General features: G+C 37.2%; 20 non-coding genes across 20 annotated transcripts; all 20 read right to left on the bottom strand.

The window, feature by feature from the left end:
- Positions 1-17,945: 17,945 nt before the first annotated feature.
- TRNAS-ACU (transfer RNA serine (anticodon ACU)) lies at positions 17,946-18,019 on the bottom strand. The gene has a single exon. It is a non-coding gene; the product is annotated as a tRNA-Ser (tRNA).
- Positions 18,020-21,440: 3,421 nt separating this feature from the next.
- TRNAS-ACU (transfer RNA serine (anticodon ACU)) lies at positions 21,441-21,514 on the bottom strand. The gene has a single exon. It is a non-coding gene; the product is annotated as a tRNA-Ser (tRNA).
- A 1,080-nt stretch (positions 21,515-22,594) lies between these two features.
- Positions 22,595-22,668, bottom strand: TRNAS-ACU (transfer RNA serine (anticodon ACU)). Its single transcript has one exon. It is a non-coding gene; the product is annotated as a tRNA-Ser (tRNA).
- Positions 22,669-27,257: 4,589 nt separating this feature from the next.
- TRNAS-ACU (transfer RNA serine (anticodon ACU)) lies at positions 27,258-27,331 on the bottom strand. The gene has a single exon. It is a non-coding gene; the product is annotated as a tRNA-Ser (tRNA).
- An 8,092-nt stretch (positions 27,332-35,423) lies between these two features.
- On the bottom strand, positions 35,424-35,497 carry TRNAS-ACU (transfer RNA serine (anticodon ACU)). Its single transcript has one exon. It is a non-coding gene; the product is annotated as a tRNA-Ser (tRNA).
- A 1,098-nt stretch (positions 35,498-36,595) lies between these two features.
- On the bottom strand, positions 36,596-36,669 carry TRNAS-ACU (transfer RNA serine (anticodon ACU)). The gene has a single exon. It is a non-coding gene; the product is annotated as a tRNA-Ser (tRNA).
- A 1,096-nt stretch (positions 36,670-37,765) lies between these two features.
- TRNAS-ACU (transfer RNA serine (anticodon ACU)) lies at positions 37,766-37,839 on the bottom strand. Its single transcript has one exon. It is a non-coding gene; the product is annotated as a tRNA-Ser (tRNA).
- Positions 37,840-38,936: 1,097 nt separating this feature from the next.
- On the bottom strand, positions 38,937-39,010 carry TRNAS-ACU (transfer RNA serine (anticodon ACU)). The gene has a single exon. It is a non-coding gene; the product is annotated as a tRNA-Ser (tRNA).
- A 1,096-nt stretch (positions 39,011-40,106) lies between these two features.
- TRNAS-ACU (transfer RNA serine (anticodon ACU)) lies at positions 40,107-40,180 on the bottom strand. The gene has a single exon. It is a non-coding gene; the product is annotated as a tRNA-Ser (tRNA).
- A 1,098-nt stretch (positions 40,181-41,278) lies between these two features.
- Positions 41,279-41,352, bottom strand: TRNAS-ACU (transfer RNA serine (anticodon ACU)). Its single transcript has one exon. It is a non-coding gene; the product is annotated as a tRNA-Ser (tRNA).
- Positions 41,353-42,448: 1,096 nt separating this feature from the next.
- Positions 42,449-42,522, bottom strand: TRNAS-ACU (transfer RNA serine (anticodon ACU)). Its single transcript has one exon. It is a non-coding gene; the product is annotated as a tRNA-Ser (tRNA).
- A 1,098-nt stretch (positions 42,523-43,620) lies between these two features.
- TRNAS-ACU (transfer RNA serine (anticodon ACU)) lies at positions 43,621-43,694 on the bottom strand. Its single transcript has one exon. It is a non-coding gene; the product is annotated as a tRNA-Ser (tRNA).
- A 1,096-nt stretch (positions 43,695-44,790) lies between these two features.
- Positions 44,791-44,864, bottom strand: TRNAS-ACU (transfer RNA serine (anticodon ACU)). Its single transcript has one exon. It is a non-coding gene; the product is annotated as a tRNA-Ser (tRNA).
- Positions 44,865-45,961: 1,097 nt separating this feature from the next.
- On the bottom strand, positions 45,962-46,035 carry TRNAS-ACU (transfer RNA serine (anticodon ACU)). Its single transcript has one exon. It is a non-coding gene; the product is annotated as a tRNA-Ser (tRNA).
- Positions 46,036-47,131: 1,096 nt separating this feature from the next.
- On the bottom strand, positions 47,132-47,205 carry TRNAS-ACU (transfer RNA serine (anticodon ACU)). Its single transcript has one exon. It is a non-coding gene; the product is annotated as a tRNA-Ser (tRNA).
- Positions 47,206-48,303: 1,098 nt separating this feature from the next.
- TRNAS-ACU (transfer RNA serine (anticodon ACU)) lies at positions 48,304-48,377 on the bottom strand. The gene has a single exon. It is a non-coding gene; the product is annotated as a tRNA-Ser (tRNA).
- A 1,096-nt stretch (positions 48,378-49,473) lies between these two features.
- On the bottom strand, positions 49,474-49,547 carry TRNAS-ACU (transfer RNA serine (anticodon ACU)). The gene has a single exon. It is a non-coding gene; the product is annotated as a tRNA-Ser (tRNA).
- A 1,098-nt stretch (positions 49,548-50,645) lies between these two features.
- TRNAS-ACU (transfer RNA serine (anticodon ACU)) lies at positions 50,646-50,719 on the bottom strand. Its single transcript has one exon. It is a non-coding gene; the product is annotated as a tRNA-Ser (tRNA).
- A 3,430-nt stretch (positions 50,720-54,149) lies between these two features.
- Positions 54,150-54,223, bottom strand: TRNAS-ACU (transfer RNA serine (anticodon ACU)). The gene has a single exon. It is a non-coding gene; the product is annotated as a tRNA-Ser (tRNA).
- Positions 54,224-60,216: 5,993 nt separating this feature from the next.
- TRNAS-ACU (transfer RNA serine (anticodon ACU)) lies at positions 60,217-60,290 on the bottom strand. The gene has a single exon. It is a non-coding gene; the product is annotated as a tRNA-Ser (tRNA).
- Between the last annotated feature and the right edge of the window lie 4,710 nt (positions 60,291-65,000).

Raw genomic sequence — 65,000 nt, 5'->3', positions numbered from 1 at the left:
GCAGCTTCCTCTCAGCGGTGCTGTAGAGAAAAAATGGCGCTGGTGAGTGCTGAGGGAGAAGCCCCGCCCCCTCGGCGGCGGGCTTCTGTCCCGCTTAAACTGTAAAATTGGCAGGGGCTCATACATATACAGTGCCCAGCTGTATATATGTTATATTTTTGCCAAAAAGAGGTTTATATTGCTGCCCAGGGCGCCCCCCCTGCGCCCTGCACCCTTACAGTGACCGGAGTATGTGAGGTGTATGGGAGCAATGGTGCACAGCTGCAGTGCTGTGCGTTACCTCAGTGAAGATCATGAACTCTTCTGCCGCCTCTGAAGTCTTCTTTTCTTCTCATACTCACCCGGCTTCTATCTTCTGAATCTGCGAGGGGGACGGCGGCGCGGCTCTGGGACGGACGGCGAGGGTGAGATCCTGCGTACCAATCCCTCTGGAGCTAATGGTGTCCAGTATCCTAAGAAGCAGAACCTTGCAACTCAGAGAGTAGGGCTGCTTCTCTCCCCTCAGTCCCTCGATGCAGGGAGTCTGTTGCCAGCAGTGCTCCCTGAAAATTAAAAACCTAACAAAATACTTTCTGTCAGAAAGCTCAGGAGAGCTCCTGAAAAGCACCCAGTCTCAACTGGGCACAGTATCAAACTGAGGTATGGAGGAGGGGCATAGAGGGAGGAGCCAGTGCACACCCAGAACTAAAGTCTTTCTTAAAGTGCCCATGTCTCCTGCGGAGCCCGTCTATCCCCATGGTCCTTACGGAGTCCCCAGCATACTCTAGGACATTAGAGAAACTAGAATTTTAATACCTACCGGTAAATCCTTTTCTCTTAGTCCGTAGAGGATGCTGGGCACCCGTCCCAGTGCGTACTGTGTCTGCTGTTATTAAATGGCCCTTAACTCCAGAACATTTATGTGGAGACAACTTCCCTGACTTGACCATCTTCCTTGGACGTTTTCCCCCTGTGTGACTGCTCCCCACCTCGAAAGGGTTGCATCCGTGGTCCCTAGGATCCAGTCCTGGATCCCGAACCATCGCCCCTCTAGGAGGTGAGAACTGTGCAGCCACCAATGGAGTGAGATTCTGGTCTTGGAAGACAGGATTATACTCCGGTGCATGTGTAAGTGGGATCCGGACCACTTGTCCAACAGGTCCCACTGGAACACTCTGGCATGGAACCTGCCAAACTGAATGGCCTCGTAGGCCAAAACCATTTTCCCCAGCAACCGAATGCATTGATGGATTAACACTCTTGCTGGTTTCAGAATTTGTTTGACCAGACTCTGGATCTCCATAGCCTTTCCACTGGAGGAAAACCTCTTCTGTGTCCAGTATCACTCCCAAAAACAACAACCGCGTCATTGGGACCAACTGCGATTTTGGCAAGTTTAGGAGCCAACCATGTTGTTGAAGAACTGTCAGGGAGAGTGCAATGTTTTGCACCAACTGGTCCCTGGATCTCGCCTTTATCAGGAGAACATCCAAGTACGGGATAATTGTGACTCCTTGCTTGCGAAGGAGAACCATCATTTCCGCCATCACCCTGGTGAAAATCCTCGGAGCCGTGGACAGACCAAATGGCAACGTCTGAAATTAGTAATGACAATCCTGAATTGCAAACCTCAGGTAGCTTGATGCAGTGGCTAAATGGGAAATGTAAGTAGGCATCCTTTAAGTTTACCAAAACCATGAAATCTCCTTCCTCCGGACTGGAGATCACTACCGTGAGAGATTCCATCTTGAAATTGAATTTCTTTAGGTAGAAATTGAGGGATTTCAGATTTCAGATTGGTCTGACTGAGCAGTCCGGCTTCGGGACCACGAAGCAGCTTGAATAAAAACCTTCTCCCTGCTGACTAAGGCTGATTTGAACAATCGGTGAGGGGGAACGTCTTGAAACCCCAGTTTGTACCCTTGGGACACTATTTATAAAACCCACGAGTCCAGGTCCGAATGAATCCAGAACTGACTGAAGAGTTTTAGACGTGCCCCCACTGGTGCGGGCTCCTGCAAGAAAGCCCTAGCGTCATGCAGTGGATTTGGCAGAAGCAGAGGACAATCTCTGCTCCTGCAATCTTGAAGAGGCTACAGACCTCTTCCCTCTTCTCCTTCCTCTACCTGCAAAGAAAGAGGAATCTTAACTTCTTGCATATCTATTGGGCCGAAATGACTGCATCAGATAATGATGCGTCTTTATCCGTTGAGAGGGAACATAGTGCAAGAAGGTTGACTTACCTGCGGGAGCTGCCGAGATCAAATTAACTAGGCCGTCACCAAACAAGGCTTCACCTTCATAGGGAAGAGACTCCCTTTCTTCTTGGAGTCAGTATCAGCATTTCCTTGGTGAATCCAGATATACAGGGAATGGGGGGAAGGGGATGTGTTCTGCACCAGCTATTAAATTCTAAATATTTGTATGAAGAGGCCCCAATAAAAGTCCATCAGTTATATTAAATATTAATTGTAGGACGTTCGGGGGTGCTACCAGAGACAAGTAATGTTATGCAGGAAAGGAGAAGAGAAAAGAATGTCTCTTTTGCTGGCGCACAAATGATGATTTAAAAATTAACTTTTAATAAATTCGTTAAAATTGTCTAAACACGAAATAAAGTACAATAAGTTTGTATAATGTAATTACCATATATAATAAATGGAAATACATTTATTAATATCAAGGTTCGCTACCTGTGTTGTGTCTTTATTATTGATCCAAATTGACTATATCAATTAGTCTGATACTGAATTACTGGACACTATGTAATATTAGTTGAATGTATATTAGTAATTCACTTGACAAATGTCAGAACCTGGCAATAGTTCTACATATCATACACTTACAGCACTCTTTCCACAATATTTTCCCTTTATTCCAGATCAAATGGTATAATCCCCCACAGTAATTATTCCTGTTGTAGTATAGTACAGTATGGTTGCTGGGGACGTCTTTAATGAAAAGAGAGGGAACATCTAATGTGTCTCCTTATGGGTAAAATACTTGCAAGCTAAGTGCTATGAATAGCATCAGCATGAAGATAAATGCTGAGTGTTAGGTGAGTAATGCAGATAAATAGGGATATCTAATAATTCTATAGAATAGTGGGTGAATTATTAGATATCCCTATTTATCTGCACCTCTAAGCACACTATTTGACTGTCCACACCCTGCTGTGCCTATTACCCATCTCCTCCACCACCCTCAACACTGACCCACACATCATTCACCCACAAAGATACAATAAAGGTAGTTTGGATAAATTAGCTAAATGAAATGGATTTAACCAATTTATCTAAATGACCATTTTTGGATGTTTTCCAGTGTTTGGGAGCAAAAGGTCAATTGTCATTTGCTGCCACATATTAGCATAATTTTGTTTCAACTAGAAAAAAAAATTGGACAGATAATCTAAGTGTGGATCCAGTTTAATGCTGATTTCAGAGCCAACTATAGACTTGATTGAGGTACTGTGTCCCCGGTACCAAATACCAATTAAAATAATATTGTGAGGTGTGAGGTGTTCAAAAAAGACTGAAAATGAGTGGAAATTATGGTTATTGAGGTTAATAATACTATGGGATCAAAATGACCCCCAAATTCTATGATTTAAGCTGTTTTTTTAGGGTTTTTTGAAAAAAACACCCGAATCCAAAACGCACCCGAATCCGGCAAAAAAATTTCGGTGAGGTTTTGCCAAAACGCGTCCGAACCCAAAACACGGCCGCGGAACCGAACCCAAAACCAAAACCCGAAAAATTTCCGGTGCACATCACTACTTAATTAGAACTTCGGTCAATGTGAATTAATTATTGGACTCAACCATGGTTATCCTTAAAACCCAGGGGTCTATTTAAGATCGATCTTAATCGATGTTGGGCTTCCAGGTTGAAAACAACACACATTTACTAACATTTTAAAATTTATATAAAAAATCATCTGTTCGTAAATGCAGTGCACATGGTTTTGCCCAACTGCTAACAAAATTCCTGCTGCGATCAACTTGGAATTACCCCCATCGATTGATGTTTTCACACTGCTCGTTCCAACCCCAAAAACTATGAAGAGGATGGGGGCATATACGCAGGGTCCATCCTGTGCATGTGCCTACATTTTCTCCGGGTGCCCCGCAGAAAATGCGAATGCCTCTGCCTGTCAATCAATAGAGGGCGTACCTTCGCAGGTATATCGCGATCATGAGCCATGTCTCCCATTTTTGTCATTATAGGTGCTCTGTGAGCTGCTGACAATGCCCCAGCCCCTCTGTCTCCCGTGAATAGACATTGGGGCTTATTCAGACCAGATCGCTTCAATTTATTTTCACCCAGCGGGCAATCAGGTCTGCACTGCACATGCGTATGCGCCACAATGCGTAGGTGCGACGGCCCGGAGATCACAAGAAGATTGACAAGAAGAGGGTGTTTGTGTGGGTGGCAACTGAATGTTTCTAGGGAGTGTCCGGAAAAACACTGGAGGGACCCGGCGTTTTGTGGGAGGATTTGTGACGTCACCTCAATGGCTGAGTAAGTGCTGAGCTGTGCAGCTCTTGTGCACATGTGATCACACACCTGCACAGCAAATTTTCCCTTCCGCTGTAGGCGGCAACCACCTGATCACAGGGATGCAAAAAACACACCCTAGCGATCAGGTCTGAATTACCCACAATGTGCATATTTGCAGAGCAACAAGCTACAGGGAGCCTTCCACCCCCCCCCCTTCCCCAAGACTATGGGACACTGGGGGGGGGGGGGGTTATTTGGGTTAGCTGGACATTCCCAAAAAAAGTGACTGTCCTGCAAAAATTGGGTTAGTTGGGAGGTATGTGCAAATACATTTATTGTTTTGCATGCAGGGTAAATACTGGCTTCTTTGACATTTAGCCACAAATGCTGCACAGTTGAATTACAGTATTACACTGCAATTAACAGTTATGCTAGGACATTCCTTCTCCCAAAATCTACCTCTCTCTGCATGTTACATCTGTCCCACAGTGGCGTGCGGTGAGGTCAATGGCTAGTGAGGCACTACAGCCATAATGTCCGCCGAATCCTGCCGATGACCCTTAGCCAATGCCCGCTACTGCCTCTGAGCCGATACCCACTGCCACCGCCAATGGCTTACAAACTCTCCCACAATCAACTGACCCAGCCCTCCACCACTAATTTCTATCTCAGTCCGATGCCGCCAATGCCCGCTGCCTGCCTGCTCATTGTTCTTGTGATATATTATAAATTTTTAAAGAAAGAAAATGAGTGTTTGGGACTGGGAAGGGTGAGGGAGGAGGACATGAATGCAATTTTGTTGTCCAGGGCTTCCATTAACTTAAAGGAGAAGGGTCTGAATGGGTTAAAAAAAAATGTGTGAGGTCCCCCCTCCTTAGTATAACCAGCCTCTTTGAGCCGGTCCTGGTTATTTAAATACTGGGGGAAAAATTGGACGAGGTTCCCCATATTTAGACAACCAGCACCGGGCTCTTATACGGGTCCAGGTTCCAAAAATACGTGGGACAAAAGATGTAGGGGTACCCCATATTTCTAAAATCAGCACCGGGCTCCACTAGCCAGAGAGATAATGCCACAGCCAGGGGACACTTTTATGTAGGTCCCTGCGGCCCTGGCATTACCCCTCCAACTAGTCACCCCTGGCCGGGGTTCCCTGGAGGAGTGGGGATCCCTTAAATCAAGAGGTTCCTCCCCTCGAGGCACCCAAGGGCCAGGGGTGAAGCCCGAGGCTGTCCCCAGCGCCCCTGGGTGGTGGGTGCCGGGCTGATAGCCATATGTGTAAAAAAAGAATATTGTTTTTTTGTTGTGGAACTACAAGGCCCAGCAAGCCTCCCCCACTTGCTGGTACTTGGAGAACCTCAAGTACCAGCAGGCGGGGAAATAACAGGCTCGCTGGTACCTGTAGTTCTACAACAGCAAAAAATACCCAAATAAAAACACAAACACACACACCGTGACAGTAAAATTATTGAGACAGGCTGTAGCATGTGGATGCATGTAACCCTATAAAAGTGATGGATTGGGTGACTATTACAATACCCACTGTTGCTGTCTGAAAAATGATGGATTTATAGATTGCTCTGCCGAGATATGTTTTTTTTCTAAAATGCACCACAGGTATGGATGGATAGTATACTTGACGACACAGAGGTAGGTAGAGCAGTGGCCTACTGTACCGTACTGCTATATATTATATTATTTATTATTATTATCCTTTATTTATATGGCGCCACAAGGGTTCCGCAGCACCAAATTACAGAGTACATAAACAAATAATCAAACAGGAAAACAGCAACTTACAGTTGATGACAATATAGGACAAGTACAGGGTAAATAAACATAGCTACATCAGCAGATGACACTGGAATAAGTATCAGGTGGCAGAAGACTGCTGGATTTGGTGCAGCTGAAGATTATTAAAGTAAGAAAAGAGTAAGCACATGAGGGAAGAGGGCCCTGCTCATGAGAGCTTACATTCTAAAGGGGAGGGGTAGACAGACAGGGGTGAGACAGATGGGGTACATAGAGAGCGTGGAACAGAGGTTTAGGATGAGATTTGGCTGGGTTTGGTGAAGAAGTGGGTCTTGAGAGCCCATTTGAAGTTTTGTAGAGAGGTGAAGAGTCTGAGGGGGAGAGGTAGGGAATTCCAGAGAAGTGGTGCAGCACGTGAAAAATCTTGGAGGTAGGAGTGGGAGGAAGTAATCCGTAGGCAGGAGAGTCGGCGTGCATTAGCAGAGCGAAGAGGACGGGTGGGAGTGTAAAGCGAGATAAGATCAGAGATGTAGATGGGAGAGGAGTGGGTGAGGGTTTTGTAAGCAAGTGTGAGAAGCTTGAAATGGATTCTGAAAGGGAAGGGGAGCCAGTGAAGGACTAGTAAGAGAGGAGAGGTGGACGTAGTGCATTTGGTGAGGAAAATGAGCCGGGCAGCAGCATTGAGGATAGATTGGAGTGGAGAGAGGTATTTGTCAGGAATGCCAGTCAGGAGGAGATTACAGTAGTCCAGTCTGGAGATGACCAGTGAGTGGATAAGAGTCTTAGTAGCATCCTGGGTCAGAAAGGGTCTGATCCTGGAAATATTTTTTAGATGAAAACGGCAGGTTTGTGAGAGGTGCTGAATGTGTGGTTTGAAGGAGAGGGAGGAGTCAAGGATTACTCCAAGACAGCGCACTTGGGGGGTAGAGGAGATAGTAGTGCCATCAATAGATAATGAGATTGTAGGAGGTGAGGTTATGCGGGAGGGAGGGAAGATGATCAGCTCGGTCTTAGACATGTTAAGTTTAAGAAAGCGCTGGGACATCCAGGAAGAGATAGCAGAGAGACAGTTGGAGATACGAGTGAGGAGAGTAGGGGAGAGATCTGGAGAGGAAAGATAGATTTGAGTGTCATCAGCATAGAGATGATATTGGAAACCAAAAGAACTAATGAGCTTACCTAGTGAGGACGTATAGAGAGAGAAGAGGACCAAGGACAGAACCTTGGGGTACCCCTACAGTTAGTGGAAGTGAGGGGGAGGTGGAGTCATGAGAGGAGACAGAGAATGAACGGTCAGAAAGGTAGGACGACAACCAAGAGAGGGCAGTGTTACACAGACCAATGGAGTGAAGGATTTGCAGTAGGAGAGGATGGTCCACAGTGTCAAAAGCAGCAGAGAGATCAAGTAGAATAAGTAGAGAGTAGTGTCCCTTAGATTTAGCAGCATGGAGGTCATTGCATACTTTTGTAAGGGCAGTTTCAGTGGAGTGGAGAGGACGGAAGCCAGACTGGAATGGGTCAAGCAGTGAGTGTGAGGGAAGTAAGGCGGTTGTAGACAATACGCTCAAGGAGTTTGGAGGCAAAAGGGAGAAGAGAGATGGGTCGGTAGTTGGAGAGAGTGTTTGGATCAAGGGTAGGTTTTTTAAGAATAGGAGAGATGAGAGCGTGCTTGAAGGCAGAGGGGACAGTGCCTGATGAGAGGGAGAGATTGAGAAGGTGGGAAAGATGGGAACAAGCAGAAGAAGAGATGTGGCAGAGGAGGCGGGAGGGGATAGGGTCAAGTGGGGAGGTGGTGAGGGGACAGGAACGAATGAGGGCCATGACTTCCTCTCCAGATGCATGGGAGAAAGATGACAGAGTTGGTGCGAGGGATGGGGAGGGTTGGTAAGGGATGGGAGAAGGCTGGTTACTGATAGTCTGGTGTGATGTGATGTCCTGACGTATGGAGTCAATTTTGGATGTGAAGTAAGTGGCAAAGTCAAGAGCAGGGAGTGAGGAAGGGAGACGAGGTGGAGGTGGGCAGAGGAGTGAGTTGAGAGTGGCAAAGAGGCGCCGGGGGTTGGAAGACTGGGAGGAGATGAGGTTCTTGAAGTATGACTGTTTAGCAAGAGAAAGGGCAGCACTGAAGGATGAGAGCATAAGTTTGGAATGGAGGAAGTCTGCCTTAGAGCGTGATTTCCTCCAGTGTCGCTCAGCAGTACGTGAGCATTTTTGCAGATATCTGGTGCATTTGGTGTGCCAGGGTTGAGGTGTTAATTTGCGAGGGTGAACAGTGGTTGGTGGAGCAACAGAGTCAAGAGCAGAAGTAAGGGAAGCATTGTATGTGGAAGTGGCTTGTTCAGGGCATGAGAGAGAGAGAGAATAGGAGAGAGAAGTGAGTCAAACAGGGAGGAAAGGAATGTGGTGTCAATAGCTTCAATGTTACGCTTAGTGATGGTAGCCTTAGGAGGTTGAGATGGGGAAGTCGAGAGAGATAGGTTGAAGGAGAGCAGGTGGTGGTCAGAGAGGGGAAATGGGGAGTTGGAAAAATCAGAAATATCACAGCGGTGAGTGAAGACCAGTTCCAGTGAGCTCCCATTCACATGGGAGGGTGAGGAGGTCCACTGGGAGAGACCAAGTGAAGAGGTGAGGTTAAGGAGTTTAGAGGCAGGGGATTGTGTGGGGATGTCAATAGGGATGTTGAAATCGCCTAGGATAATGGTGGGAATGTCAGAAGAGAGGAAGTGAGGAAGCCAGGAAGCAAAGTTGTCGATGAATTTGGAAGCAGTGCCAGGGGGGCGGTAAATGACAGCTACTCTAAGATGGACTGGTTGGAAGAGACATATGGAGTGGACCTCAAATGTAGATAATATAAGGGATGGTTCTGGTGGTATGAGTTGGTAGGAGTAACTAGAAGGTAAAAGGACCCCAACACCACCCCCATGGCGACCCCCAGGTCGGGGGGTGTGTGTGAATGTAAGGCCCCCAGCAGAGAGAGCAGCAGCAGAAGTAGTGTCAGAGGGCGTAATCCAAGTTTCAGTAATGGCTAGTAGGTGTAGGGAGTTGGAAATGAAAAGGTCATGAGTGGGGACCAGTTTGTTACAAACGGATCTGGCATTCCAGAGGGCACAGGATAGGGGGTATGAGTTTGTGGGAGAGATGTGAATTAGATGTTCAGGGTTGCTGTAGCGATGAGGTGGGATTAACTTTGAGGGCAGGGATGAGAGAGTAGTGATGGTACGGGTGCCTGAGATAGGAGGGGAAACTGCAGGAGGTGGGCAGGGAGGGAGGTCAGTGTGATGTGGATGGGGGTGTGGGGAGGTGACAGGGAAGGGAGAGAGGGAGCAGGGCTGAGTTGTGGGGTAGCAGGACCATGGGGCAGAGGTGAATGAAAGTGGGGTAACAGGAAAGGTGGGGGAAGGAAACAGAGGGATGGAGGGGAGACAGAGGAGGAGGAGGTGGAGGAGACTAGGGGGGAAGGATAAAGATACATTATTAGGTAGACACTGAGTGATGTGGGGAGTATAAGAAAGCATTGACATAGTGTTAAGTAGGTAAATAGGTTGAGGGAAAGTGGAAGTAGGAGAGGAGACTGTAAGGGAATCCGAGCAGAAGAATTGTAGAAATGCAGGTGAGAAAAGCAGTGTAGGCTCAAGGGGTGTAGATTTAGTATGAAATGAGTCAAAAGCGTAGATAAAGTGGGTGCAGAAATGTATTTGGAGTGTAAGAAATGAAAGGATTGTGAGAGGTTTAAAAAGCAATGGTAATTATGTTAGATGTTTTAAGTGTTTGCAGGTAAAATTGCATTGGTGCAGCTGTGCTTAAAAAACAAAATTACAATAATACAGATACAGGCATTTGTAGGTGAAATGGATGGTTTATGAAATGTCCAAGTAAGGTAGTTCTGTGCTATGTAATCAGATGCAACAATCAGGAGGTGAGTGATCTGAGGAGTAAGTGACTCACATTTGTTATTAGTTCTTCAGTTTTCTTTGTTTTGTTAGATTGGTGTGCTTCTGTTTTCCTTCTTTTTCACTTCGATTGAATGCTAATTGAACACTGCTGTTATGTGTCAATTTTATCACGCTTTTATAAAAATGCACGCTTAGATCAATAAATGCACAGCCAAATGGCTTTGCACAGCCTACACCATTGGACTTTAGTAGAAGACTATTACAAGTGAAACCAATAATTGAAATCTGTAACCACACCCCACACCCTCAAATGCCAGGCAATAAATTACCTTAAAAACAACAACCAGGCATTCCACAAAGATTAAACTGGGTCTATATCATTCAAAACTTTAAAAAAGTACTTCAAAATCACATTCTATGCAATAATGTTTCAATTTGCATTACCCAGCAGAATTAGCTTTGCATATATAGATATAGTGCAGCAGAATAGATTGGTGGTTGTAGTCAATTGTAATTACCTGTAGGTGACAAGAAGAGAAGAAACGTCAATTCACAATCGATATCAGCTGAAGATAAATTAACGCTGATTGAACGCTGCGTTATGTGTCAATTTTATCACGCTTTGATAAAAATGCATGCTTTGATCAATAAATGCACAGCCAAACAGCTTTGCACATCCTACACCATTGGACTTAAGTAGAAGTCTGGTGGTCAGCAAAATTTTGCACTGTCCTCCTACTATATATAGTGCGCACAACTACTAAAATACACCGCAGGTATGGTTGGATAGTATACTTGACGACACAGAGGTAGGTAGAGCAGTGGCCTACTGTACCGTATTGCTATATATTATATACTGGTGGTCAGCAAAATTCTGCTCTGTCCTCCTACTATATATACTGCGCACAACTACTAAAATACACCACAGGTATGGATGGATAGTATACTTGACGACACAGAGGTAGGTAGAGCAGTGGCCTACTGTACCGTACTGCTATATATTATATACTGGTGGTCAGCAAAATTCTGCCCTGTCTTCATACTATATAATACAATGCAGCACAGATATGGAGCATTTTTCAGGCAGAGAACGTAGATATTTTCAGCACACTGAGCACAGATATTTGCAAGCACACTGAGCACAGATATTTGCAGCACACTGAACACAGAAACTGAGAAAACGCTGCACATCCTCTCCCTATCATCTCCAATGCACAAGTGAAAATGGCGGCGACTCGTGGCTCCTTATATAGAATAGAATAGCTGCTGACGGGCACGATTGAGGGAGGAAAGGGACATTTGAATCCAGCCCATAGATGCAATGTGAATATGTAATTTGTACCTTCCTATCTTAAAATGTATATACAGTGTATATGTCACAACTGAGGGCCTGAGCTGACTGGAGGCAGCCTCAGTTGTAGGGGCTGAGGTGTAGTGGAACCTGGGAGGTTGTATCAGACCCCTGGACATGTAAGTTAAATGTAGAAGAATTGCCCGAAGGCGTGCCCACGACAACCAGGATAAAAGTCAATGATGTTTATTTTGACAAACTCCATGCATCACAGCAGTAATAAAAGAGAAACATAAAATCAGCAGAGAAATAATACAGTTCCTGGGTACTACAGGAGGACAAGGACCACAGGGCTCTGGTAGTATGAGACAGTTCTTATTATCTTCTAGTTGGAAAGTCCTTACCAGGCCCGACTGTAGCAATGGAGATAGCCCAGGATCATACTAGCTGGTGTTCCAGGAAAAGCTGGGCTGCTGTGGATAAAATGGCTGCTGTGGGTACTGGCTGAAACCAGACTGATGTAAGCACGGAGTGGATTGCTGGATGGAACCAGCCAAATAATAAATGAAGCTTGAGAGCGATGAAATATGATTGATATATGGCGTTTGAGAGCGGTGAAATAATAGTGCCGGTGGTGAGTGGTAATCTGCGGAAATGATACCGGCACTTTAAGAAGAGCTGATCTCTGCTGGAAGCTAGGCTGGAAGCAGGTAAATCTGTAACTGGAAACAGATGAGTCCCAGAGGACTGGAGAGTCAGGCTGCACCGCAGGTGGTAGATTAGAGCGGGTCTCTTTAGTGGAGGTTTGGAGATGGTAACTGGAACCTGGAAAACAACCACGTGAGAGAGACAAACTGGAACTAGGTTTGACAACCAAATCACTGACGCCTTCCTTGCTCAGGCACAGAATACTTATACCTGCAGCAAGGAAGGGATTGGCTAGGCAATTATGCAGATTACAATGGAAACAGTGGATTGGTGGAAATGAACAGGTGACAGAATCCAACATGGCTGCGCCCATGCAGACACTTGGAGGGAAGATTGGTTTGATAATCCATGTGGGAACTTTAACAGCAATGGCGGCGCCGGCCACAGTAAACAGGAGACGCCAGACTGATGAGTGCACATTTGAACCACGCGGGCAACAGCGGAGGCCGCGGCTGACATAAGCGCCACTCTGACATCCTGCATGCAGAAACTCAGGGACGGCGGCGGAGGCCGCGGGAGATGCCATTCAAGATGTAACATGGCGCCGCTGTGACAGCGTCTCAGAGTGACAGGAGAGGAGGCAGGAATGGGGACATCAGAATAACAGATGGGATCCGGTCCTGGAGCGCTGAGCCAGCCTTAGGAGGCATCTGAAAGGTAAGTTATGGCGTCCAGATACCCGGATCGTGACAGTATACACTAGAGGTCTTTCCGAACCCCCTAATCCTAACATTGTAATTTGCTTTAGGGCGCACCTCCAATTAGTCTAGTGTTTCTTGCTGCCTTTCCAATGAAGCAAGTTTAATTTAGTAATAGGTGAAAAACCATCCCTACAAAGGTGTTAATCAGAGACTTGGCTTTGTGGACACTTTTCAGAGAACAAATTTGTTAGCATAAAAATAAAGCCAGAAAATGAAGAGCTGTTTAATCACTCAATTGGATTTTTTTTGCCGGCATATTTCTTTTTCTCTGCAACCCACTGCTAAATTGTGCTTCCTAGCTGTTTTTATTAAATCACTTAATCAAATCTAACTCTGATTACATCAGAAAAGGCCAGGTGCCCTACACCATAACAGGGGGTTTGAAATTTTGACTTGTCTACTTAAAGATCACCAAAATCTGATAACAAGGTCAATTACGTCCCTGGGTGGGATTGAACTACCAACCTTTTGGTTAGTAGCCGGACACACTAACCAATTGCGCCACAGAGACACTTTGTAAAAATTACATACTGACAAAGGCTAATAAGCATACATCTAGAACGTTTCCTAGAAAAACTTTAAAAAGTCAATAATCTGGAGAGTTTTTGTAAAATGTTTCTTCCATCAACCAACGAAGAAACACATTGGTACTTTCCCATGATGAGTGAGTGCTTCAGGATCTCTTGCACTTACATGTGCAGCAGAGTACTGCAATGGAAGCATGCTGGGCCCATAACCCAGCGGTAGGCAGATTGAAACTATCCTCTGCTATATGCATTTTTTTTTTGTTAATTAAAGTAATCCAAAACTGGGATTGATATTTTGGCTCTTTTATTTTTACTTAAAGTACAATAACTTTTACCATTTTAATTTGTTTTAATAGTATATTGAAAGTATTGTTTTCTTTTTAAAATCCACTTAATTTTCTTTACCCTATTATTAAAATGGTAATTGACAAAAACAAACTACATTGTCACCAGAAGAGCAATACAAAATGTACAAGTGATATATTAAAATCATCTTTCCAGCTTGAATTTCAATGATGCATTGGGGCAACGATTTTGTGAGAAACATTTTCACCCTTAAATAAAGATTTTCTTAATTCCTTACCTGTGTGCTAATTAGATATCACCTTGTTTTCACATTAAACAGACTTCCACATGAGAAAGCAGCAAGGATGCAGTGGCGTTAATGTTTCCTGGTGTCAACCTGTATTATTTCAGTAGACATTGAAATGAGGATGCATCTTGCTGCCTTTCCAATGAAGCAAGTTTAATTTAGTAATAGGTGAAAAACCATCCTTACAAAGGTGTTAATCAGAGACTTGGCTTTGTGGACACTTTTCAGAGAACAAATTTGTTAGCATAAAAATAAAGCCTGAAAAAGAAGAGCTGTTTAATCACTCAATTGGATTTTTTTGCCAGCATATTTCTTTTTCTCTGCAACCCACTGCTAAATTGTGCTTCCTAGCTGTTTTTATAAAATCACTGAATCAAATCTAACTCTGATTACATCAGAGAAGGCCAGGTACCCTACACCATAAGAGGGGGTTTGAAATTTTGACTTGTCTACTTAAAGATCACCAAAATCTGATAACAAGGTCAATTACGTCCCTGGGTGGGATTGAACCACCAACCTTTTGGTTAATAGCCATACACACTAACTGATTGCGCCACAGAGACACTTTGCAAAAGTACATACTGACAAAGGCTAATAAGCATTCATCTAAAACGTTTCCTAGAAAAACTTTAAAAAGTCAATAATCTGGAGAGTTTTTGTAAGATGTTTCTTCCATCAACCAACGAAGAAACACATTGGTACTTTCCCATGATGAGTGAGTGCTTCAGGATCTATTGCACTTACATGTGCAGCAGAGTACAGCAATGGAAGCATGCTGGGCACATAACCCAGAGGTAGGCAGATTGAAACTATCCTCTGCTATATGCATTTTTTTTTTGTTAATTAAAGTAATCCAAAACTGGGATTGATATGTTGGCTCTTTTATTTTTACTTACAGTACAATAACTTTTACCATTTTAATTTGTTTTAATAGTATATTAAAAGTATTGTTTTCTTTCAAAAATCCACTTAATTTTCTTTACCCTATTATTAAAATGGTAATTGACAAAAACAAACTACATTGTCACCAGAAGAGCAATACAAAATGTACAAGTGATATATTAAAATCATCTTTCCAGCTTGAATTTCAATGATGCATTGGGGCAACGATTTTGTGAGAAACATTTTCACCCTTAAATAAAGATTTTCTTAATTCCTTACCTGTGTGCTAATTAGATATCACCTTGTTTTCACATTAAACAGACTTCCACATGAGAAAGCAGCAAGGATGCAGTGGCGTTAATGTTTCCTGGTGTCAACCTGTATTATTTCAGTAGACATTGAAATGAGGATGCATCTTGCTGCCTTTCCAATGAAGCAAGTTTAATTTAGTAATAGGTTAAAAACCATCTTTACAAAGGTGTTAATCAGAGACTTGGCTTTGTGGACACTTTTCAGAGAACAAATTTATTAGCATAAAAATAAAGCCAGAAAATTAAGAGCTGTTTAATCACTCAATTGGATTTTTTTTGCCAGCATATTTCTTTTTCTCTGCAACCCACTGCTAAATTGTGCTTCCTAGCTGTTTTTATAAAATCACTGAATCAAATCTAACTCTGATTACATCAGAGAAGGCCAGGTACCCTACACCAGAACAGGGGGTTTGAAATTTTGACTTGTCTACTTAAAGATCACCAAAATTTGATAACAAGGTCAATTACGTCCCTGGGTGGGATTGAACCACCAACCTTTTGGTTAATAACCATACACACTAACTGATTGCGCCGCAGAGACACTTTGCAAAAGTACATACTGACAAAGGCTAATAAGCATTCATCTAAAACGTTTCCTAGAAAAACTTTAAAAAGTCAATAATCTGGAGAGTTTTTGTAAGATGTTTCTTCCATCAACCAACGAAGAAACACATAGGTACTTTCCCATGATGAGTGAGTGCTTCAGGATCTATTGCACTTACATGTGCAGCAGAGTACTGCAATGGAAGCATGCTGGGCCCATAACCTAGCGGTAGGCAGATTGAAACTATCCTCTGCTATATGCATTTTTTTTTGTTAATTAAAGTAATCCAAAACTGGGATTGATATTTTGGCTCTTTTATTTTTACTTAAAGTACAATAACTTTTACCATTTTAATTTGTTTTAATAGTATATTGACAGCATTGTTTTCTTTCAAAAATCCATTTAATTTTCTTTACCCTATTATTAAAATGGTAATTGACAAAAACAAACTACATTGTCACCAGAAGAGCAATACAAAATGTACAAGTGATATATTAAAATCATCTTTCCAGCTTGAATTTCAATGATGCATTGGGGCAACGATTTTGTGAGAAACATCTTCACCCTTAAATAAAGATTTTCTTAATTCCTTACCTGTGTGCTAATTAGATATCACCTTGTTTTCACATTAAACAGACTTCCACATGAGAAAGCAGCAAGGATACAGTGGCGTTAATGTTTCCTGGTGTCAACCTGTATTATTTCAGTAGACATTGAAATGAGGATGCATCTTGCTGCCTTTCCAATGAAGCAAGTTTAATTTAGTAATAGGTGAAAAACCATCCCTACAAAGGTGTTAATCAGAGACTTGGCTTTGTGGACACTTTTCAAAGAACAAATTTGTTAGCATAAAAATAAAGCCAGAAAATTAAGAGCTGTTTAATCACTCAATTGGATTTTTTTTGCCAGCATATTTCTTTTTCTCTGCAACCCACTGCTAAATTGTGCTTCCTAGCTGTTTTTATAAAATCACTGAATCAAATCTAACTCTGATTACATCAGAGAAGGCCAGGAACCCTACACCATAACAAGGGGTTTGAAATTTTGACTTGTCTACTTAAAGATCACCAAAATCTGATAACAAGATCAATTACGTCCCTGGTTGGGATTGAACCACCAACCTTTTGGTTAGTAGCCAGACACACTAACCGATTGCACCACAGAGACACTTTGCAAAAAGTACATACTGACAAAGTCTAATAAGCATACATCTAGAACGTTTCCTAGAAAAACTTTAAAAAGTCAATAATCTGGAGAGTTTTTGTAAAATGTTTCTTCCATCAACCAACGAAGAAACACATTGGTACTTTCCCATGATGAGTGAGTGCTTCAGGATCTCTTGCACTTACATGTGCAGCAGAGTACTGCAATAGAAGCATGCTGGGCCCATAACCCAGAGGTAGGCAGATTGAAACTATCCTTTGCTATATGCATTTTTTTTGTTAATCTAAGTAATCAAAACTGGGATTGATATTTTTGCTCTTTTATTTTTACTTGAAGTACAATAACTTTTACCATTTTAATTTGTTTGAATAGTATATTGACAGTATAGTTTTCTTTAAAAAATCCACTTAATTTTCTTTACCCTATTATTAAAAGGGTAATTGACAAAAACAAACTACATTGTCACCAGAAGAGCAATACAAAATGTACAAGTGATATATTAAAATCATCTTTCCAGCTTGAATTTCAATGATGCATTGGGGCAACGATTTTGTGAGAAACATCTTCACCCTTAAATAAAGATTTTCTTAATTCCTTACCTGTGTGCTAATTAGATATCACCTTGTTTTCACATTAAACAGACTTCCACATGAGAAAGCAGCAAGGATGCAGTGGCGTTAATGTTTCCTGGTGTCAACCTGTATTATTTCAGTAGACATTGAAATGAGGATGCATCTTGCTGCCTTTCCAATGAAGCAAGTTTAATTTAGTAATAGGTGAAAAACCATCCCTATAAAGGTGTTAATCAGAGACTTGGCTTTGTGGACACTTTTCAGAGAACAAATTTGTTAGCATAAAATAAAGCCAGAAAATGAAGAGCTGTTTAATCACTCAATTGGATTTTTTTTTGCCAGCATATTTCTTTTTCTCTGCAACCCACTGCTAAATTGTGCTTCCTAGCTGTTTTTTATAAAATCAATGAATCAAATCTAACTCTGATTACATCAGAGAAGGCCAGGTGCCCTACACCAGAACAGGAGGTTTGAAATTTTGACTTGTCTACTTAAAGATCACCAAAATCTGATAACAAGGTCAATTACGTCCCTGGGTGGGATTGAACCACCAACCTTTTGGTTAGTAGCCAGACACACTAACCGATTGCGCCACAGAGACACTTTGCAAAAAGTACTTACTGACAAAGGCTAATAAGCATACATCTAGAACGTTTCCTAGAAAAACTTTAAAAAGTCAATAATCTGGAGAGTTTTTGTAAGATGTTTCTTCCATCAACCAACGAAGAAACACATTGGTACTTTCCCATGATGACTGAGTGCTTCAGGATCTCTTGCACTTACATGTGCAGCAAAGTACTGCAATGGAAGCATGCTGGGCCCATAACCCAGCGGTAGGCAGATTGAAACTATCCTTTGCTATATGCATTTTTTTTTGTTAATTTAAGTAATCAAAACTGGGATTGATATTTTTGTTCTTTTATTTTTACTTAAAGTACAATAACTTTTACCATTATAATTTGTTTTAATAGTATATTGACAGTATAGTTTTCTTTAAAAAGTCCACTTAATTTTCTTTACCCTATTATTAAAAGGGTAATTGACAAAACAAACTACATTGTCACCAGAAGAGCAATACAAAATGTACAAGTGATATATTAAAATCATCTTTCCAGCTTGAATTTCAATGATGCATTGGGGCAACGATTTTGTGAGAAACATTTTCACCCTTAAATAAAGATTTTCTTAATTCCTTACCTGTGTGCTAATTAGATATCACCTTGTTTTCACATTAAACAGACTTCCACATGAGAAAGCAGCAAGGATGCAGTGGCGTTAATGTTTCCTGGTGTCAACCTGTATTATTTCAGTAGACATTGAAATGAGGATGCATCTTGCTGCCTTTCCAATGAAGCAAGTTTAATTTAGTAATAGGTGAAAAACCATCCTTACAAAGGTGTTAATCAGAGACTTGGCTTTGTGGACACTTTTCAGAGAACAAATTTGTTAGCATAAAAATAAAGCCAGAAAATGAAGAGCTGTTTAATCACTCAATTGGATTTTTTTGCCAGCATATTTCTTTTTCTCTGCAACCCACTGCTAGCTGTTTTTATAAAATCACTGAATCAAATCTAACTCTGATTACATCAGAGAAGGCCAGGTACCCTACACCATAAGAGTGGGTTTGAAATTTTGACTTGTCTACTTAAAGATCACCAAAATCTGATAACAAGGTCAATTACGTCCCTGGGTGGGATTGAACCACCAACCTTTTGGTTAATAACCATACACACTAACTGATTGCGCCGCAGAGACACTTTGCAAAAGTACATACTGACAAAGGCTAATAAGCATTCATCTAAAACGTTTCCTAGAAAAACTTTAAAAAGTCAATAATCTGGAGAGTTTTTGTAAGATGTTTCTTCCATCAACCAACGAAGAAACACATTGGTACTTTCCCATGATGAGTGAGTGCTTCAGGATCTATTGCACTTACATGTGCAGCAGAGTACAGCAATGGAAGCATGCTGGGCACATAACCCAGAGGTAGGCAGATTGAAACTATCCTCTGCTATATGCATTTTTTTTTTTTAATTAAAGTAATCCAAAACTGGGATTGATATGTTGGCTCTTTTATTTTTACTTACAGTACAATAACTTTTACCATTTTAATTTGTTTTAATAGTATATTAAAAGTATTGTTTTCTTTCAAAAATCCATTTAATTTTCTTTACCCTATTATTAAAATGGTAATTGACAAAAACAAACTACATTGTCACCAGAAGAGCAATACAAAATGTACAAGTGATATATTAAAATCATCTTTCCAGCTTGAATTTCAATGATGCATTGGGGCAACGATTTTGTGAGAAACATTTTCACCCTTAAATAAAGATTTTCTTAATTCCTTACCTGTGTGCTAATTAGATATCACCTTGTTTTCACATTAAACAGACTTCCACATGAGAAAGCAGCAAGGATGCAGTGGCGTTAATGTTTCCTGGTGTCAACCTGTATTATTTCAGTAGACATTGAAATGAGGATGCATCTTGCTGCCTTTCCAATGAAGCAAGTTTAATTTAGTAATAGGTTAAAAACCATCTTTACAAAGGTGTTAATCAGAGACTTGGCTTTGTGGACACTTTTCAGAGAACAAATTTGTTAGCATAAAAATAAAGCCAGAAAATTAAGAGCTGTTTAATCACTCAATTGGATTTTTTTTTGCCAGCATATTTCTTTTTCTCTGCAACCCACTGCTAAATTGTGCTTCCTAGCTGTTTTTATAAAATCACTGAATCAAATCTAACTCTGATTACATCAGAGAAGGCCAGGTACCCTACACCAGAACAGGGAGTTTGAAATTTTGACTTGTCTACTTAAAGATCACCAAAATCTGATAACAAGGTCAATTACGTCCCTGGGTGGGATTGAACCACCAACCTTTTGGTTTATAGCCGTGCACACTAACTGATTGCGCCACAGAGACACTTTGCAAAAGTCCATACTGACAAAGGCTAATAAGCATTCATATAAAACTTTTCCTAGAAAAACTTTAAAAAGTCAATAATCTGGAGAGTTTTTGTAAGATGTTTCTTCCATCAACCAACGAAGAAACATATTGGTACTTTCCCATGATGAGTGAGTGCTTCAGGATCTCTTGCACTTACATGTGCAGCAGAGTACTGCAATGGAAGCATGCTGGGCCCATAACCCAGCGGTAGGCAGATTGAAACTATCCTCTGCTATATGCATTTTTTTTTGTTAATTAAAGTAATCCAAAACTGGGATTGATATTTTGGCTCTTTTATTTTTACTTAAAGTACAATAACTTTTACCATTTTAATTTGTTTTAATAGTATATTGACAGTATTGTTTTCTTTCAAAAATCCATTTAATTTTCTTTACCCTATTATTAAAATGGTAATTGACAAAAACAAACTACATTGTCACCAGAAGAGCAATACAAAATGTACAAGTGATATATTAAAATCATATTTCCAGCTTGAATTTCAATGATGCATTGGGGCAACGATTTTGTGAGAAACATCTTCACCCTTAAATAAAGATTTTCTTAATTCCTTACCTGTGTGCTAATTAGATAGCACCTTGTTTTCACATTAAACAGACTTCCACATGAGAAAGCAGCAAGGATACAGTGGCGTTAATGTTTCCTGGTGTCAACCTGTATTATTTCAGTAGACATTGAAATGAGGATGCATCTTGCTGCCTTTCCAATGAAGCAAGTTTAATTTAGTAATAGGTGAAAAACCATCCCTACAAAGGTGTTAATCAGAGACTTGGCTTTGTGGACACTTTTCAAAGAACAAATTTGTTAGCAAAAAAATAAAGCCAGAAAATGAAGAGCTGTTTAATCACTCAATTGGATTTTTTTTGCCAGCATATTTCTTTTTCTCTGCAACCCACTGCTAAATTGTGCTTCCTAGCTGTTTTTATAAAATCACTGAATCAAATCTAACTCTGATTACATCAGAGAAGGCCAGGTACCCTACACCATAACAGGGGGTTTGAAATTTTGACTTGTCTACTTAAAGATCACCAAAATCTGATAACAAGGTCAATTACGTCCCTGGGTGGGATTGAACCACCAACCTTTTGGTTAGTAGCCAGATACACTAACCGATTGCGCCACAGAGACACTTTGCAAAAAGTACATACTGACAAAGGCTAATAAGCATACATCTAGAACGTTTCCTAGAAAAACTTTAAAAAGTCAATAATCTGGAGAGTTTTTGTAAGATGTTTCTTCCATCAACCAACGAAGAAACACATTGGTACTTTCCCATGATGAGTGAGTGCTTCAGGATCTCTTGCACTTACATGTGCAGCAGAGTACTGCAATGGAAGCATGCTGGGCCCATAACCCAGAGGTAGGCAGATTGAAACTATCCTTTGCTATATGCATTTTTTTTTGTTAATTTATGTAATCAAAACTGGGATTGATGGTTTGCTCTTTTATTTTTACTTAAAGTACAATAACTTTTACCATTTTAATTTGTTTTAATAGTATATTGACAATATTGTTTTCTTTAAAAAATCCACTTAATTTTCTTTACCCTATTATTAAAAGGGTAATTGACAAAAACAAACTACATTGTCACCAGAAGAGCAATACAAAATGTACAAGTGATCTTTCCAGCTTGAATTTCAATGATGCATTGGGGCAACGATTTTGTGAGAAACATCTTCACCCTTAAATAAAGATTTTCTTAATTCCTTACCTGTGTGCTAATTAGATAAGACTTTGTTTTCACATTAAACAGACTTCTACATGAGAAAGCAGCAAGGATGCAGTGGCGTTAATGTTTCCTGGTGTCAACCTGTATTATTTCAGTAGACATTGAAATGAGGATGCATCTTGCTGCCTTTCCAATGAAGCAAGTTTAATTTAGTTATAGGTGAAAAACCATCCCTACAAAGGTGTTAATCAGAGACTTGGCTTTGTGGACACTTTTTAGAGAACAAATTTGTTAGCATAAAAATAAAGGCAGAAAATGAAGAGCTGTTTAATCACTCAATTGGATTTTTCTGCAAGCATATTTTTTTTCTCTGCAACCCATTGCTAAATTGTGCTTCCTAGCTGTTTTTATAAAATCACTGAATCAAATCTAACTCTGATTACATCAGAGAAGGCCAGGTACCCTACACCATAAGAGGGGGTTTGAAATTTTGACTTGTCTACTTAAATATCACCAAAACCTGATCACAAGGTCAATTATGTCCCTGGGTGGGATTGAACCACCAACCTTTTGGTTAGTAGCCAGACACACTAACCGATTGCGCCACAGAGACAATTTGCAGAAAGTACGTACTGACAAAGGCTAATAAGCATTCATCTAGAACGTTTCCTAGAAAAACTTTAAAAAGTCAATAATCTGGAGAGTTTTTGTAAGAATTTTCTTAAATCAACCAACGAAGAAACACATTGGTACTTTCCCATGATGAGTGAGTGCTTCAGGATCTCTTGCACTTACATGTGCAGCAGAGTACTGCAATGGAAGCATGCTGGGCCCATTAACCAGAGGTAGGCAGATTGAAACTATCCTCTGCTATATGCATTTTTTTTGTTAATTAAAGTAATCCAAAACTGGGATTGATATGTTAGCTATTTTATGTTTACTTAAAGTACAATAACTTTTACCATTTTAATTTGTTTTAATAGTATATTGACAGTATTGTTTTCTTTCAAAAATCCACTTAATTTTCTTTACCCTATTATTAAAATGGTAATTGACAAAAACAAACTACATTGTCACCAGAAGAGCAATACAAAATGTACAAGTGATATATTAAAATCATCTTTCCAGCTTGAATTTCAATGATGCATTGGGGGCAACGATTTTGTGAGAAACATTTTCACCCTTAAATAAAGATTTTCTTAATTCCTTACCTGTGTGCTAATTAGATATCACCTTGTTTTCACATTAAACAGACTTCTACATGAGAAAGCAGCAAGGATGCAGTGGCGTTAATGTTTCCTGGTGTCAACCTGTATTATTTCAGTAGACATTGAAATGAGGATGCATCTTGCTGCCTTTCCAATGAAGCAAGTTTAATTTAGTAATAGGTGAAAAACCATCCCTACAAAGGTGTTAATCAGAGACTTGGCTTTGTGGACACTTTTCAGAGAACAAATTTGTTAGCATAAAAATAAAGCCAGAAAATGAAGAGCTGTTTAATCACTCAATTGGATTTTTTTTGCCAGCATATTTCTTTTTCTCTGCAACCCACTGCTAAATTGTGCTTCCTAGCTGTTTTTATAAAATCAATGAATCAAATCTAACTCTGATTACATCAGAGAAGGCCAGGTACCCTACACCTTAAGAGGGGATTTGAAATTTTGACTTGTCTACTTAAAGATCACCAAAATCTGATAACAAGGTCAATTACGTCAATGGGTGGGATTGAACCACCAACCTTTTGGTTTATAGCCGTACACACTAACTGATTGCGCCACAGAGACACTTTGCGAAAGTCCATACTGACAAAGGCTAATAAGCATTCATCTAAAACGTTTCCTAGAAAAACTTTAAAAAGTCAATAATCTGGAGAGTTTTTGTAAGATGTTTCTTCCATCCACCAACGAAGAAACACATTGGTACTTTCCCATGATGAGTGAGTGCTTCAGGATCTCTTGCACTTACATGTGCAGCAGAGTACTGCAATGGAAGCATGCTGGGCCCATAACCCAGAGGTAGGCAGATTAAAACTTTCCTCTGCTATATGCATTTTTTTTGTTAATTAAAGTAATCCAAAACTGGGATTGATATTTTTGCTCTTTATTTTTCATTAAAGTACAATAACTTTTACCATTTTAATTTGTTTTAATAGTATATTGACAATATAGTTTTCTTTAAAAAATCCACTTAATTTTCTTTACCCTATTATTAAAAGGGTAATTGACAAAAACAAACTACATTGTCACCAGAAGAGCAATACAAAATGTACAAGTGATCTTTCCAGCTTGAATTTCAATGATGCATTGGGGCAACGATTTTGTGAGAAACATCTTCACCCTTAAATAAAGATTTTCTTAATTCCTTACCTGTGTGCTAATTAGATATCACCTTGTTTTCACATTAAACAGACTTCCACATGAGAAAGCAGCAAGGATGCATTGGCGTTAATGTTTCCTGGTGTCAACCTGTATTATTTCAGTAGACATTGAAATGAGGATGCATCTTGCTGCCTTTCCAATGAAGCAAGTTTAATTTAGTAATAGGTGAAAAACCATCCTTACAAAGGTGTTCATCAGAGACTTGGCTTTGTGGACACTTTTCAGAGAACAAATTTGTTAGCATAAAAATAAAGCCAGAAAATGAAGAGCTGTTTAATCACTCAATTGGATTTTTTTGCCAGCATATTTCTTTTTCTCTGCAACCCACTGCTAAATTGTGCTTCCTAGCTGTTTTTATAAAATCACTGAATCAAATCTAACTCTGATTACATCAGAGAAGGCCAGGTACCCTACACCATAAGAGGGGATTTGAAATTTTGACTTGTCTACTTAAAGATCACCAAAATCTGATAACAAGGTCAATTACATCAATGGGTGGGATTGAACCTCCAACCTTTTGGTTTATAGCCGTACACACAAACTGATTGCGCCACAGAGACACTTTGCGAAAGTCTATACTGACAAATGCTAATAAGCATTCATCTAAAACGTTTCCAAGAAAAACTTTAAAAAGTCAATAATCTGGAGAGTTTTTGTAAGATGTTTCTTCCATCCACCAACGAAGAAACACATTGGTACTTTCCCATGATGAGTGAGTGCTTCAGGATCTCTTGCACTTACATGTGCAGCAGAGTACTGCAATGGAAGCATGCTGGGCCCATAACCCAGAGGTAGGCAGATTAAAACTATCCTCTGCTTTATGCATTTTTTTTGTTAATTAAAGTAATCCAAAACTGGGATTGATATTTTTGCTCTTTATTTTTCATTAAAGTACAATAACTTTTACCATTTTAATTTGTTTTAATAGTATATTGAAAGTATTGTTTTCTTTTAAAAATCCACTTAATTTTCTTTACCCTATCATTAAAATGGTAATTGACAAAAACAAACTACATTGTCACCAGAAGAGCAATACAAAATGTACAAGTGATATATTAAAATCATCTTTCCAGCTTGAATTTCAATGATGCATTGGGGGCAACGATTTTGTGAGAAACATTTTCACCCTTAAATAAAGATTTTCTTAATTCCTTACCTGTGTGCTAATTAGATATCACCTTGTTTTCACATTAAACAGACTTCTACATGAGAAAGCAGCAAGGATGCAGTGGCGTTAATGTTTCCTGGTGTCAACCTGTATTATTTCAGTAGACATTGAAATGAGGATGCATCTTGCTGCCTTTCCAATGAAGCAAGTTTAATTTAGTAATAGGTGAAAAACCATCCCTACAAAGGTGTTAATCAGAGACTTGGCTTTGTGGACACTTTTCAGAGAACAAATTTGTTAGCATAAAAATAAAGGCAGAAAATGAAGAGCTATTTAATCACTCAATTGGATTTTTTTTGCCAGCATATTTCTTTTTCTCTGCAACCCACTGCTAAATTGTGCTTCCAAGCTGTTTTTATAAAATCAATGAATCAAATCTAACTCTGATTACATCAGAGAAGGCCAGGTACCCTACACCATAACAGGGGGTTTGAAATTTTGACTTGTCTACTTAAAGATCACCAAAATCTGATAACAAGGTCAATTACGTCCCTGGGTGGGATTGAACCACCAACCTTTTGGTTAGTAGCCGGACACACTAACCGATTGCGCCACAGAGACACTTTGCAAAAAAGTACATACTGACAAAGGCTAATAAGCATACATCTAGAACGTTTCCTAGAAAAACTTTAAAAAGTCAATAATCTGGAGAGTTTTTGTAAGATGTTTCTTCCATCAACCAACGAAGAAACACATTGGTACTTTCCCATGATGAGTGAGTGCTTCAGGATCTCTTGCACTTACATGTGCAGCAGAGTACTGCAATTGAAGCATGCTGGGCCCATAACCCAGAGGTAGGCAGATTGAAACTATCCTTTGCTATATGCATTTTTTTTTGTTAATTTAAGTAATCAAAACTGGGATTGATATTTTTGCTCTTTTATTTTTACTTAAAGTACAATAACTTTTACCATTTTAATTTGTTTTAATAGTATATTGACAGTATAGTTTTCTTTAAAAAATCCACTTAATTTTCTTTACCCTATTATTAAAAGGGTAATTGACAAAAACAAACTACATTGTCACCAGAAGAGCAATACAAAATGTACAAGTGATATATTAAAATCATCTTTCCAGCTTGAATTTCAATGATGCATTGGGGCAACGATTTTGTGAGAAACATCTTCACCCTTAAATAAAGATTTTCTTAATTCCTTACCTGTGTGCTAATTAGATATCACCTTGTTTTCACATTAAACAGACTTCTACATGAGAAAGCAGCAAGGATGCAGTGGCGTTAATGTTTCCTGGTGTCAACCTGTATTATTTCAGTAGACATTGAAATGAGGATGCATCTTGCTGCCTTTCCAATGAAGCAAGTTTAATTTAGTTATAGGTGAAAAACCATCCCTACAAAGGTGTTAATCAGAGACTTGGCTTTGTGGACACTTTTTAGAGAACAAATTTGTTAGCATAAAAATAAAGGCAGAAAATGAAGAGCTGTTTAATCACTCAATTGGATTTTTCTGCAAGCATATTTTTTTTCTCTGCAACCCATTGCTAAATTGTGCTTCCTAGCTGTTTTTATAAAATCACTGAATCAAATCTAACTCTGATTACATCAGAGAAGGCCAGGTACCCTACACCATAAGAGGGGGTTTGAAATTTTGACTTGTCTACTTAAATATCACCAAAACCTGATCACAAGGTCAATTATGTCCCTGGGTGGGATTGAACCACCAACCTTTTGGTTAGTAGCCAGACACACTAACCGATTGCGCCACAGAGACAATTTGCAGAAAGTACGTACTGACAAAGGCTAATAAGCATTCATCTAGAACGTTTCCTAGAAAAACTTTAAAAAGTCAATAATCTGGAGAGTTTTTGTAAGAATTTTCTTAAATCAACCAACGAAGAAACACATTGGTACTTTCCCATGATGAGTGAGTGCTTCAGGATCTCTTGCACTTACATGTGCAGCAGAGTACTGCAATGGAAGCATGCTGGGCCCATTAACCAGAGGTAGGCAGATTGAAACTATCCTCTGCTATATGCATTTTTTTTGTTAATTAAAGTAATCCAAAACTGGGATTGATATGTTAGCTATTTTATGTTTACTTAAAGTACAATAACTTTTACCATTTTAATTTGTTTTAATAGTATATTGACAGTATTGTTTTCTTTCAAAAATCCACTTAATTTTCTTTACCCTATTATTAAAATGGTAATTGACAAAAACAAACTACATTGTCACCAGAAGAGCAATACAAAATGTACAAGTGATATATTAAAATCATCTTTCCAGCTTGAATTTCAATGATGCATTGGGGGCAACGATTTTGTGAGAAACATTTTCACCCTTAAATAAAGATTTTCTTAATTCCTTACCTGTGTGCTAATTAGATATCACCTTGTTTTCACATTAAACAGACTTCTACATGAGAAAGCAGCAAGGATGCAGTGGCGTTAATGTTTCCTGGTGTCAACCTGTATTATTTCAGTAGACATTGAAATGAGGATGCATCTTGCTGCCTTTCCAATGAAGCAAGTTTAATTTAGTAATAGGTGAAAAACCATCCCTACAAAGGTGTTAATCAGAGACTTGGCTTTGTGGACACTTTTCAGAGAACAAATTTGTTAGCATAAAAATAAAGCCAGAAAATGAAGAGCTGTTTAATCACTCAATTGGATTTTTTTTGCCAGCATATTTCTTTTTCTCTGCAACCCACTGCTAAATTGTGCTTCCTAGCTGTTTTTATAAAATCAATGAATCAAATCTAACTCTGATTACATCAGAGAAGGCCAGGTACCCTACACCTTAAGAGGGGATTTGAAATTTTGACTTGTCTACTTAAAGATCACCAAAATCTGATAACAAGGTCAATTACGTCAATGGGTGGGATTGAACCACCAACCTTTTGGTTTATAGCCGTACACACTAACTGATTGCGCCACAGAGACACTTTGCGAAAGTCCATACTGACAAAGGCTAATAAGCATTCATCTAAAACGTTTCCTAGAAAAACTTTAAAAAGTCAATAATCTGGAGAGTTTTTGTAAGATGTTTCTTCCATCCACCAACGAAGAAACACATTGGTACTTTCCCATGATGAGTGAGTGCTTCAGGATCTCTTGCACTTACATGTGCAGCAGAGTACTGCAATGGAAGCATGCTGGGCCCATAACCCAGAGGTAGGCAGATTAAAACTTTCCTCTGCTATATGCATTTTTTTTGTTAATTAAAGTAATCCAAAACTGGGATTGATATTTTTGCTCTTTATTTTTCATTAAAGTACAATAACTTTTACCATTTTAATTTGTTTTAATAGTATATTGACAATATAGTTTTCTTTAAAAAATCCACTTAATTTTCTTTACCCTATTATTAAAAGGGTAATTGACAAAAACAAACTACATTGTCACCAGAAGAGCAATACAAAATGTACAAGTGATCTTTCCAGCTTGAATTTCAATGATGCATTGGGGCAACGATTTTGTGAGAAACATCTTCACCCTTAAATAAAGATTTTCTTAATTCCTTACCTGTGTGCTAATTAGATATCACCTTGTTTTCACATTAAACAGACTTCCACATGAGAAAGCAGCAAGGATGCATTGGCGTTAATGTTTCCTGGTGTCAACCTGTATTATTTCAGTAGACATTGAAATGAGGATGCATCTTGCTGCCTTTCCAATGAAGCAAGTTTAATTTAGTAATAGGTGAAAAACCATCCTTACAAAGGTGTTCATCAGAGACTTGGCTTTGTGGACACTTTTCAGAGAACAAATTTGTTAGCATAAAAATAAAGCCAGAAAATGAAGAGCTGTTTAATCACTCAATTGGATTTTTTTGCCAGCATATTTCTTTTTCTCTGCAACCCACTGCTAAATTGTGCTTCCTAGCTGTTTTTATAAAATCACTGAATCAAATCTAACTCTGATTACATCAGAGAAGGCCAGGTACCCTACACCATAAGAGGGGATTTGAAATTTTGACTTGTCTACTTAAAGATCACCAAAATCTGATAACAAGGTCAATTACATCAATGGGTGGGATTGAACCTCCAACCTTTTGGTTTATAGCCGTACACACAAACTGATTGCGCCACAGAGACACTTTGCGAAAGTCTATACTGACAAATGCTAATAAGCATTCATCTAAAACGTTTCCAAGAAAAACTTTAAAAAGTCAATAATCTGGAGAGTTTTTGTAAGATGTTTCTTCCATCCACCAACGAAGAAACACATTGGTACTTTCCCATGATGAGTGAGTGCTTCAGGATCTCTTGCACTTACATGTGCAGCAGAGTACTGCAATGGAAGCATGCTGGGCCCATAACCCAGAGGTAGGCAGATTAAAACTATCCTCTGCTTTATGCATTTTTTTTGTTAATTAAAGTAATCCAAAACTGGGATTGATATTTTTGCTCTTTATTTTTCATTAAAGTACAATAACTTTTACCATTTTAATTTGTTTTAATAGTATATTGAAAGTATTGTTTTCTTTTAAAAATCCACTTAATTTTCTTTACCCTATCATTAAAATGGTAATTGACAAAAACAAACTACATTGTCACCAGAAGAGCAATACAAAATGTACAAGTGATATATTAAAATCATCTTTCCAGCTTGAATTTCAATGATGCATTGGGGGCAACGATTTTGTGAGAAACATTTTCACCCTTAAATAAAGATTTTCTTAATTCCTTACCTGTGTGCTAATTAGATATCACCTTGTTTTCACATTAAACAGACTTCTACATGAGAAAGCAGCAAGGATGCAGTGGCGTTAATGTTTCCTGGTGTCAACCTGTATTATTTCAGTAGACATTGAAATGAGGATGCATCTTGCTGCCTTTCCAATGAAGCAAGTTTAATTTAGTAATAGGTGAAAAACCATCCCTACAAAGGTGTTAATCAGAGACTTGGCTTTGTGGACACTTTTCAGAGAACAAATTTGTTAGCATAAAAATAAAGGCAGAAAATGAAGAGCTATTTAATCACTCAATTGGATTTTTTTTGCCAGCATATTTCTTTTTCTCTGCAACCCACTGCTAAATTGTGCTTCCAAGCTGTTTTTATAAAATCAATGAATCAAATCTAACTCTGATTACATCAGAGAAGGCCAGGTACCCTACACCATAACAGGGGGTTTGAAATTTTGACTTGTCTACTTAAAGATCACCAAAATCTGATAACAAGGTCAATTACGTCCCTGGGTGGGATTGAACCACCAACCTTTTGGTTAGTAGCCGGACACACTAACCGATTGCGCCACAGAGACACTTTGCAAAAAAGTACATACTGACAAAGGCTAATAAGCATACATCTAGAACGTTTCCTAGAAAAACTTTAAAAAGTCAATAATCTGGAGAGTTTTTGTAAGATGTTTCTTCCATCAACCAACGAAGAAACACATTGGTACTTTCCCATGATGAGTGAGTGCTTCAGGATCTCTTGCACTTACATGTGCAGCAGAGTACTGCAATTGAAGCATGCTGGGCCCATAACCCAGAGGTAGGCAGATTGAAACTATCCTTTGCTATATGCATTTTTTTTTGTTAATTTAAGTAATCAAAACTGGGATTGATATTTTTGCTCTTTTATTTTTACTTAAAGTACAATAACTTTTACCATTTTAATTTGTTTTAATAGTATATTGACAGTATAGTTTTCTTTAAAAAATCCACTTAATTTTCTTTACCCTATTATTAAAAGGGTAATTGACAAAAACAAACTACATTGTCACCAGAAGAGCAATACAAAATGTACAAGTGATATATTAAAATCATCTTTCCAGCTTGAATTTCAATGATGCATTGGGGCAACGATTTTGTGAGAAACATCTTCACCCTTAAATAAAGATTTTCTTAATTCCTTACCTGTGTGCTAATTAGATATCACCTTGTTTTCACATTAAACAGACTTCTACATGAGAAAGCAGCAAGGATGCAGTGGCGTTAATGTTTCCTGGTGTCAACCTGTATAATTTCAGTAGACATTGAAATGAGGATGCATCTTGCTGCCTTTCCAATGAAGCAAGTTTAATTTAGTTATAGGTGAAAAACCATCCCTACAAAGGTGTTAATCAGAGACTTGGCTTTGTGGACACTTTTTAGAGAACAAATTTGTTAGCATAAAAATAAAGGCAGAAAATGAAGAGCTGTTTAATCACTCAATTGGATTTTTCTGCCAGCATATTTTTTTTCTCTGCAACCCATTGCTAAATTGTGCTTCCTCGCTGTTTTTTATAAAATCACTGAATCAAATCTAACTCTGATTACATCAGAAAAGGCCAGGTACCCTACACCATAAGAGGGGGTTTGAAATTTTGACTTGTCTACTTAAATATCACCAAAACCTGATCACAAGGTCAATTATGTCCCTGGGTTGGATTAAACCACCAACCTTTTGGTTAGTAGCCAGACACACTAACCGATTGCGCCACAGAGACAATTTGCAAAAAGTACATACTGACAAAGGCTAATAAGCATTCATCTAGAACGTTTCATAGAAAAACTTTAAAAAGTCAATAATCTGGAGAGTTTTTGTAAGAATTTTCTTAAATCAACCAACGAAGAAACACATTGGTACTTTCCCATGATGAGTGAGTGCTTCAGGATCTCTTGCACTTACATGTGCAGCAGAGTACTGCAATGGAAGCATGCTGGGCCCATTACCCAGAGGTAGGCAGATTGAAACTATCCTCTGCTATATGCATTTTTTTTGTTAATTAAAGCAATCCAAAACTGGGATTGATATGTTAGCTATTTTATGTTTACTTAAAGTACAATAACTTTTACCATTTTAATTTGTTTTAATAGTATATTGACAGTATTGTTTTCTTTCAAAAATCCACTTAATTTTCTTTACCCTATTATTAAAATGGTAATTGACAAAAACAAACTACATTGTCACCAGAAGAGCAATACAAAATGTACAAGTGATATATTAAAATCATCTTTCCAGCTTGAATTTCAATGATGCATTGGGGCAACGATTTTGTGAGAAACATCTTCACCCTTAAATAAAGATTTTCTTAATTCCTTACCTGTGTGCTAATTAGATATCACCTTGTTTTCACATTAAACAGACTTCCACATGAGAAAGCAGCAAGGATGCATTGGCGTTAATGTTTCCTGGTGTCAACCTGTATTATTTCAGTAGACATTGAAATGAGGATGCATCTTGCTGCCTTTCCAATGAAGCAAGTTTAATTTAGTAATAGGTGAAAAACCATCCTTACAAAGGTGTTCATCAGAGACTTGGCTTTGTGGACACTTTTCAGAGAACAAATTTGTTAGCATAAAAATAAAGCCAGAAAATGAAGAGCTGTTTAATCACTCAATTGGATTTTTTTGCCAGCATATTTCTTTTTCTCTGCAACCCACTGCTAAATTGTGCTTCCTAGCTGTTTTTATAAAATCACTGAATCAAATCTAACTCTGATTACATCAGAGAAGGCCAGGTACCCTACACCATAAGAGGGGATTTGAAATTTTGACTTGTCTACTTAAAGATCACCAAAATCTGATAACAAGGTCAATTACGTCCCTGGGTGGGAATGAACCACCAACCTTTTGGTTAGTAGCCGGACACACTAACCGATTGCGCCACAGAGACACTTTGCAAAAAGTACATACTGACAAAGACTAATACGCATTCATCTAAAATGTTTCCTAGAAAAACTTTAAAAAGTCAATAATCTGGAGAGTTTTTGTAAGATGTTTCTTCCATCCACCAACGAAGAAACACATTGGTACTTTCCCATGATGAGTGAGTGCTTCAGGATCTCTTGCACTTACATGTGCAGCAGAGTACTGCAATGGAAGCATGCTGGGCCCATAACCCAGAGGTAGGCAGATTAAAACTATCCTCTGCTATATGCATTTTTTTTTGTTAATTAAAGTAATCCAAAACTGGGATTGATATTTTTGCTCTTTTATTTTTCATTAAAGTACAATAACTTTTACCATTTTAATTTGTTTTAATAGTATATTGAAAGTATTGTTTTCTTTTAAAAATCCACTTAATTTTCTTTACCCTATTATTAAAATGGTAATTGACAAAAACAAACTACATTGTCAGCAGAAGAGCAATACAAAATGTACAAGTGATATATTAAAATCATTTTTCCAGCTTGAATTTCAATGATGCATTGGGGCAACGATTTTGTGAGAAACATTTTCACCCTTAAATATTTTCTTAATTCCTTACCTGTGTGCTAATTAGATATCACCTTGTTTTCACATTAAACAGACTTTTACATGAGAAAGCAGCAAGGATGCAGTGGCGTTAATGTTTCCTGGTGTCAACCTGTATTATTTCAGTAGACATTGAAATGAGGATGCATCTTGCTGCCTTTCCAATGAAGCAAGTTTAATTTAGTAATAGGTGAAAAACCATCCTTACAAAGGTGTTAATCAGAGACTTGGCTTTGTGGACACTTTTCAGAGAACAAATTTGTTAGCATAAAAATAAAGCCAGAAAATGAAGAGCTGTTTAATCACTCAATTGGATTTTTTTGCCAGCATATTTCTTTTTCTCTGCAACCCACTGCTAAATTGTGCTTCCTAGCTGTTTTTATAAAATCACTGAATCAAATCTAACTCTGATTACATCAGAGAAGGCCAGGTACCCTACACCATAAGAGGGGGTTTGAAATTTTGACTTGTCTACTTAAAGATCACCAAAATCTGATAACAAGGTCAATTACGTCCCTGGGTGGGATTGAACCACCAACCTTTTGGTTAATAGCCATACACACTAACTGATTGCGCCACAGAAACACTTTGCAAAAGTACATACTGACAAAGGCTAATAAGCATTCATCTAAAACGTTTCCTAGAAAAACTTTAAAAAGTCAATAATCTGGAAAGTTTTTGTAAGATGTTTCTTCCATCAACCAACGAAGAAACACATTGGTACTTTCCCATGATGAGTGAGTGCTTCAGGATCTATTGCACTTACATGTGCAGCAGAGTACAGCAATGGAAGCATGCTGAGCACATAACCCAGAGGTAGGCAGATTGAAACTATCCTCTGCTATATGCATTTGTTTTTGTTAATTAAAGTATTCCAAAACTGGGATTGATATTTTTGCTTTTATTTTTACTTAAAGTACAATAACTTTTACCATTTTAATTTGTTTTAATAGTATATTGACAGTATAGTTTTCTTTAAAAAATCCACTTAATTTTCTTTACCCTATTATTAAAAGGGTAATTGACAAAAACAAACTATATTGTCACCAGAAGAGCAATACAAAATGTACAAGTGATATATTAAAATCATCTTTCCAGCTTGAATTTCAATGATGCATTGGGGCAACGATTTTGTGAGAAACATCTTCACCCTTAAATAAAGATTTTCTTAATTCCTTACCTGTGTGCTAATTAGATATCACCTTGTTTTCACATTAAACAGACTTCTACATGAGAAAGCAGCAAGGATGCAGTGGCGTTAATGTTTCCTGGTGTCAACCTGTATTATTTCAGTAGACATTGAAATGAGGATGCATCTTGCTGCCTTTCCAATGAAGCAAGTTTAATTTAGTAATAGGTGAAAAACCATCCCTACAAAGGTGTTAATCAGAGACTTGGCTTTGTGGACACTTTTCAGAGAACAAATTTGTTAGCATAAAAATAAAGCCAGAAAATGAAGAGCTGTTTCATCACTCAATTGGATTTTTTTGCCAGCATATTTCTTTTTCTCTGCAACCCACTGCTAAATTGTGCTTCCTAGCTGTTTTTATAAAATCAATGAATCAAATCTAACTCTGATTACATCAGAGAAGGCCAGGTACCCTACACCATAACAGGGGGTTTGAAATTTTGACTTGTCTACTTAAAGATCACCAAAATCTGATAACAAGGTCAATTACATCCCTGGGTGGGATTGAACCACCAACCTTTTGGTTAGTAGCCAGACACACTAACCGATTGCGCCACAGAGACACTTTGCAAAAAGTACGTACTGACAAAGGCTAATAAGCATACATCTAGAACGTTTCCTAGAAAAACTTTAAAAAGTCAATAATCTGGAGAGTTTTTGTAAGATGTTTCTTCCATCAACCAACGAAGAAACACATTGGTACTTTCCCATGATGAGTGAGTGCTTCAGGATCTCTTGCACTTACATGTGCAGCAAAGTACTGCAATGGAAGCATGCTGGGCCCATAACCCAGAGGTAGGCAGATTGAAACTATCCTTTGCTATATGCATTTTTTTTTTATTAATTTAAGTAATCAAAACTGGGATTGATATTTTTGCTCTTTTATTTTTACTTAAAGTACAATAACTTTTACCATTTTAATTTGTTTTAATAGTATATTGACAGTATAGTTTTCCATAAAAAAATCCACTTAATTTTCTTTACCCTATTATTAAAAGGGTAATTGACAAAAACAAACTACATTGTCACCAGAAGAGCAATACAAAATGTACAAGTGATATATTAAAATCATCTTTCCAGCTTGAATTTCAATGATGCATTGGGGCAACGATTTTGTGAGAAACATCTTCACCCTTAAATAAAGATTTTCTTAATTCCTTACCTGTGTGCTAATTAGATATCACCTTGTTTTCACATTAAACAGACTTCTACATGAGAAAGCAGCAAGGATGCAGTGGCGTTAATGTTTCCTGGTGTCAACCTGTATTATTTCAGTAGACATTGAAATGAGGATGCATCTTGCTGCCTTTCCAATGAAGCAAGTTTAATTTAGTAATAGGTGAAAAACCATCCCTACAAAGGTGTTAATCAGAGACTTGGCTTTGTGGACACTTTTCAGAGAACAAATTTGTTAGCATAAAAATAAAGCCAGAAAATGAAGAGCTGTTTCATCACTCAATTGGATTTTTTTTGCCAGCATATTTCTTTTTCTCTGCAACCCACTGCTAAATTGTGCTTCCTAGCTGTTTTTATAAAATCAATGAATCAAATCTAACTCTGATTACATCAGAGAAGGCCAGGTACCCTACACCATAACAGGGGGTTTGAAATTTTGACTTGTCTACTTAAAGATCACCAAAATCTGATAACAAGGTCAATTACATCCCTGGGTGGGATTGAACCACCAACCTTTTGGTTAGTAGCCAGACACACTAACCGATTGCGCCACAGAGACACTTTGAAAAAAGTGCATACTGACAAAGGCTAATAAGCATACATCTAGAACGTTTCCTAGAAAAACTTTAAAAAGTCAATAATCTGGAGAGTTTTTGTAAAATGTTTCTTCCATCAACCAACGAAGAAACACATTGGTACTTTCCCATGATGAGTGAGTGCTTCAGGATCTCTTGCACTTACATGTGCAGCAGAGTACTGCAATGGAAGCATGCTGGGCCCATAACCCAGAGGTAGGCAGATTGAAACTATCCTTTGCTATATGCATTTTTTTTGTTAATTTAAGTAATCAAAACTGGGATTGATATTTTTGCTCTTTTATTTTTACTTGAAGTACAATAACTTTTACCATTTTAATTTGTTTGAATAGTATATTGACAGTATAGTTTTCTTTAAAAAATCCACTTAATTTTCTTTACCCTATTATTAAAAGGGTAATTGACAAAAACAAACTACATTGTCACCAGAAGAGCAATACAAAATGTACAAGTGATATATTAAAATCATCTTTCCAGCTTGAATTTCAATGATGCATTGGGGCAACGATTTTGTGAGAAACATCTTCACCCTTATATAAAGATTTTCTTAATTCCTTACCTGTGTGCTAATTAGATATCACCTTGTTTTCACATTAAACAGACTTCCACATGAGAAAGCAGCAAGGATGCAGTGGCGTTAATGTTTCCTGGTGTCAACCTGTATTATTTCAGTAGAAATTGAAATGAGGATGCATCTTGCTGCCTTTCCAATGAAGCAAGTTTAATTTAGTAATAGGTGAAAAACCATCCCTACAAAGGTGTTAATCAGAGACTTGGCTTTGTGGACACTTTTCAGAGAACAAATTTGTTAGCATAAAAATAAAGCCAGAAAATGAAGAGCTGTTTAATCACTCAATTGGATTTTTTTTGCCAGCATATTTCTTTTTCTCTGCAACCCACTGCTAAATTGTGCTTCCTATCTGTTTTTATAAAATCACTGAATCAAATCTAACTCTGATTACATCAGAGAAGGCCAGGTACCCTACACCATAACGGGGGGGTTTGAAATTTTGAGTTGTCTACTTAAAGATCACCAAAATCTGATAACAAGGTCAATTACGTCCCTGGGTGGGATTGAACCACCAACCTTTCGGTTAGTAGCCAGACACACTAACCGATTGCGCCACAGAGACACTTTTTAAAAAGTTCATACTGACAAAGGCTAATAAGCATACATCTGGAACGTTTCCTAGAAAAACTTTAAAAAGTCAATAATCTGGAGAGTTTTTGTAAGATGTTTCTTCCATCAACCAACGAAGAAACACATTGGTACTTTCCCATGATGAGTGAGTGCTTCAGGATCTCTTGCACTTACATGTGCAGCAGAGTACTGCAATGGAAGCATGCTGGGCCCATAACCCAGAGGTAGGCAGATTGAAACTATCCTTTGCTATATGCATTTTTTTTTATTAATTTAAGTAATCAAAACTGGGATTGATATTTTTGCTCTTTTATTTTTACTTAAAGTACAATAACTTTTACCATTTTAATTTGTTTTAATAGTATATTGACAGTATAGTTTTCCTTAAAAAAATCCACTTAATTTTCTTTACCCTATTATTAAAAGGGTAATTGACAAAAACAAACTACATTGTCACCAGAAGAGCAATACAAAATGTACAAGTGATATATTAAAATCATCTTTCCAGCTTGAATTTCAATGATGCATTGGGGCAACGATTTTGTGAGAAACATCTTCACCCTTAAATAAAGATTTTCTTAATTCCTTACCTGTGTGCTAATTAGATATCACCTTGTTTTCACATTAAACAGACTTCTACATGAGAAAGCAGCAAGGATGCAGTGGCGTTAATGTTTCCTGGTGTCAACCTGTATTATTTCAGTAGACATTGAAATGAGGATGCATCTTGCTGCCTTTCCAATGAAGCAAGTTTAATTTAGTAATAGGTGAAAAACCATCCCTACAAAGGTGTTAATCAGAGACTTGGCTTTGTGGACACTTTTCAGAGAACAAATTTGTTAGCATAAAAATAAAGCCAGAAAATGAAGAGCTGTTTCATCACTCAATTGGATTTTTTTTGCCAGCATATTTCTTTTTCTCTGCAACCCACTGCTAAATTGTGCTTCCTAGCTGTTTTTATAAAATCAATGAATCAAATCTAACTCTGATTACATCAGAGAAGGCCAGGTACCCTACACCATAACAGGGGGTTTGAAATTTTGACTTGTCTACTTAAAGATCACCAAAATCTGATAACAAGGTCAATTACATCCCTGGGTGGGATTGAACCACCAACCTTTTGGTTAGTAGCCAGACACACTAACCGATTGCGCCACAGAGACACTTCGCAAAAAGTACATACTGACAAAGGCTAATAAGCATACATCTAGAACGTTTCCTAGAAAAACTTTAAAAAGTCAATAATCTGGAGAGTTTTTGTAAGATGTTTCTTCCATCAACCAACGAAGAAACACATTGGTACTTTCCCATGATGAGTGAGTGCTTCAGGATCTCTTGCACTTACATGTGCAGCAGAGTACTGCAATGGAAGCATGCTGGGCCCATAACCCAGAGGTAGGCAGATTGAAACTATCCTTTGCTATATGCATTTTTTTTGTTAATTTAAGTAATCAAAACTGGGATTGATATTTTTGCTCTTTTATTTTTACTTGAAGTACAATAACTTTTACCATTTTAATTTGTTTGAATAGTATATTGACAGTATAGTTTTCTTTAAAAAATCCACTTAATTTTCTTTACCCTATTATTAAAAGGGTAATTGACAAAAACAAACTACATTGTCACCAGAAGAGCAATACAAAATGTACAAGTGATATATTAAAATCATCTTTCCAGCTTGAATTTCAATGATGCATTGGGGCAACGATTTTGTGAGAAACATCTTCACCCTTATATAAAGATTTTCTTAATTCCTTACCTGTGTGCTAATTAGATATCACCTTGTTTTCACATTAAACAGACTTCCACATGAGAAAGCAGCAAGGATGCAGTGGCGTTAATGTTTCCTGGTGTCAACCTGTATTATTTCAGTAGAAATTGAAATGAGGATGCATCTTGCTGCCTTTCCAATGAAGCAAGTTTAATTTAGTAATAGGTGAAAAACCATCCCTACAAAGGTGTTAATCAGAGACTTGGCTTTGTGGACACTTTTCAGAGAACAAATTTGTTAGCATAAAAATAAAGCCAGAAAATGAAGAGCTGTTTAATCACTCAATTGGATTTTTTTTGCCAGCATATTTCTTTTTCTCTGCAACCCACTGCTAAATTGTGCTTCCTATCTGTTTTTATAAAATCACTGAATCAAATCTAACTCTGATTACATCAGAGAAGGCCAGGTACCCTACACCATAACGGGGGGGTTTGAAATTTTGAGTTGTCTACTTAAAGATCACCAAAATCTGATAACAAGGTCAATTACGTCCCTGGGTGGGATTGAACCACCAACCTTTCGGTTAGTAGCCAGACACACTAACCGATTGCGCCACAGAGACACTTTTTAAAAAGTTCATACTGACAAAGGCTAATAAGCATACATCTGGAACGTTTCCTAGAAAAACTTTAAAAAGTCAATAATCTGGAGAGTTTTTGTAAGATGTTTCTTCCATCAACCAACGAAGAAACACATTGGTACTTTCCCATGATGAGTGAGTGCTTCAGGATCTCTTGCACTTACATGTGCAGCAGAGTACTGCAATGGAAGCATGCTGGGCCCATAACCCAGAGGTAGGCAGATTGAAACTATCCTTTGCTATATGCATTTTTTTTTTATTAATTTAAGTAATCAAAACTGGGATTGATATTTTTGCTCTTTTATTTTTACTTAAAGTACAATAACTTTTACCATTTTAATTTGTTTTAATAGTATATTGACAGTATAGTTTTCCTTAAAAAAATCCACTTAATTTTCTTTACCCTATTATTAAAAGGGTAATTGACAAAAACAAACTACATTGTCACCAGAAGAGCAATACAAAATGTACAAGTGATATATTAAAATCATCTTTCCAGCTTGAATTTCAATGATGCATTGGGGCAACGATTTTGTGAGAAACATCTTCACCCTTAAATAAAGATTTTCTTAATTCCTTACCTGTGTGCTAATTAGATATCACCTTGTTTTCACATTAAACAGACTTCTACATGAGAAAGCAGCAAGGATGCAGTGGCGTTAATGTTTCCTGGTGTCAACCTGTATTATTTCAGTAGACATTGAAATGAGGATGCATCTTGCTGCCTTTCCAATGAAGCAAGTTTAATTTAGTAATAGGTGAAAAACCATCCCTACAAAGGTGTTAATCAGAGACTTGGCTTTGTGGACACTTTTCAGAGAACAAATTTGTTAGCATAAAAATAAAGCCAGAAAATGAAGAGCTGTTTCATCACTCAATTGGATTTTTTTTGCCAGCATATTTCTTTTTCTCTGCAACCCACTGCTAAATTGTGCTTCCTAGCTGTTTTTATAAAATCAATGAATCAAATCTAACTCTGATTACATCAGAGAAGGCCAGGTACCCTACACCATAACAGGGGGTTTGAAATTTTGACTTGTCTACTTAAAGATCACCAAAATCTGATAACAAGGTCAATTACATCCCTGGGTGGGATTGAACCACCAACCTTTTGGTTAGTAGCCAGACACACTAACCGATTGCGCCACAGAGACACTTCGCAAAAAGTACATACTGACAAAGGCTAATAAGCATACATCTAGAACGTTTCCTAGAAAAACTTTAAAAAGTCAATAATCTGGAGAGTTTTTGTAAGATGTTTCTTCCATCAACCAACGAAGAAACACATTGGTACTTTCCCATGATGAGTGAGTGCTTCAGGATCTCTTGCACTTACATGTGCAGCAGAGTACTGCAATGGAAGCATGCTGGGCCCATAACCCAGAGGTAGGCAGATTGAAACTATCCTTTGCTATATGCATTTTTTTTGTTAATTTAAGTAATCAAAACTGGGATTGATATTTTTGCTCTTTTATTTTTACTTGAAGTACAATAACTTTTACCATTTTAATTTGTTTGAATAGTATATTGACAGTATAGTTTTCTTTAAAAAATCCACTTAATTTTCTTTACCCTATTATTAAAAGGGTAATTGACAAAAACAAACTACATTGTCACCAGAAGAGCAATACAAAATGTACAAGTGATATATTAAAATCATCTTTCCAGCTTGAATTTCAATGATGCATTGGGGCAACGATTTTGTGAGAAACATCTTCACCCTTATATAAAGATTTTCTTAATTCCTTACCTGTGTGCTAATTAGATATCACCTTGTTTTCACATTAAACAGACTTCCACATGAGAAAGCAGCAAGGATGCAGTGGCGTTAATGTTTCCTGGTGTCAACCTGTATTATTTCAGTAGAAATTGAAATGAGGATGCATCTTGCTGCCTTTCCAATGAAGCAAGTTTAATTTAGTAATAGGTGAAAAACCATCCCTACAAAGGTGTTAATCAGAGACTTGGCTTTGTGGACACTTTTCAGAGAACAAATTTGTTAGCATAAAAATAAAGCCAGAAAATGAAGAGCTGTTTAATCACTCAATTGGATTTTTTTTGCCAGCATATTTCTTTTTCTCTGCAACCCACTGCTAAATTGTGCTTCCTATCTGTTTTTATAAAATCACTGAATCAAATCTAACTCTGATTACATCAGAGAAGGCCAGGTACCCTACACCATAACGGGGGGGTTTGAAATTTTGAGTTGTCTACTTAAAGATCACCAAAATCTGATAACAAGGTCAATTACGTCCCTGGGTGGGATTGAACCACCAACCTTTCGGTTAGTAGCCAGACACACTAACCGATTGCGCCACAGAGACACTTTTTAAAAAGTTCATACTGACAAAGGCTAATAAGCATACATCTGGAACGTTTCCTAGAAAAACTTTAAAAAGTCAATAATCTGGAGAGTTTTTGTAAGATGTTTCTTCCATCAACCAACGAAGAAACACATTGGTACTTTCCCATGATGAGTGAGTGCTTCAGGATCTCTTGCACTTACATGTGCAGCAGAGTACTGCAATGGAAGCATGCTGGGCCCATAACCCAGAGGTAGGCAGATTGAAACTATCCTTTGCTATATGCATTTTTTTTTTATTAATTTAAGTAATCAAAACTGGGATTGATATTTTTGCTCTTTTATTTTTACTTAAAGTACAATAACTTTTACCATTTTAATTTGTTTTAATAGTATATTGACAGTATAGTTTTCCTTAAAAAAATCCACTTAATTTTCTTTACCCTATTATTAAAAGGGTAATTGACAAAAACAAACTACATTGTCACCAGAAGAGCAATACAAAATGTACAAGTGATATATTAAAATCATCTTTCCAGCTTGAATTTCAATGATGCATTGGGGCAACGATTTTGTGAGAAACATCTTCACCCTTAAATAAAGATTTTCTTAATTCCTTACCTGTGTGCTAATTAGATATCACCTTGTTTTCACATTAAACAGACTTCTACATGAGAAAGCAGCAAGGATGCAGTGGCGTTAATGTTTCCTGGTGTCAACCTGTATTATTTCAGTAGACATTGAAATGAGGATGCATCTTGCTGCCTTTCCAATGAAGCAAGTTTAATTTAGTAATAGGTGAAAAACCATCCCTACAAAGGTGTTAATCAGAGACTTGGCTTTGTGGACACTTTTCAGAGAACAAATTTGTTAGCATAAAAATAAAGCCAGAAAATGAAGAGCTGTTTCATCACTCAATTGGATTTTTTTTGCCAGCATATTTCTTTTTCTCTGCAACCCACTGCTAAATTGTGCTTCCTAGCTGTTTTTATAAAATCAATGAATCAAATCTAACTCTGATTACATCAGAGAAGGCCAGGTACCCTACACCATAACAGGGGGTTTGAAATTTTGACTTGTCTACTTAAAGATCACCAAAATCTGATAACAAGGTCAATTACATCCCTGGGTGGGATTGAACCACCAACCTTTTGGTTAGTAGCCAGACACACTAACCGATTGCGCCACAGAGACACTTTGAAAAAAGTGCATACTGACAAAGGCTAATAAGCATACATCTAGAACGTTTCCTAGAAAAACTTTAAAAAGTCAATAATCTGGAGAGTTTTTGTAAAATGTTTCTTCCATCAACCAACGAAGAAACACATTGGTACTTTCCCATGATGAGTGAGTGCTTCAGGATCTCTTGCACTTACATGTGCAGCAGAGTACTGCAATGGAAGCATGCTGGGCCCATAACCCAGAGGTAGGCAGATTGAAACTATCCTTTGCTATATGCATTTTTTTTGTTAATTTAAGTAATCAAAACTGGGATTGATATTTTTGCTCTTTTATTTTTACTTGAAGTACAATAACTTTTACCATTTTAATTTGTTTGAATAGTATATTGACAGTATAGTTTTCTTTAAAAAATCCACTTAATTTTCTTTACCCTATTATTAAAAGGGTAATTGACAAAAACAAACTACATTGTCACCAGAAGAGCAATACAAAATGTACAAGTGATATATTAAAATCATCTTTCCAGCTTGAATTTCAATGATGCATTGGGGCAACGATTTTGTGAGAAACATCTTCACCCTTATATAAAGATTTTCTTAATTCCTTACCTGTGTGCTAATTAGATATCACCTTGTTTTCACATTAAACAGACTTCCACATGAGAAAGCAGCAAGGATGCAGTGGCGTTAATGTTTCCTGGTGTCAACCTGTATTATTTCAGTAGAAATTGAAATGAGGATGCATCTTGCTGCCTTTCCAATGAAGCAAGTTTAATTTAGTAATAGGTGAAAAACCATCCCTACAAAGGTGTTAATCAGAGACTTGGCTTTGTGGACACTTTTCAGAGAACAAATTTGTTAGCATAAAAATAAAGCCAGAAAATGAAGAGCTGTTTAATCACTCAATTGGATTTTTTTTGCCAGCATATTTCTTTTTCTCTGCAACCCACTGCTAAATTGTGCTTCCTATCTGTTTTTATAAAATCACTGAATCAAATCTAACTCTGATTACATCAGAGAAGGCCAGGTACCCTACACCATAACGGGGGGGTTTGAAATTTTGAGTTGTCTACTTAAAGATCACCAAAATCTGATAACAAGGTCAATTACGTCCCTGGGTGGGATTGAACCACCAACCTTTCGGTTAGTAGCCAGACACACTAACCGATTGCGCCACAGAGACACTTTTTAAAAAGTTCATACTGACAAAGGCTAATAAGCATACATCTGGAACGTTTCCTAGAAAAACTTTAAAAAGTCAATAATCTGGAGAGTTTTTGTAAGATGTTTCTTCCATCAACCAACGAAGAAACACATTGGTACTTTCCCATGATGAGTGAGTGCTTCAGGATCTCTTGCACTTACATGTGCAGCAGAGTACTGCAATGGAAGCATGCTGGGCCCATAACCCAGAGGTAGGCAGATTGAAACTATCCTTTGCTATATGCATTTTTTTTTATTAATTTAAGTAATCAAAACTGGGATTGATATTTTTGCTCTTTTATTTTTACTTAAAGTACAATAACTTTTACCATTTTAATTTGTTTTAATAGTATATTGACAGTATAGTTTTCCTTAAAAAAATCCACTTAATTTTCTTTACCCTATTATTAAAAGGGTAATTGACAAAAACAAACTACATTGTCACCAGAAGAGCAATACAAAATGTACAAGTGATATATTAAAATCATCTTTCCAGCTTGAATTTCAATGATGCATTGGGGCAACGATTTTGTGAGAAACATCTTCACCCTTAAATAAAGATTTTCTTAATTCCTTACCTGTGTGCTAATTAGATATCACCTTGTTTTCACATTAAACAGACTTCTACATGAGAAAGCAGCAAGGATGCAGTGGCGTTAATGTTTCCTGGTGTCAACCTGTATTATTTCAGTAGACATTGAAATGAGGATGCATCTTGCTGCCTTTCCAATGAAGCAAGTTTAATTTAGTAATAGGTGAAAAACCATCCCTACAAAGGTGTTAATCAGAGACTTGGCTTTGTGGACACTTTTCAGAGAACAAATTTGTTAGCATAAAAATAAAGCCAGAAAATGAAGAGCTGTTTCATCACTCAATTGGATTTTTTTTGCCAGCATATTTCTTTTTCTCTGCAACCCACTGCTAAATTGTGCTTCCTAGCTGTTTTTATAAAATCAATGAATCAAATCTAACTCTGATTACATCAGAGAAGGCCAGGTACCCTACACCATAACAGGGGGTTTGAAATTTTGACTTGTCTACTTAAAGATCACCAAAATCTGATAACAAGGTCAATTACATCCCTGGGTGGGATTGAACCACCAACCTTTTGGTTAGTAGCCAGACACACTAACCGATTGCGCCACAGAGACACTTCGCAAAAAGTACATACTGACAAAGGCTAATAAGCATACATCTAGAACGTTTCCTAGAAAAACTTTAAAAAGTCAATAATCTGGAGAGTTTTTGTAAGATGTTTCTTCCATCAACCAACGAAGAAACACATTGGTACTTTCCCATGATGAGTGAGTGCTTCAGGATCTCTTGCACTTACATGTGCAGCAGAGTACTGCAATGGAAGCATGCTGGGCCCATAACCCAGAGGTAGGCAGATTGAAACTATCCTTTGCTATATGCATTTTTTTTGTTAATTTAAGTAATCAAAACTGGGATTGATATTTTTGCTCTTTTATTTTTACTTGAAGTACAATAACTTTTACCATTTTAATTTGTTTGAATAGTATATTGACAGTATAGTTTTCTTTAAAAAATCCACTTAATTTTCTTTACCCTATTATTAAAAGGGTAATTGACAAAAACAAACTACATTGTCACCAGAAGAGCAATACAAAATGTACAAGTGATATATTAAAATCATCTTTCCAGCTTGAATTTCAATGATGCATTGGGGCAACGATTTTGTGAGAAACATCTTCACCCTTATATAAAGATTTTCTTAATTCCTTACCTGTGTGCTAATTAGATATCACCTTGTTTTCACATTAAACAGACTTCCACATGAGAAAGCAGCAAGGATGCAGTGGCGTTAATGTTTCCTGGTGTCAACCTGTATTATTTCAGTAGAAATTGAAATGAGGATGCATCTTGCTGCCTTTCCAATGAAGCAAGTTTAATTTAGTAATAGGTGAAAAACCATCCCTACAAAGGTGTTAATCAGAGACTTGGCTTTGTGGACACTTTTCAGAGAACAAATTTGTTAGCATAAAAATAAAGCCAGAAAATGAAGAGCTGTTTAATCACTCAATTGGATTTTTTTTGCCAGCATATTTCTTTTTCTCTGCAACCCACTGCTAAATTGTGCTTCCTATCTGTTTTTATAAAATCACTGAATCAAATCTAACTCTGATTACATCAGAGAAGGCCAGGTACCCTACACCATAACGGGGGGGTTTGAAATTTTGAGTTGTCTACTTAAAGATCACCAAAATCTGATAACAAGGTCAATTACGTCCCTGGGTGGGATTGAACCACCAACCTTTCGGTTAGTAGCCAGACACACTAACCGATTGCGCCACAGAGACACTTTTTAAAAAGTTCATACTGACAAAGGCTAATAAGCATACATCTGGAACGTTTCCTAGAAAAACTTTAAAAAGTCAATAATCTGGAGAGTTTTTGTAAGATGTTTCTTCCATCAACCAACGAAGAAACACATTGGTACTTTCCCATGATGAGTGAGTGCTTCAGGATCTCTTGCACTTACATGTGCAGCAGAGTACTGCAATGGAAGCATGCTGGGCCCATAACCCAGAGGTAGGCAGATTGAAACTATCCTTTGCTATATGCATTTTTTTTTTATTAATTTAAGTAATCAAAACTGGGATTGATATTTTTGCTCTTTTATTTTTACTTAAAGTACAATAACTTTTACCATTTTAATTTGTTTTAATAGTATATTGACAGTATAGTTTTCCTTAAAAAAATCCACTTAATTTTCTTTACCCTATTATTAAAAGGGTAATTGACAAAAACAAACTACATTGTCACCAGAAGAGCAATACAAAATGTACAAGTGATATATTAAAATCATCTTTCCAGCTTGAATTTCAATGATGCATTGGGGCAACGATTTTGTGAGAAACATCTTCACCCTTAAATAAAGATTTTCTTAATTCCTTACCTGTGTGCTAATTAGATATCACCTTGTTTTCACATTAAACAGACTTCTACATGAGAAAGCAGCAAGGATGCAGTGGCGTTAATGTTTCCTGGTGTCAACCTGTATTATTTCAGTAGACATTGAAATGAGGATGCATCTTGCTGCCTTTCCAATGAAGCAAGTTTAATTTAGTAATAGGTGAAAAACCATCCCTACAAAGGTGTTAATCAGAGACTTGGCTTTGTGGACACTTTTCAGAGAACAAATTTGTTAGCATAAAAATAAAGCCAGAAAATGAAGAGCTGTTTCATCACTCAATTGGATTTTTTTTGCCAGCATATTTCTTTTTCTCTGCAACCCACTGCTAAATTGTGCTTCCTAGCTGTTTTTATAAAATCAATGAATCAAATCTAACTCTGATTACATCAGAGAAGGCCAGGTACCCTACACCATAACAGGGGGTTTGAAATTTTGACTTGTCTACTTAAAGATCACCAAAATCTGATAACAAGGTCAATTACATCCCTGGGTGGGATTGAACCACCAACCTTTTGGTTAGTAGCCAGACACACTAACCGATTGCGCCACAGAGACACTTCGCAAAAAGTACATACTGACAAAGGCTAATAAGCATACATCTAGAACGTTTCCTAGAAAAACTTTAAAAAGTCAATAATCTGGAGAGTTTTTGTAAGATGTTTCTTCCATCAACCAACGAAGAAACACATTGGTACTTTCCCATGATGAGTGAGTGCTTCAGGATCTCTTGCACTTACATGTGCAGCAGAGTACTGCAATGGAAGCATGCTGGGCCCATAACCCAGAGGTAGGCAGATTGAAACTATCCTTTGCTATATGCATTTTTTTTGTTAATTTAAGTAATCAAAACTGGGATTGATATTTTTGCTCTTTTATTTTTACTTGAAGTACAATAACTTTTACCATTTTAATTTGTTTGAATAGTATATTGACAGTATAGTTTTCTTTAAAAAATCCACTTAATTTTCTTTACCCTATTATTAAAAGGGTAATTGACAAAAACAAACTACATTGTCACCAGAAGAGCAATACAAAATGTACAAGTGATATATTAAAATCATCTTTCCAGCTTGAATTTCAATGATGCATTGGGGCAACGATTTTGTGAGAAACATCTTCACCCTTATATAAAGATTTTCTTAATTCCTTACCTGTGTGCTAATTAGATATCACCTTGTTTTCACATTAAACAGACTTCCACATGAGAAAGCAGCAAGGATGCAGTGGCGTTAATGTTTCCTGGTGTCAACCTGTATTATTTCAGTAGAAATTGAAATGAGGATGCATCTTGCTGCCTTTCCAATGAAGCAAGTTTAATTTAGTAATAGGTGAAAAACCATCCCTACAAAGGTGTTAATCAGAGACTTGGCTTTGTGGACACTTTTCAGAGAACAAATTTGTTAGCATAAAAATAAAGCCAGAAAATGAAGAGCTGTTTAATCACTCAATTGGATTTTTTTTGCCAGCATATTTCTTTTTCTCTGCAACCCACTGCTAAATTGTGCTTCCTATCTGTTTTTATAAAATCACTGAATCAAATCTAACTCTGATTACATCAGAGAAGGCCAGGTACCCTACACCATAACGGGGGGGTTTGAAATTTTGAGTTGTCTACTTAAAGATCACCAAAATCTGATAACAAGGTCAATTACGTCCCTGGGTGGGATTGAACCACCAACCTTTCGGTTAGTAGCCAGACACACTAACCGATTGCGCCACAGAGACACTTTTTAAAAAGTTCATACTGACAAAGGCTAATAAGCATACATCTGGAACGTTTCCTAGAAAAACTTTAAAAAGTCAATAATCTGGAGAGTTTTTGTAAGATGTTTCTTCCATCAACCAACGAAGAAACACATTGGTACTTTCCCATGATGAGTGAGTGCTTCAGGATCTCTTGCACTTACATGTGCAGCAGAGTACTGCAATGGAAGCATGCTGGGCCCATAACCCAGAGGTAGGCAGATTGAAACTATCCTTTGCTATATGCATTTTTTTTTTATTAATTTAAGTAATCAAAACTGGGATTGATATTTTTGCTCTTTTATTTTTACTTAAAGTACAATAACTTTTACCATTTTAATTTGTTTTAATAGTATATTGACAGTATAGTTTTCCTTAAAAAAATCCACTTAATTTTCTTTACCCTATTATTAAAAGGGTAATTGACAAAAACAAACTACATTGTCACCAGAAGAGCAATACAAAATGTACAAGTGATATATTAAAATCATCTTTCCAGCTTGAATTTCAATGATGCATTGGGGCAACGATTTTGTGAGAAACATCTTCACCCTTAAATAAAGATTTTCTTAATTCCTTACCTGTGTGCTAATTAGATATCACCTTGTTTTCACATTAAACAGACTTCTACATGAGAAAGCAGCAAGGATGCAGTGGCGTTAATGTTTCCTGGTGTCAACCTGTATTATTTCAGTAGACATTGAAATGAGGATGCATCTTGCTGCCTTTCCAATGAAGCAAGTTTAATTTAGTAATAGGTGAAAAACCATCCCTACAAAGGTGTTAATCAGAGACTTGGCTTTGTGGACACTTTTCAGAGAACAAATTTGTTAGCATAAAAATAAAGCCAGAAAATGAAGAGCTGTTTCATCACTCAATTGGATTTTTTTTGCCAGCATATTTCTTTTTCTCTGCAACCCACTGCTAAATTGTGCTTCCTAGCTGTTTTTATAAAATCAATGAATCAAATCTAACTCTGATTACATCAGAGAAGGCCAGGTACCCTACACCATAACAGGGGGTTTGAAATTTTGACTTGTCTACTTAAAGATCACCAAAATCTGATAACAAGGTCAATTACATCCCTGGGTGGGATTGAACCACCAACCTTTTGGTTAGTAGCCAGACACACTAACCGATTGCGCCACAGAGACACTTCGCAAAAAGTACATACTGACAAAGGCTAATAAGCATACATCTAGAACGTTTCCTAGAAAAACTTTAAAAAGTCAATAATCTGGAGAGTTTTTGTAAGATGTTTCTTCCATCAACCAACGAAGAAACACATTGGTACTTTCCCATGATGAGTGAGTGCTTCAGGATCTCTTGCACTTACATGTGCAGCAGAGTACTGCAATGGAAGCATGCTGGGCCCATAACCCAGAGGTAGGCAGATTGAAACTATCCTTTGCTATATGCATTTTTTTTTGTTAATTTAAGTAATCAAAACTGGGATTGATATTTTTGCTCTTTTATTTTTACTTAAAGTACAATAACTTTTACCATTTTAATTTGTTTTAATAGTATATTGACAGTATAGTTTTCTTTAAAAAATCCACTTAATTTTCTTTACCCTATTATTAAAAGGGTAATTGACAAAAACAAACTACATTGTCACCAGAAGAGCAATACAAAATGTACAAGTGATATATTAAAATCATCTTTCCAGCTTGAATTTCAATGATGCATTGGGGCAACAATTTTGTGAGAAACATCTTCACCCTTAAATAAAGATTTTCTTAATTCCTAACCTGTGTGCTAATTAGATATCACCTTGTTTTCACATTAAACAGACTTCTACATGAGAAAGCAGCAAGGATGCAGTGGCGTTAATGTTTCCTGGTGTCAACCTGTATTATTTCAGTAGACATTGAAATGAGGATGCATCTTGCTGCCTTTCCAATGAAGCAAGTTTAATTTAGTAATAGGTGAAAAACCATCCCTACAAAGGTGTTAATCAGAGACTTGGCTTTGTGGACACTTTTCAGAGAACAAATTTGTTAGCATAAAAATAAAGCCAGAAAATGAAGAGCTGTTTAATCACTCAATTGGATTTTTTTGCCAGCATATTTCTTTTTCTCTGCAACCCACTGCTAAATTGTGCTTCCTAGCTGTTTTTATAAAATCACTGAATCAAATCTAACTCTGATTACATCAGAGAAAGCCAGGTACCCTACACCATAAGAGGGGGTTTGAAATTTTGACTTGTCTACTTAAAGATCACCAAAATCTGATAACAAGGTCAATTACGTCCCTGGGTGGGATTGAGCCACCAACCTTTTGGTTTATAGCCATACACACTAACTGATTGCGCCACAGAGACACTTTGCAAAAGTCCATACTAACAAAGGCTAATAAGCATTCATCTAAAACGTTTCCTAGAAAAACTTTAAAAAGTCAATAATCTGGATAGTTTTTGTAAGATGTTTCTTCCATCCACCAACGAAGAAACACATTGGTACTTTCCCATGATGAGTGAGTGCTTCAGGATCTATTACACTTACATGTGCAGCAGAGTACAGCAATGGAAGCATGCTGGGCACATAACCCAGAGGTAGGCAGATTGAAACTATCCTCTGCTATATGCATTTTTTTTTTGTTAAAGTAATCCAAAACTGGGATTGATATGTTGGCTCTTTTATTTTTACTTACAGTACAATAACTTTTACCATTTTAATTTGTTTTAATAGTATATTGACAGTATTGTTTTCTTTCAAAAATCCACTTAATTTTCATTACCCTATTATTAAAATGGTAATTGACAAAAACAAACTACATTGTCACCAGAAGAGCAATACAAAATGTACAAGTGATATATTAAAATCATCTTTCCAGCTTGAATTTCAATGATGCATTGGGGCAACGATTTTGTGAGAAACATTTTCACCCTTAAATAAAGATTTTCTTAATTCCTTACCTGTGTGCTAATTAGATATCACCTTGTTTTCACATTAAACAGACTTCCACATGAGAAAGCAGCAAGGATGCAGTGGCGTTAATGTTTCCTGGTGTCAACCTGTATTATTTTAGTAGACATTGAAATGAGGATGCATCTTGCTGCCTTTCCAATGAAGCAAGTTTAATTTAGTAATAGGTTAAAAACCATCCTTACAAAGGTGTTAATCAGAGACTTGGCTTTGTGGACACTTTTCAGAGAACAAATTTGTTAGCATAAAAATAAAGCCAGAAAATTAAGAGCTGTTTAATCACTCAATTTGATTTTTTTTGCCAGCATATTTCTTTTTCTCTGCAACCCACTGCTAAATTGTGCTTCCTAGCTGTTTTTATAAAATCACTGAATCAAATCTAACTCTGATTACATCAGAGAAGGCAAGGTACCCTACACCAGAACAGGGGGATTTGAAATTTTGACTTGTCTACTTAAAGATCACCAAAATCTGATAACAAGGTCAATTACGTCCCTGGGTGGGATTGAACCACCAACCTTTTGGTTAATCGCCGTGCACACTAAATGATTGTGCCACAGAGACACTTTGCAAAAGTCCATACTGACAAAGGCTAATAAGCATTCATCTAAAACGTTTCCTAGAAAAACTTTAAAAAGTCAATAATCTGGAGAGTTTTTGTAAGATGTTTCTTCCATCAACCAACGAAGAAACACATTGGTACTTTCCCATGATGAGTGAGTGCTTCAGGATCTCTTGCACTTACATGTGCAGCAGAGTACTGCAATGGAAGCATGCTGGGCCCATAACCCAGAGGTAGGCAGATTGAAACTATCCTTTGCTATATGCATTTTTTTTGTTAATTTAAGTAATCAAAACTGGGATTGATATTTTTGCTCTTTTATTTTTACTTAAAGTACAATAACTTTTACCATTTTAATTTGTTTTAATAGTATATTGACAGTATAGTTTTCTTTAAAAAATCCACTTAATTTTCTTTACCCTATTATTAAAAGGGTAATTGACAAAAACAAACTACATTGTCACCAGAAGAGCAATACAAAATGTACAAGTGATATATTAAAATCATCTTTCCAGCTTGAATTTCAATGATGCATTGGGGCAACAATTTTGTGAGAAACATCTTCACCCTTAAATAAAGATTTTCTTAATTCCTAACCTGTGTGCTAATTAGATATCACCTTGTTTTCACATTAAACAGACTTCTACATGAGAAAGCAGCAAGGATGCAGTGGCGTTAATGTTTCCTGGTGTCAACCTGTATTATTTCAGTAGACATTGAAATGAGGATGCATCTTGCTGCCTTTCCAATGAAGCAAGTTTAATTTAGTAATAGGTGAAAAACCATCCCTACAAAGGTGTTAATCAGAGACTTGGCTTTGTGGACACTTTTCAGAGAACAAATTTGTTAGCATAAAAATAAAGCCAGAAAATGAAGAGCTGTTTAATCACTCAATTGGATTTTTTTGCCAGCATATTTCTTTTTCTCTGCAACCCACTGCTAAATTGTGTTTCCTAGCTGTTTTTATAAAATCACTGAATCAAATCTAACTCTGATTACATCAGAGAAGGCCAGGTACCCTACACCATAAGAGGGGGTTTGAAATTTTGACTTGTCTACTTAAATATCACCAAAACCTGATCAAAAGGTCAATTATGTCCCTGGGTGGGATTGAACCACCAACCTTTTGGTTAGTAGTCAGACACACTAACCGATTGCGCCACAGAGACACTTTGCAAAAAGTACATACTGACAAAGGCTAATAAGCATTCATCTAGAACGTTTCCTAGAAAAACTTTAAAAAGTCAATAATCTGGAGAGTTTTTGTAAGAATTTTCTTATATCAACCAACGAAGAAACACATTGGTACTTTCCCATGATGAGTGAGTGCTTCAGGATCTCTTGCACTTACATGTGCAGCAGAGTACTGCAATGGAAGCATGCTGGGCCCATTACCCAGAGGTAGGCAGATTGAAACTATCCTCTGCTATATGCATTTTTTTTTGTTAATTAAAGTAATCCAAAACTGGGATTGATATGTTAGCTATTTTATGTTTACTTAAAGTACAATAACTTTTACCATTTTAATTTGTTTTAATAGTATATTGACAGTATTGTTTTCTTTCAAAAATCCACTTAATTTTCTTTACCCTATTATTAAAATGGTAATTGACAAAAACAAACTACATTGTCACCAGAAGAGCAATACAAAATGTACAAGTGATATATTAAAATCATCTTTCCAGCTTGAATTTCAATGATGCATTGGGGCAACGATTTTGTGAGAAACATCTTCACCCTTAAATAAAGATTTTCTTAATTCCTTACCTGTGAGCTAATTAGATATCACCTTGTTTTCACATTAAACAGACTTCTACATGAGAAAGCAGCAAGGATGCAGTGGCGTTAATGTTTCCTGGTGTCAACCTGTATTATTTCAGTAGACATTGAAATGAGGATGCATCTTGCTGCCTTTCCAATGAAGCAAGTTTAATTTAGTAATAGGTGAAAAACCATCCCTACAAAGGTGTTAATCAGAGACTTGGCTTTGTGGACACTTTTCAGAGAACAAATTTGTTAGCATAAAAATAAAGGCAGAAAATGAAGAGCTGTTTAATCACTCAATTGGATTTTTCTGCCAGCATATTTCTTTTTCTCTGCAACCCACTGCTAAATTGTGCTTCCTAGCTGTTTTTATAAAATCACTGAATCAAATCTAACTCTGATTACATCAGAGAAGGCCAGGTACCCTACACCATAAGAGGGGATTTGAAATTTTGACTTGTCTACTTAAAGATCACCAAAATCTGATAACAAGGTCAATTACGTCCCTGGGTGGGATTGAGCCACCAACCTTTTGGTTTATAGCCATACACTTTAGCCACAGAGACACTTTGCAAAAGTCCATACTGACAAAGGCTAATAAGCATTCATCTAAAAGCTGAACCAGGTAATTATAGACCAGTTAGTCTTACATCTATAGTGGGGAAAGTATTGGAAGGTATTCTAAGAGATAGTATTCAGAAGTTCCTTGAAACCAATAAGGTCATTAAAAGGAATCAACATGGGTTTATGAAGGACAGATCCTGTCAAACCAACTTACTTGGCTTTTATGAAACAGTAAGCGCAAACCTAGATCAGGGTAAAGACGTGGATGTAATCTTTTTAGACTTTGCCAAAGCGTTTGATACTGTACCACACATGAGACTTATATACAAGCTACAAGAATCAGGGCTAGGAAGCACAATATGCACTTGGGTCAAAAACTGGTTAGATAATAGGAAGCAGCGCGTTGTGGTTAATGGATCTTTTTCAACTTGGACTGAAGTGCTAAGTGGTGTGCCGCAAGGCTCAGTATTAGGACCGCTATTGTTCATTATTTTCATTAACGACCTAACAGAAGGTCTAGAGAGCATGGTGTCAATTTTTGCAGATGATACCAAATTGTGTAAGGCTATAAATACAGAGGAGGATGCCGAGTCTCTTCAGAACGACTTAGTTAAATTAGAAGCATGGGCAGCCAAATGGAGAATGTGCTTCAACACAGACAAGTGTAAGGTAATGCACTGTGGTAACAAGAACAAAAATTACACCTACCTACTAAATGGGGTAAAACTAGGGGATTCTGTACTGGAAAAGGACTTGGGTGTCTTCATAAATAGCAAGCTAAGCAGTAGTACCCAAAGTAGGACTGCAGCAAAGAAGGCTAATAAGATATTAGCATGCATAAAACGGGGTATTGATGCTAGGGACGAGAGTATTATACTCCCATTATATAAATCACTAGTGAGGCCACACCTTGAATACTGTGTACAGTTCTGGGCACCGTACTACAAAAAGGATATCCTGGAGCTTGAAAAGGTACAAAGGAGGGCGACCAAACTAATTAAGGGCATGGAGACGATGGAATACAAGGAAAGGCTTGAAAGACTAGGCATGTTTACATTGGAAAAGCGGAGACTAAGAGGGGATATGATCAACATCTACAAATATATAAGGGGACAATACTCAGAGCTTGCGCGGGACCTGTTTTTGGTTAGATCAACACAGAGGACTCGTGGACACTCGCTCAGGTTAGAGGAGAGGAGATTCCGCACAATACGGCGTAAAGGCTTTTTCACGGTAAGGACAATACGTGTTTGGAATTCCCTGCCCGAGGGAGTTGTAATGGCGGAATCTGTCAACACCTTTAAGAATGGGTTAGATAAATTCCTATTGGATAAGGATATCCAGGGGTATGGTGCATAGTCATGCATTATAGTTACTATTTAGTCAAATCATCATGCAGAGGACACCACAAATAGGTTGAACTCGATGGACAATTGTCTTTTTTCAACCTCAGATACTATGTTTCCTAGAAAAACTTTAAAAAGTCAATAATCTGGAGAGTTTTTGTAAGATGTTTCTTCCATCCACCAACGAAGAAACACATTGGTACTTTCCCATGATGAGTGAGTGCTTCAGGATCTCTTGCACTTACATGTGCAGCAGAGTACTGCAATGGAAGCATGCTGGGCCCATAACCCAGAGGTAGGCAGATTAAAACTATCCTCTGCTATATGCATTTTTTTTGTTAAAGTAATCCAAAACTGGGATTGATATTTTTGCTCTTTTATTTTTCATTAAAGTACAATAACTTTTACCATTTTAATTTGTTTTAATAGTATATTGAAAGTATTGTTTTCTTTTAAAAATCCACTTAATTTTCTTTACCCTATTATTAAAATGGTAATTGACAAAAACAAACTACATTGTCACCAGAAGAGCAATACAAAATGTACAAGTGATATATTAAAATCATCTTTCCTGCTTGAATTTCAATGATGCATTGGGGCAACGATTTTGTGAGAAACATTTTCACCCTTAAATAAAGATTTTCTTAATTCCTTACCTGTGTGCTAATTAGATATCACCTTGTTTTCACATTAAACAGACTTCCACATGAGAAAGCAGCAAGGATGCAGTGGCATTAATGTTTCCTGGTGTCAACCTGTATTATTTCAGTAGACATTGAAATGAGGATGCATCTTGCTGCCTTTCCAATGAAGCAAGTTTAATTTAGTAATAGGTGAAAAACCATCCTTACAAAGGTGTTAATCAGAGACTTGGCTTTGTGGACACTTTTCAGAGAACAAATTTGTTAGCATAAAAATAAAGCCAGAAAATGAAGAGCTGTTTAATCACTCAATTGGATTTTTTTGCCAGCATATTTATTTTTCTCTGCAACCCACTGCTAAATTGTGCTTCCTAGCTGTTTTTATAAAATCACTGAATCAAATCTAACTCTGATTACATCAGAGAAGGCCAGGTACCCTACACCATAAGAGAGGGTTTGAAATTTTGACTTGTCTACTTAAAGATCACCAAAATCTGATAACAAGGTCAATTACGTCCCTGGGTGGGATTGAACCACCAACCTTTTGGTTAATAGCCATACACACTAACTGATTGCGCCACAGAGACACTTTGCTAAAGTACATACTGGCAAAGGCTAATAAGCATTCATCTAAAACGTTTCCTAGAAAAACTTTAAAAAGTCAATAATCTGGAGAGTTTTTGTAAGATGTTTCTTCCATCAACCAATGAAGAAACACATTGGTACTTTCCCATGATGAGTGAGTGCTTCAGGATCTATTACACTTACATGTGCAGCAGAGTACAGCAATGGAAGCATGCTGGGCACATAACCCAGAGGTAGGCAGATTGAAACTATCCTCTGCTATATGCATTTTTTTTTGTTAAAGTAATCCAAAACTGGGATTGATATGTTGGCTCTTTTATTTTTACTTACAGTACAATAACTTTTACCATTTTAATTTGTTTTAATAGTATATTGACAGTATTGTTTTCTTTCAAAAATCCACTTAATTTTCATTACCCTATTATTAAAATGGTAATTGACAAAAACAAACTACATTGTCACCAGAAGAGCAATACAAAATGTACAAGTGATATATTAAAATCATCTTTCCAGCTTGAATTTCAATGATGCATTGGGGCAACGATTTTGTGAGAAACATTTTCACCCTTAAATAAAGATTTTCTTAATTCCTTACCTGTGTGCTAATTAGATATCACCTTGTTTTCACATTAAACAGACTTCCACATGAGAAAGCAGCAAGGATGCAGTGGCGTTAATGTTTCCTGGTGTCAACCTGTATTATTTCAGAAGACATTGAAATGAGGATGCATCTTGCTGCCTTTCCAATGAAGCAAGTTTAATTTAGTAATAGGTTAAAAACCATCCTTACAAAGGTGTTAATCAGAGACTTGGCTTTGTGGACACTTTTCAGAGAACAAATTTGTTAGCATAAAAATAAAGCCAGAAAATTAAGAGCTGTTTAATCACTCAATTTGATTTTTTTTGCCAGCATATTTCTTTTTCTCTGCAACCCACTGCTAAATTGTGCTTCCTAGCTGTTTTTATTAAATCACTGAATCAAATCTAACTCTGATTACATCAGAGAAGGCCAGGTACCCTACACCAGAACAGGGGGATTTGAAATTTTGACTTGTCTACTTAAAGATCACCAAAATCTGATAACAAGGTCAATTACGTCCCTGGGTGGGATTGAACCACCAACCTTTTGGTTAATCGCCGTTCACACTAAATGATTGCGCCACAGAGACACTTTGCAAAAGTCCATACTGACAAAGGCTAATAAGCATTCATCTAAAACGTTTCCTAGAAAAACTTTAAAAAGTCAATAATCTGGAGAGTTTTTGTAAGATGTTTCTTCCATCAACCAACGAAGAAACACATTGGTACTTTCCCATGATGAGTGAGTGCTTCAGGATCTCTTGCACTTACATGTGCAGCAGAGTACTGCAATGGAAGCATGCTGGGCCCATAACCCAGAGGTAGGCAGATTGAAACTATCCTTTGCTATATGCATTTTTTTTGTTAATTTAAGTAATCAAAACTGGGATTGATATTTTTGCTCTTTTATTTTTACTTAAAGTACAATAACTTTTACCATTTTAATTTGTTTTAATAGTATATTGACAGTATAGTTTTCTTTAAAAAATCCACTTAATTTTCTTTACCCTATTATTAAAAGGGTAATTGACAAAAACAAACTACATTGTCACCAGAAGAGCAATACAAAATGTACAAGTGATATATTAAAATCATCTTTCCAGCTTGAATTTCAATGATGCATTGGGGCAACAATTTTGTGAGAAACATCTTCACCCTTAAATAAAGATTTTCTTAATTCCTAACCTGTGTGCTAATTAGATATCACCTTGTTTTCACATTAAACAGACTTCTACATGAGAAAGCAGCAAGGATGCAGTGGCGTTAATGTTTCCTGGTGTCAACCTGTATTATTTCAGTAGACATTGAAATGAGGATGCATCTTGCTGCCTTTCCAATGAAGCAAGTTTAATTTAGTAATAGGTGAAAAACCATCCCTACAAAGGTGTTAATCAGAGACTTGGCTTTGTGGACACTTTTCAGAGAACAAATTTGTTAGCATAAAAATAAAGCCAGAAAATGAAGAGCTGTTTAATCACTCAATTGGATTTTTTTGCCAGCATATTTCTTTTTCTCTGCAACCCACTGCTAAATTGTGTTTCCTAGCTGTTTTTATAAAATCACTGAATCAAATCTAACTCTGATTACATCAGAGAAGGCCAGGTACCCTACACCATAAGAGGGGGTTTGAAATTTTGACTTGTCTACTTAAATATCACCAAAACCTGATCAAAAGGTCAATTATGTCCCTGGGTGGGATTGAACCACCAACCTTTTGGTTAGTAGTCAGACACACTAACCGATTGCGCCACAGAGACACTTTGCAAAAAGTACATACTGACAAAGGCTAATAAGCATTCATCTAGAACGTTTCCTAGAAAAACTTTAAAAAGTCAATAATCTGGAGAGTTTTTGTAAGAATTTTCTTATATCAACCAACGAAGAAACACATTGGTACTTTCCCATGATGAGTGAGTGCTTCAGGATCTCTTGCACTTACATGTGCAGCAGAGTACTGCAATGGAAGCATGCTGGGCCCATTACCCAGAGGTAGGCAGATTGAAACTATCCTCTGCTATATGCATTTTTTTTTGTTAATTAAAGTAATCCAAAACTGGAATTGATATGTTAGCTATTTTATGTTTACTTAAAGTACAATAACTTTTACCATTTTAATTTGTTTTAATAGTATATTGACAGTATTGTTTTCTTTCAAAAATCCACTTAATTTTCTTTACCCTATTATTAAAATGGTAATTGACAAAAACAAACTACATTGTCACCAGAAGAGCAATACAAAATGTACAAGTGATATATTAAAATCATCTTTCCAGCTTGAATTTCAATGATGCATTGGGGCAACGATTTTGTGAGAAACATCTTCACCCTTAAATAAAGATTTTCTTAATTCCTTACCTGTGAGCTAATTAGATATCACCTTGTTTTCACATTAAACAGACTTCTACATGAGAAAGCAGCAAGGATGCAGTGGCGTTAATGTTTCCTGGTGTCAACCTGTATTATTTCAGTAGACATTGAAATGAGGATGCATCTTGCTGCCTTTCCAATGAAGCAAGTTTAATTTAGTAATAGGTGAAAAACCATCCCTACAAAGGTGTTAATCAGAGACTTGGCTTTGTGGACACTTTTCAGAGAACAAATTTGTTAGCATAAAAATAAAGGCAGAAAATGAAGAGCTGTTTAATCACTCAATTGGATTTTTCTGCCAGCATATTTCTTTTTCTCTGCAACCCACTGCTAAATTGTGCTTCCTAGCTGTTTTTATAAAATCACTGAATCAAATCTAACTCTGATTACATCAGAGAAGGCCAGGTACCCTACACCATAAGAGGGGATTTGAAATTTTGACTTGTCTACTTAAAGATCACCAAAATCTGATAACAAGGTCAATTACGTCCCTGGGTGGGATTGAGCCACCAACCTTTTGGTTTATAGCCATACACTTTAGCCACAGAGACACTTTGCAAAAGTCCATACTGACAAAGGCTAATAAGCATTCATCTAAAACGTTTCCTAGAAAAACTTTAAAAAGTCAATAATCTGGAGAGTTTTTGTAAGATGTTTCTTCCATCCACCAACGAAGAAACACATTGGTACTTTCCCATGATGAGTGAGTGCTTCAGGATCTCTTGCACTTACATGTGCAGCAGAGTACTGCAATGGAAGCATGCTGGGCCCATAACCCAGAGGTAGGCAGATTAAAACTATCCTCTGCTATATGCATTTTTTTTGTTAAAGTAATCCAAAACTGGGATTGATATTTTTGCTCTTTTATTTTTCATTAAAGTACAATAACTTTTACCATTTTAATTTGTTTTAATAGTATATTGAAAGTATTGTTTTCTTTTAAAAATCCACTTAATTTTCTTTACCCTATTATTAAAATGGTAATTGACAAAAACAAACTACATTGTCACCAGAAGAGCAATACAAAATGTACAAGTGATATATTAAAATCATCTTTCCTGCTTGAATTTCAATGATGCATTGGGGCAACGATTTTGTGAGAAACATTTTCACCCTTAAATAAAGATTTTCTTAATTCCTTACCTGTGTGCTAATTAGATATCACCTTGTTTTCACATTAAACAGACTTCCACATGAGAAAGCAGCAAGGATGCAGTGGCATTAATGTTTCCTGGTGTCAACCTGTATTATTTCAGTAGACATTGAAATGAGGATGCATCTTGCTGCCTTTCCAATGAAGCAAGTTTAATTTAGTAATAGGTGAAAAACCATCCTTACAAAGGTGTTAATCAGAGACTTGGCTTTGTGGACACTTTTCAGAGAACAAATTTGTTAGCATAAAAATAAAGCCAGAAAATGAAGAGCTGTTTAATCACTCAATTGGATTTTTTTGCCAGCATATTTATTTTTCTCTGCAACCCACTGCTAAATTGTGCTTCCTAGCTGTTTTTATAAAATCACTGAATCAAATCTAACTCTGATTACATCAGAGAAGGCCAGGTACCCTACACCATAAGAGAGGGTTTGAAATTTTGACTTGTCTACTTAAAGATCACCAAAATCTGATAACAAGGTCAATTACGTCCCTGGGTGGGATTGAACCACCAACCTTTTGGTTAATAGCCATACACACTAACTGATTGCGCCACAGAGACACTTTGCTAAAGTACATACTGGCAAAGGCTAATAAGCATTCATCTAAAACGTTTCCTAGAAAAACTTTAAAAAGTCAATAATCTGGAGAGTTTTTGTAAGATGTTTCTTCCATCAACCAATGAAGAAACACATTGGTACTTTCCCATGATGAGTGAGTGCTTCAGGATCTATTACACTTACATGTGCAGCAGAGTACAGCAATGGAAGCATGCTGGGCACATAACCCAGAGGTAGGCAGATTGAAACTATCCTCTGCTATATGCATTTTTTTTTGTTAAAGTAATCCAAAACTGGGATTGATATGTTGGCTCTTTTATTTTTACTTACAGTACAATAACTTTTACCATTTTAATTTGTTTTAATAGTATATTGACAGTATTGTTTTCTTTCAAAAATCCACTTAATTTTCATTACCCTATTATTAAAATGGTAATTGACAAAAACAAACTACATTGTCACCAGAAGAGCAATACAAAATGTACAAGTGATATATTAAAATCATCTTTCCAGCTTGAATTTCAATGATGCATTGGGGCAACGATTTTGTGAGAAACATTTTCACCCTTAAATAAAGATTTTCTTAATTCCTTACCTGTGTGCTAATTAGATATCACCTTGTTTTCACATTAAACAGACTTCCACATGAGAAAGCAGCAAGGATGCAGTGGCGTTAATGTTTCCTGGTGTCAACCTGTATTATTTCAGAAGACATTGAAATGAGGATGCATCTTGCTGCCTTTCCAATGAAGCAAGTTTAATTTAGTAATAGGTTAAAAACCATCCTTACAAAGGTGTTAATCAGAGACTTGGCTTTGTGGACACTTTTCAGAGAACAAATTTGTTAGCATAAAAATAAAGCCAGAAAATTAAGAGCTGTTTAATCACTCAATTTGATTTTTTTTGCCAGCATATTTCTTTTTCTCTGCAACCCACTGCTAAATTGTGCTTCCTAGCTGTTTTTATTAAATCACTGAATCAAATCTAACTCTGATTACATCAGAGAAGGCCAGGTACCCTACACCAGAACAGGGGGATTTGAAATTTTGACTTGTCTACTTAAAGATCACCAAAATCTGATAACAAGGTCAATTACGTCCCTGGGTGGGATTGAACCACCAACCTTTTGGTTAATCGCCGTTCACACTAAATGATTGCGCCACAGAGACACTTTGCAAAAGTCCATACTGACAAAGGCTAATAAGCATTCATCTAAAACGTTTCCTAGAAAAACTTTAAAAAGTCAATAATCTGGAGAGTTTTTGTAAGATGTTTCTTCCATCAACCAACGAAGAAATACATTGGTACTTTCCCATGATGAGTGAGTGCTTCAGGATCTCTTGCACTTACATGTGCAGCAGAGTACTGCAATGGAAGCATGCTGGGCCCATTACCCAGAGGTAGGCAGATTGAAACTATCCTCTGCTATATGCATTTTTTTTGTCAATTAAAGTAATCCAAAACTGGGATTGATATGTTAGCTATTTTATGTTTACTTAAAGTACAATAACTTTTACCATTTTAATTTGTTTTAATAGTATATTGACAGTATTGTTTTCTTTCAAAAATCCACTTAATTTTCTTTACCCTATTATTAAAATGGTAATTGACAAAAACAAATTACATTGTCACCAAAAGAGCAATACAAAATGTACAAGTGATATATTAAAATCATCTTTCCAGCTTGAATTTCAATGATGCATTGGGGCAACGATTTTGTGAGAAACATCTTCACCCTTAAATAAAGATTTTCTTAATTCCTTACCTGTGTGCTAATTAGATATCACCTTGTTTTCACATTAAACAGACTTCTACATGAGAAAGCAGCAAGGATGCAGTGGCGTTAATGTTTCCTGGTGTCAACCTGTATTATTTCAGTAGACATTGAAATGAGGATGCATCTTGCTGCCTTTCCAATGAAGCAAGTTTAATTTAGTAATAGGTGAAAAACCATCCCTACAAAGGTGTTAATCAGAGACTTGGCTTTGTGGACACTTTTCAGAGAACAAATTTGTTAGCATAAAAATAAAGGCAGAAAATGAAGAGCTGTTTAATCACTCAATTGGATTTTTTGCCAGCATATTTCTTTTTCTCTGCAACCCACTGCTAAATTGTGCTTCCTAGCTGTTTTTATAAAATCACTGAATCAAATCTAACTCTGATTACATCAGAGAAGGCCAGGTACCCTACACCATAAGAGGGGATTTGAAATTTTGACTTGTCTACTTAAAGATCACCAAAATCTGATAACAAGGTCAATTACGTCCCTGGGTGGGATTGAGCCTCCAACCTTTTGGTTTATAGCCGTACACGCTAACTGATTGCGCCACAGAGACACTTTGCAAAAGTACATACTGACAAAGGCTAATAAGCATTCATCTAAAACG

This window comes from Pseudophryne corroboree, unplaced genomic scaffold, assembly GCF_028390025.1.
Source record: "Pseudophryne corroboree isolate aPseCor3 unplaced genomic scaffold, aPseCor3.hap2 scaffold_2226, whole genome shotgun sequence".
Lineage (NCBI taxonomy): Eukaryota > Metazoa > Chordata > Amphibia > Anura > Myobatrachidae > Pseudophryne > Pseudophryne corroboree.
Note: the sequence above shows the minus strand (reverse complement) of the source record. Positions and strands in the feature narration are given on the sequence as shown.